This window comes from Papio anubis, chromosome 2 (genome assembly GCF_008728515.1).
Source record: "Papio anubis isolate 15944 chromosome 2, Panubis1.0, whole genome shotgun sequence".
Lineage (NCBI taxonomy): Eukaryota > Metazoa > Chordata > Mammalia > Primates > Cercopithecidae > Papio > Papio anubis.
Window position 1 is genome coordinate 73,560,891 of NC_044977.1, and position 60,948 is coordinate 73,621,838.

General features: G+C 40.2%; 1 long non-coding RNA gene across 1 annotated transcript; it reads left to right on the forward strand.

Moving 5' to 3' along the window:
- Positions 1 to 32,219: 32,219 nt before the first annotated feature.
- LOC110742553 lies at positions 32,220 to 49,572 on the forward strand. The gene is made up of 4 exons (XR_002520349.1): positions 32,220 to 33,862; positions 42,026 to 42,146; positions 44,573 to 44,685; positions 48,555 to 49,572. It is a non-coding gene; the product is annotated as an uncharacterized LOC110742553 (long non-coding RNA).
- Positions 49,573 to 60,948: the final 11,376 nt, after the last annotated feature.

The following is a 60,948-nucleotide window of genomic DNA, read 5'->3' on the forward strand; positions in this document are numbered from 1 at the left end:
AGGGCCTGCAATGCAGCATATTTTCATTTCTCTATAAAGGCATCCTTACTGATATATAGTCCATACCTATTTGGGTATCCCCTTTACTAATTGATTAAGGCATTCTTGATACCTAGAGGACATAAAGACCAGCACAATATGCAGGATAGCGGCAATCCACTAGGCCAGAAAGAAGCTCCACATTACAGACACCAGGAAATGTTTCTAAACCAGAGATCTCTCTCAGTCATCTGCACCAGAAATCCTTAGAGCTGCTAGTTAAAATGTAAATTCCTGGGGCCCAATTAAACATGCAGAATCAACATTCATAGGGGTGAGGTCTACAGGCCTCCAATTTAACAAGGTCATTTTTGTGCATAGAAAAATTTAAAAATCATGGTCCAAGAGGGACTTAAATTGAATAACTGAATTGAATAACTGGATGCTTTTTAGAACCTATCTTGTTGAAGTGACAGAGCTGACACACTAGAATACAAAGAGGAGTAACACAGGTACCCTCTCCTCAAGAACACAGTGTCATGAGCACAGAATGGAGATGAGTAGGAGGAGAAACAGCAGGAAGGAAGGAGGGATTAACTCTTTAAGACATTGCTAGGGAAAGCTTTAAAGAACAGGTGATATCTGAGCTAGGCTTTGAAGGCTGAACAAGAGTTCACCAAGTTGCCGAGCTGGCACAATACATATTTTAGGGAAGTATTTCTCAGACGTTACTGCATATAGGAATTGCCTGGGGAGCCTGTTAAAATGCAAGCTCTATTTCAATCAGTCTGGGGTAAAGCTCCCAGATGGTGCTGATGTTCCATGGACCACATTTTGAGTAGCAAAGCTCTAGAGAAAGAAATGGCATAGTCATAATGAATCAGACAAGTGTGTATTAGTATGTTCTCATGCTGCTAATAAACACATACCCAAGACTGGGTGATTTTTAAAGGAAAGAGGTTTAATGGACTCATAGTTCCACATGGCTGGGGAGGCCTCACAATCATGGCAGGAGGCAAAGGAGGAGCAAAGTCAAGTCTTACATGGTGACAGGCAAGAGAGCATGGGCAGGGGAACTCCCCTTTATAAAACCATCAGATCTCATGAGACTTACTCATTATCATGAGAACAGCACGGGAAAGACCTGTCCCCGTGATTCAATTATCTCCCACCAGGTCCCTCCCATGACACGTGGGAATTATGGGAGCTACCGTTCAAGATGAGATTTGGGTGGGGACACAGCCAAACCATACCAGTTTCCATTCTTCTGATAGTGAGGCAGGAATTACATAGTTTGTTGCCACCTTTTTGACTTCTCTTATGGAGAACCAATTGACCTCTTCCCTTCTACTCAGGAATATCATTAACCATCATTAAATACACCCCTTAGGCATCTCACCCTAGACCCTGCTACATGGAGTTACCTGAGGAAAAAGCAACTCAATCTAAAACCAATATCAGCAATTCTAAGCATTCAGCAAACTGGCCAGTACACTTTAGTGGTTATTGTTTTACATCTGTTTTCCTATATCTTTTACTCTTCCGTCCTTCACCTCAGCCACAGATTTACTTCTTTTTTTTTTTTTTTTTTGTATCCTCAAATTAAGGAACAACAGAACATACTTTCTCCAATACAAATTCTCAGTGCTCCCCAGGTCTCACCTGTATGCCACACCTCGGGGAAGCTGCCAGAGATTGACTCTCTCTTTGACTTTGTTATGTTCTCAGAAATTCCCCCTGTAATTACAGCTCTAAGCTTAACCTTTCTCCTGATCTCTAAACTGTCCTGCCAACAGAGATACAGTGAAACGGTATGGAACATACACAGTGGAACAGAGGATACTGATGGAACAGTGTTTATAAGCACAAAGTTTGGGAGTACACAATCCTAGATAAAATCCTGGCTCTGGAATTAACTGCGTGACCTTCGGCAAATTACTTCATCTCTTTGAGCCTCGGTGTCTTCCCATATAAAATGAGAATAATAAAAGCCCTTATCTCATAGTATTTCTGAAAGAGTTAAAAAACCAAACCTAAGTAAAGGCCCCAGTACCTGGGTTGTCAGAGTTATTTTTTTAAAAAGTTGTAGCTATCATCATAATCAGACTCACTCTCCCTACTGTATAACCTCCACCATCACCTCCATTTCAGTTCCAATCCCTGTACTGACCCACATGCCCAGTTCACATACCTGAACACCCTACATCCATTCACCTTCACAGTGCCTTCTATTACCCATAGGTACTACCCTGTTTTTGTTTTGTTTTGTTTTGTTTTGTTTTTTGTCTGAAGCCATTTTTCTGCTTGTGTATTGCTTCTAAAAGACTCAATCTTGTTTGCAGAGAAGGACAAATATACCCACATAAGCCACATTTGCTATCTCACCATGTTTTATTATAAGCCTTATAGACAATCACAACAGGCGAGGGAAAAGGCAGCCTGGGAGAAAATATTCCTCGATGCACTTGCCAAGCCAAGGTGTGGCCATGACAACCTGTGTACACACATGGATACCACTGAGATTTTTCTGTTTAGGATTTGGCTTGCGTAACTACTGATCATATCTAATCTGTCTCATATAGTTGAAGTAATTAGCTAACTACTGTTCTGTGTCCTGCAGTGCACTTGCATATTGCCACAATGACAGGCATTCCAACCTTTTGCAAGTTTGCCACTTATATCAAGATGGACTGAGGACACTTAAGCTGAATCTCGAAACACTTAAATAGTTAACCAATTTATTGTGAAATCAGTTCGCCCTTCCACACTTAACTCTGTAAGTGTCTCAATTCATCATATCTGGAGATTCAATGTAGCACATGTGTTGGAAAGGAGAATTTTTTCTTTGTGCAGCATGTTGTCTTTTCTCCTGGAATAGGACAATGGGTAAGTAATGGATTATCAGGAGAAGAGAGAAAACTGACTTCCAATTAGTTTTCTTCCTCCTAGTGATTTAGGAGAGGTGAACTTTACTTCCTAAGCTGGTATTTTTCAAACTTTCAAAGATTCATTCCAAAAAATGTTCCTGTGAGCCTCCTATGCATGTGAATAGGATACGCTGGGGATACACTGATCCCAGCGCACCTCCAGGATTTCTCTGTACAAAGGTCCATGGGCAGCATCTGACTGGAACTGAGAGAGCCGTGGCACCTTCCACAAAGCCTCATGTCTACAGCAAGGGTGTGCACCAAAAGGTGCTGTTTCTCCTTTAGTTACTTATTTGAGGCAATTTGGGGTGAAGGTCCTGACCAGCATCATTTCAACTCCATTTTCCTACTATGAGCCTTAGAAGAGGGGCTGAAGCTACTCCTTGGCTCTGCTACTAATAGTTAAACGAAACAAACATGATGCCTCCCATCACGGGGCTTATAGTCTAGTGAGGGGAGAAACAGACAATGAATGAGGAAGCAAACAAAAAATTGAATAAAGATGGTGAGAAGTGTTATTAAGGAGATGAATAAGGTAGTGTGATAGAGAATAATGAGGAAGACCAGGGCAGGTGACATATAAGGAGAATTTTGAAAATGAAGCATCAGGCATACAAAGAACAGAGGAACAGGTCTGTGAGCATGTAGAAGGCACATGAGCCTAGAGGTGAGAGCAGAGTTGAACCTGCAGTGTGGGAAGCCGGGGATAAGTAGCACTAGATGAGGTTGGAGAAGAGGACAGAGCCACATCCCACAAACTCCATGTAAGTAACGGGTTTGTGTGTATAATAGAAAGCCACTCAAAGATTTTGCAGAGCAGGACTCCTCCCTTTTTTATTACGTGAAATCTTACTTGTAAGACCAATATTTTAAATGATTAAAGCAGACTAACTCAGATTGAAGCAAGGATGGTGACGCAGAGCCTGCCAAAGAGGTGTTCTCCTCCCAGGCTCACTCTTGAGGCACCTCCCTGAGCCCTTAGCTCTGCAGGCCACAGTTAGCTCACCATTCTAGGCAAAGGGGAGCCAGAGCTGATATGTAAGGCGGATAATGATTTCAACTAGGGGTGAGTGAAAAGACTGGCATCGGGACCTAGAGTCACCCTGCTCTGCAGAAAACAGATTTGAAATGATGCTGATCAGGGCAGTCACATGATTTCTGTTAGCATTGTTCAGCATCCCAAGCCAGGATTCGAGGAAGTGGACGGCTGGAGTTGGGTAAGACATTTGCAACCAGAGCTCTAAGATGTTGGTTATAGGTCCTAGTTTGCTAGGAAAGAAGAACATAACTCAGGGGAGGATTGGAGGGAGAAAGGAAGTCAAGGAAAAAGAGGCCCCAGGAGATCAAAGAGAAGATTAGCTGGGCAAGTGCAAGGAAAAAGCAGAAGAAGAGAGTGCCAGGGGTATTGGGTAGAGATGTTTTGGGTGACAAGATCCAAAATGCAGCTTGTGACTGGGAGTGGTGGCTCACACCTGTCATTGCAGAGCTTTGGGAGCCGAAGGCAGGAGGATCACTTGAGGCCAGGAGTTTCAGACCAGCTTGGGTAACATAGCAAGACCCCATCTCTATAAAAAAAATTTTTTTTAATAGCTGGATGTGGTGATACATGCCTGTAATCCCAGCTACTCAGGATGCTAAGGCAAGAGGATGACTTGAGCCCAGGAGATCGAGGCTGCAGTGAGCTATGGAGTACCACTCCACTCCAGCCTGGGCAACAGAGCAAGACCTGGTCTCAAAAAATAATAATTTTAAAAATAAATAACTAAACAAGAGAGAGAAAAAAGAAAGGCTGGGCACTGTGGCTCATGCCTATAATTCCAGCACTTTGGGAGGCCAAGGTGGGTGGATCATTTGAAGCTAGGAGTTCGAGACCAGCCTGGCCAACATGGTGAAATGCCATCTCTACCGAAAATACAAAAATTAGATGGGCATGGTGGCATGTGCCTGTAGTCCCAGCTACTTGAGAGTCTGAGGTATGAGAATCACTTGAATCACAGAAGCTGTAGTGAGCCAAGATCACGCCACTGCACTCCAGCCTGGGCAAAAGAGCGAGAATCTCAAAAAAAAGAAAGAAAAAGAAAAAACAAATCGTAGCTTGTGTATTACTAAGACAAGTGCAGTTAAAGGTTGGTGGAATGTAAGAGACCCAGGAAATGTGAAGTCATTGGCTGACTGAGCAGTAGGAGTGCTGATGTCACGCAGGAGACGGTAGGAAGGATGGACAGAACTGTAGGCTGGGTATGGATGAGAATTCATCAATGTATCACGGTGACAACAGTGGGAAGAGGGTGAAAGAGCTGAGTTATGGAGTCTTAAAGAGCAAAGCTTATTTGTTTTAATTTAATCAGTATTTCAGACACCCAAAAGTGTATTTAAAAAGGTATTTATTATCCTTTGTAACTGTCACTCAGCTTAAGAAAGCTTTATACCAACACTGTTGCAGCCCCCTGTGTAAATCCTCATGCATTTGTTCTCCTTTCTACTCTCACCAATATAACCACTGTTCCAATATGATGCTTATTATTTCCAAGCATTGCTTTACTTTTTTACTACATATAAAGTTTCCTTAAATGAAGCTTTGTTTTCCATGATATACTATGTATTTGTTCACAATATGCTTTTTTTTTTTAGTTGGAATTTCATTCTTGTTGCCCAGGCTGGAGTGCAATGGTGTGATCTCGCCTCACCACAACCTCTGCCTCCTGGGTTCAAGCAATTCTCCTGCCTCAGCCTCCCGAGTAGCTGGGATTATAGGCATACGCCACCATGCCCAGCTAATTTTGTATATTTAGTAGACAGAGTTTCTCCATGTTGGTCAGGCTAGTCTTGAACTCCCAGCCTCAGGTGATCCGCCCACCTTGGCTTCCCAAAGTGCTGGGATTACAGGCCTGAGTCACTGCACCTGGCCCACAATATGCTTTTATCATTAAACAGTAAATTGTGAGATTCATCCAAGTTGAATATATATAATATACAATGTAATATACATTATATATAATGAACATAAAATGCAATATATATTATATATTATAAATATGTATAATATATATTCTATAATGTATAAAATATTTACTATAACATGTATATACTACATACTATATAGTATATATAGTATATATAGTATACACATAGTATACTATATACAGTATACCTGTATATATAACAAAATATATACAGTATACCATATACTATATAGTATACTATATACTATATAAATATATACTAGATATAAAAATACATATTATATAATAGATATATTTTATAATATATATTTTATAATATTTTATATATTTTAAAAACATTTTTAAAATATATTTTTTAAAAATATATTTTATAATATATTTTATAATGTAACATATAGTATATACATATTATATAATATGTATTTTTATACATTATATAGTATATATGTATCATATAATGTATAAAATATATACATTATTTTCCTGAATATATGTACACATTATTTTCCCTAATATATAGAGTATATATAATGTATAAAATATGTATACATATTATGGAATATGTATATATTATATATGTATTATATAATATGTATATAAATATGTTATATGTTATAGGTATATATTTCATATATAAATATATGTATATATGTATACATTAATTATAATATTTATATATTACAAATTATGCTTATTGTATATTTATATATTTTATAGTATACATATATTAAGTATGTAATATATATTAAGTATATGTAAGTATAAATGTATATTAAGTATACATAAAGTATGGTATACATGTATCAAGTATATAATATATAATACATATATATCATATATAAAATATGTGATATATAAAATCTATCATATATAAAATATATAAAATATATGTAAGGTATATATGCATACATATACAGAGAGGGAGAGTTCACATTCACTGCTGCATAGTTTTTTATCGTATGAATATGCAATTTATCCTTCTTCCTCTTGGAGAACATGAAGTCATTTCTAATGTGTCTCATTTCAAACACTGCTCCAGTGAACATCTTTGTACGTATCTTCATGTGTGTCTGGGTGAGAGCTGCTCTGGACTTAGCTAGCTGTGAAACTGTTGGTCATAGTGTGAGGGCTTCTTTAACATGACTAGATACTGCCAAATTGCTCTTTCGTGTAGTCATAGACATTTATATTCTCTCCAGGAGTCTAAGTTTCCATTACTCCATATCGTCATCTCCACTTGATATGATCCAACTTCTTAATAGGGTGTGAAATGATATTTACTATGGTTTTGGCATCTACTTCCCTAATTACTAGTGTGGTTGAGAATCTTTTCATATTTTTGTGGGTATTCATGTTTCTTGTTCTGTGGATTGCTTCAATGTATCTATTACCCATTTTCTGTAAATAGGTGTTATTTTTTAATTAGTATATAGAGCCTCATTATATATTCTAGACACTAATTCTGAGTGGCAAATCCATTTTTAACTTTTTTTAAATTTTCTTTTTGCTATCTTTTGTTGAGCCTATTTTCTTAATTTTAACATTGAAAAATGTATCAGGGTTTTCTGTGCTGTATTTAAGAAATCCTCAAAGGAAAAGTTCTAGAATGAGTGTGATCTGGAAGCATCCATGATAAGTTAGGGAAAATCTGTCTTTTACTTTTTGTCCTGAGTTATAGAAAGTAAGAAAGAGTGAATGGCCTCTACATAGAAAAGAGATTGCTATGAAGTTTTCTAGGGAAAAGACTGCATTATATAGTGATATTTCATGTCAAGCAAAGAGAATTCTAGAGACTTCAGTAGAAGGGGGTTGGTAGTGGACAAGCAGGACAAGGAATGAAAGAGAAAGGATGAGTAAGGCAGAGATGGAGAAGAAAAGGAAGTGGTTATAAGGGCTCACTTCCCGGCCAGTGATCATGGATCCCAGTAGCAAAGGGAGGCAAAGTGGAAGAGGGAACTGTTGTAGCTCTCTTCAGCCCCTGGGCTCTTTGCAAACTTAAATGTACATGTGAATCACCTAGGGATCTTATTAAAATTCATATTCTAATTCAATAGGTCTGAGGCCCAAGGCACTGCATTCCTAACATTAAAATTCATATTCTAATTCAATGGGTCTGGGACCCAAGATACTGCATTCTTAACAAGCTCCCAAGTGATGCTGATTCTGATGGTGCAGAGCCTATGAAGATAGTGCACCATCCTTTGCATCCTTCAACAGTGCATTTCACAATAAGCTAAATGGTTTCAGAAAGAGTATTCACAAACAACAGATCTACAAAAATATTGTTTGACCCAGAACATTTCTAGTTTCTTCCAGAGATTTATACTTTTTTCCTTCTTCCAGTTCCCCAGGTCATCAGACTAAACACCCAGGCATGTGAATAACAAGGTCGGAGGCCATTGCTTTGACAGGAGACAGCTGGTGCCTGGGCCAGGCAATGAGAACTAGGCTGGGCTGTCTAGGGGCTTTCTGGTGACTGAGGAAGCTGAACTGACTCAGGCTGATGGCACAGAGTCTCTTTAAAGAAAATGGGAGAAAATGCCTGAAAACTAAGCTTCGGATCCCACAGGGAGGGTAGAAGGGCTAACCTCACTTGGCACAATTTGTATGGAGTTGTTCTAGAAGAGTCAGGCAAATATGACATCCAGGTATCAGGTTGTACAATGACTTCTGCTAATTTGAGCACCTAAACTAGCCGAGTTAGTATTCCCATCCTAACGATATGTTATCATGAGTGGTCCCATCTATTTATCTACCTGCCTATCACGGGGACAATAATCATCTGTCAGTTTATTTTTCCCAGAAATCTATGAACCACTTTTAAGCCCAGGGCTTTAAAGAAATAGAGGAGGCTGGACTTGGTGGTTCATACTTGTAATCCCAACACATTGGGAGGCTGAGGTGGGAGGATCCCTTGAGTCCAGGAGTACAAGACCAGCCTGGGCAACATACTGAGACCCCAACTATAAAAAAGAGGAAGAGGAAGAAGAGGAGGAGGAGGAGGAAGAGAAGGAGGGAGGAGGGAAGAAGAAAGAAGAAGGAAGAAGGAGAAGAGGAGGAGGAGAGAAAGAAAGAAGAGAAGAGAAGAGAAGAGAAGGAAATTCAAGCCCTCATTGAGAGTTTGTCATTTACTAGCTGGATAACCTGGGGAAAGGCCACTTTACCTCTCTGAATCTCAATTTCCTCATTCATAAAATGGAGAAAATGATGTTAATACTTTCTAAAATTACAGTTTGTGATTTTCCTTTCATTTGGTTATTTTTAGCTCATTTAAATCAAAATTTCTATAGGGGAGCTATGAACATCCATATGCTTAGCAAATGCTGAGGTCCTTTAGTCTGACTGAGAAATGAGAGAAGAAAAAAACCATCTCTTGAAGGAACAGTGGAAATATTGTGGCTTCAACAAGACTGCTATAGATCTGGTACCTTGTGGACACAGTCCAAGGCCATTTTGGTTCATCATGAGAAATGCTCAATCCAAGAACTCTTAGACCTTGTTGGAGCTCAACTGATATAATTTTAAGGTGATTTTGCCTTCTGCCATGAAATTCATTATTTATTACTCTGAATGGCCTAAATCTACTGACCTGTTTTTGCTGTGCTGACTGAAGAGGCACCTTTCCATTTGTAAGAAATGTATTGCTTTAGCCATGAATTATTTTCTCTGAGCTACATTGTATGTTGGTTTTCCCCCAATTTTTTTTTCTTTTTAAAAAAATAATGTTGGGGGTTTCTATCCTGTTAGTAGAAAATGGAGATCAAAAGACTTGCACATTGTCTTGAAATTCAGTTACTAGGTTTTTTGTGTTTTCTTTTTAAACACCAAACCTTGGAATCAGGGCGTCTGAGTTCCTCTTTGTTGTTGCCTGTTTTGCAAAAGAGAAATGAAAACAAGCCTTTGGAAGACACTGGACCCCAGAGCATGGAAAAGTTTATTGTCTTGAGGGATCCATGAAGGGTTTCAGAAGTTTGAGATGAGAACAGGAATTCGAGCGGCCTCAAAAATACTCTACTTTCAGGACACTTGGATTCAACTGGGAGGCAAAGGCTGTTTTAAACAATGAGGGCAACATTTCTCTTTTGCTACCAGTGAGATGTCAGAACTGGTCCTTACCGTGGGGGAGGGGGAAAAAAAGACAGAAAAATTCCCTCCACAAGGACCCAGTGTTAAAATGCTGAGCTGCAATTATACTTCAAGGAGATGCCCAGCTGGAAGTATTTGAAAGGATTTTGACACCCAGTGGAAAACTCCGGAAGGGATTCTGGGGTTAGAGGTCGTGTGTGTAGCCTTAACGGCTACCTAGGACAGAGTTGTTTTTCTATCAGCACTTGACAGGTGAGTCGTGGACATCACATCTGCCTCCTGAGGGAGCTGACAAAATGTCAGGGCTCCACGCCCAGCTCAGCTTAGCATCACTCACTGCAGACCCTTGTACAAACAGTTTCCAGTCTCCAGGCCCTTTCTTTCCATTCAGCCTTTTTAAAAGTTAAACAAAGTCACTGACCATCACAAAGAAAATATTTAAAGCATTGCATGGAAAAAAGGGGGTGCAAAATTGGACTGTTTACTTTGCTGTGTTTGGATTACAAACAAATATTCACACCTGTGTTAGGCCTCCGGCTGATGAAGCACCTAGCCAGCTATTTGAAACAAACACATTTTCATACTTTTCATAACTCCCAGTCATTTTAGCATATATTGCCAAGACTACAAATTAAAACACGAAGAAGAAAAAGAGCAGTGTATTGTGTGGGTGATTAACCACGGGAGGAAAACTGCTAAATTGGTGGAACCTCACCACCAATCTGTGATATATTTCATTTCTGCATTCAACAATCTTGCTGGAGGTGGAATATCTTTAAAGTAGCATTTAAAGAATTGATAGTGCTGATAGATTGCTCCAACACATAAAGTAAAAATTAGTGGATACCTTTCACCGCAACATTCATGCCAAGCATTAAAATTGGAACAAAAATCAAAGTCAAGAAAACTAGCATGATCAATTTAGTAAAAAATGTGGTCAGGTCAGCCTCACTAAGGGCAGTTTCTTGTTTTTAACTATGGTCAGCCCAGTAGCATAGTAACTCCATAGTACCCAAATATTGATTGGGTTTCCAACCTCTGAAGTCGGCTGACTACTTAGAGACAGCTCCTATCAACAAACAAATGAGGCCTTTGCTGCTTCACTCTGTGCAGTTAAGTGCATCTTCTTGAGAGATCTTCAGAGGTAATTACCTGGTTATTTTTAGAGCCATGGGGAGCACTGTTCCCTTGTGCATTTCCCTCACAGATCTGTGTAAAGTTATTTGCTGGATTTGACTTTCTGGAATTCAGGGTTGGCTCAGGGACAAAGTGAGCCACTTATAGTTGCCAACTGGTGGCCAGACACTATAGCAGACACAACCAGCGAGGTTCTTTGCATGATGGCTGAGCTCCGTGGGTGGTCCTCGTGTTCACACAACTGACTTGCCCCGTAGAGACCCCAGGCAGCTCCAGAAGCCTCTGAAATTTTTGGCGAATGTTGAAAAAAATATATATGGAGAGCCATTTTCTTAGGTGAAGGCTGGTAGATTTGTATTCAACTTTTAGACTGAAAATGAGCTCCGGCCGTGGGCTCTCCTTCTCCTTGTAGATACTGGGTATGCATGGTTACCAATCACAAAGCCACCTCGTGATTTGTCCTGAAGGGTATTTTCATTTTGAAATGGCTGGAATATTTATGGAGTAAGGACTGTGTGCTGGAGGAGGAATGAGGCCACATTCAGAAATGAATGAAGCAGGGATCCTGGCCTAAGGAAGGTTTTCTTCTGTCAGGGAGGTGAATCACACACGGGTGATTTTCAACACCAGAAAGAGCTGTGGAAGTTCTAAAGAGGGTGATGCCTTTCTTTGAGGATAGCAGAAAGGAAGTTGATTGAGAAGAGAGATTAGAGTTTCTCAACCTTGGCACTCTTGATATTTTGGACTGGATAATTATTATTTGTTTGGGGGTGCTGTCCTTTGGGTTGGAAGACATTGAACAGCATCCCTGGCCTCGACTCATCAGATTCCTGTAGCACACAGACTCTCGTTGTGACGACAATCAAAAGTGTCTGCAGACATTGCCAAATGTCCCCCAAATGGGAATAGTCACCCCTTATTGAGAAGGGCTAGTCTAAGGTATTGTTTCTGAGAGTTAGACCAAGGGTGAATTGCATCAGAATCACCTAGGGGCTTGTTAAAAACACCATTTCCTAGGCTTCCCTCCCACCCCTGATAAATCAATCCATGTCTATGCGTAGGTCCCAGTCCTTGGCTTCCCCTGCCCCCCGCCCCTGATGAATCAATCCATATCTATAAGTAGGTCCCAGAAGTCGGGCTTTTAGCAAGTTTCTCAAGTGAGCATAGCAGTAAAACTGGCTGCAGGCATGTGAGTTTTACCTGTTTGGTAAAGTTGTCTTTCTGATCAAAGAACAGAGTATCACTAATGCTTTAAGGGAGGCTCTTGGGAACTTGAAGTAAGGTACTCCTGTAGATTTGATTCAGGCCTGACTTCCCTTTATTGAATTTTTTTTTATGTCAAGCTATGCTGAAAGGAGGTTCTCCATCCTGACTACATATTAGAATCACTCAAGGAACTTTGAAAATTATGGATGCCTGATCTCCACCTCCCAGAAAATCTGATTTGATTCAACCGGGGTATGGTGTGGGCATCAAGATTTCCTAAATCTTGCTGGGAGACTCTAGTACGTTTCTGGCGTTGAAAACCACTATCCTAGATCAGATTCTCAAACTGGAATGTGTTTAAGAATTACATGCAGTGCTTATTAAAATATAGATATCTGTCCCCCAATCCCTGCTAGGAACTGGGGTTAAGCAGTACTGAGATGGCATCCAGATATCTTCATTTTTAACAAGCTTATAACCACACACTGTCACATATACTCACAGACATCCCCATAGACATACATGTACATACATCAGCTACAGAGCCATTTTGAGGACTACTAGGTTACAGTACTTGGGTATTACCTATAATGAAAATAGGAATGACCTCTCCTTATGAAAGCAGATTGACTCCAGGAGAAGGCAATGAAGAAGCCTAGAGTCCATTATGGGGGAGTCCCAGATCCTTAAAGTAAGATGATTCCCCAAATCAAGAAATGAGGATTAGGTAAGAATGTGTAACTGTGGTCTATAAAGGATAATCTTCCTACCTATGTATTTATTTTTAATATACAGACAACAAATGGAGGCCATTCCTTGTGTCTTAATAGGAAGCAGTCACCCTCAAAAGGAACTAAATCATCACCTTGGGAATTGTGGTGTGGCCAGTCATGAGACATGCATGTGGAGACTGAAGGGGTATGTGACTCTCATTCCTGCTGGAACCTAGATTCACTCATCCATGTATTCAGCATGTGGGAAGAAACCATTCTATACCCAGTCCTCAAGTAGACATGGATGATACAAAGATTATTTTAAAAACACAAGTTCCTGCTCTGAACAGGTCATCTAAGTCATCATAAATCCCTGAGCAGAAGCTTGAAGAAAACAGAGACACCACAGAAAGAAGGCAGGGATGGCCAACAAGTCCAGAATATGTGAGAGTTGGAGTCCAATGAAATTTTTTTTTCGTATTTTGCTCTTTGCAACGATAAGCTAATGAGCTAAAGTAAGCAGGTCATGGCACCCCAAAAAAGCTTTTCAGAGTTTGCTTCTCTTTAGATTGATTTTAAATGTGGTGTTCAGCAGTTACCTCCAGTGATGGAAATTAAAGGTAGCAGCCCCAAGAGAGCCAGGAGCAAACACTGGCCTAGCCCTGCTCACGTGGACACTGGGCATTCCCTGTTCTCCAACGGGACCAGCTCTTTGGATGCTCACCAAAAAGTCAGCTCCCTCTCCCTCTCCAAATTTATTTCACTCAGGCCTATTGCACCTGAAATAATAAACTCTGAGGTTACATGTCCCAAATCACCTGTCCTTTCTATTTCCCTCCTGCCTTGTGGCAGCCCACACTCAGTCTGAGTTCTTTAGAGAGGCGTTTGTAAACCGGGAGCAGTCTGAATCGCAGGCCTGCCATGGAGAAGTTATCTAGCCCCTTTGAGTTTCATTTTCCTCCTCTGTGGAATAGGACTGATAGGGTTGTCAAGAGAGGATTAAATCCCCCCCCCCCTTATCCTCAGTGGGGTAGCTCCTCCTTTTATTAAGATTTCAGCTTAAATGTACTCCCTTCAGAGACCACCCAGTCGCTTTTTGTCATGTTGCCCCATTTTAATTCTCTGCATAGCACTTACTATCTTTGTTCATAAACTCATTGATTGTCTCAGACTGGAAGCCTTCAGAAAGCAGGAACTCTGTGTATCTTGTTCACTGCTCTATCTTTAGCACGGAGAATAATGCCTGGCACATAGTAGGCTCTCAGTAAATTTTTATTGACTCATATGTGCAAAAGACCTAGTACGGTGCCAGGTACTCAATAGGTGCTCAATAAATGATAATCATAATTATAATTTTTTGAGATGACAAAGGATTTTGATTTGGAGAATCTTACTGTATTTATGAAAATGATGATAGGGGCTTCATGTGAGAGATGCCATGACTAATGAGGCTGGTTACTGACTGGGGGCCAGGGCGATGCCAGGGCAAAATGTTTTTGTTGTTATTTCTAATACTTCTAGTATCAAATTTAATACAACCTATGCTGTTTTCCCTAATGCTATTAAAACATGATTGCTTATAATTTTTAAATGAATTCTGTCATCGACACAAATGATGTGTCCAGAGACACAAGCGTGCCCTCTTGATTTCTCTCTCTTCATCTAACTTTTCTCCTGCTTTAGTGATCTGAGGTTACTGAAAATTGGCTTGTGTTACTTACTGCGAGCAACCCAAAACTAACCTTATTGATTTTGCTTTCATCTCACCTTGGGGCAAATAATAGACCCATAAATCTGAGCATAAACCAGTAAGAATTTTTTCTTGAAGATGCTGTTCAAAATCATATCATAAACATACAGTCTTACAAACAGCATGGTAGATTTAGGCAGAAGCAGTTATGTGTGAGGGTTTTTTTTTTTTTTTCTTTTAACTACTTTATAATTGAAGGGGTTAAAGTAGACAGTTTTAGAGGCTTTTGTGGAAAGCTCTGGGAGTGATCCAACATGGAGTGGTAGCCCACAGGATCTGACAGAGAATGCCACTGATAAAAGTCCAACATGTCTTACTATTTCCTTGGGATAAGAAAGTTAAAACTGAGATGGCCGGGTGCGGTGGCTCACACCTGTAATCCCAGCACTTTGGGAGGCCGAGGTGGGCAGATCACGAGGTCAGGAAATCGAGACCATCCTGTCTAACAAGATGAAACTCTGTCTCTACTAAAAATACAAAAAAATTAGCTGGGCGTGGTGGCAGGTGCCTGTGGTCCCAGCTACTCAGGAGGCTGAGGCAGGAGAATGGCGTGAACCCAGGAGGCAGAGCTTGCAGTGAGCCGAGATCGCATCACTGCACTCCAGCCTGGGTGACAGAGTGAGACTCCCTCTCAAAAAAAAAAGGAAAAAGAACCGAGATAATAATGTGTCAAAAGCCAGAAAAATTGTATTCCCTTTCTTCATCACAAATGAGTAAACACATCTGATCATTATCATGACCTCCACGGAACATGTGGTCTGCGTCTCTGTTTCACAGTCATTGCACTGTATGTCTAAAGAGGATGCTTGAGTGAACTGCATGCTCAGGGTGATCCGTTGTTTCTAAAACTGACAATTACAGCCGGAGTCAGAAACTTTTAGTGACTAGAAATGTAGTTTTCTTCACATTTTCTGTCGTTAAGGTCGCCCTGCGCCATGTTCAGGTCTTTTTCAGGAAGGACACTTGGACCAAGCAAAAGAAATAACATCAACAATGATAATAGTCACAACTATTATTTATTGAGTACATACTATGTGCAAGGCCCTGACTAAAGACATTAGAGATGTGATCTCACAGTCAAATCTTCTTCCTCTTTTTTCTCTAATAGGAGTGTCAGAAGTAGAATTAATAAAGATCCTCTGCCTAGATGGGTACTTTGTGTAAAGAACCACCTCACATTCATATTAAGAATACATCATTCAAAACATTCTCCAAGACATGCTAGGGACTGGGAAGATACACAGATTCAAAGAAGATTGTAATAGACAAAAGCTTTATGTTCCGAAACATTCATGTCGCATTATTTGTATGAGCAAAAATCCAAAGTGGCTATCAAATAAGAGAATGATTTGGTACATTATGGCACATTTGTGTCTGCAATACTATGAACTTATTAAAAATCATGTGGATCAATACTGATAGACAGGAAAACATGCTGAGTGAAACACAAATAGACATAACACATGCACGCACCCATCTCTGCTTATGGAAATTTGTACACATATGGGTAAGGTCAGAGAAACCTTGGGAGATGTTTATTTTATTATATTTTGGGGGGCAGAGTCTCGATCTGTCGCCCAGGCTGGAGTGCAGTGGCGTGATCTCGGCACACTGCAAACTCCACCTCCCAGGTTCACACTTTTCTCCTGCCTCAGCCTCCCGAGTAGCTGGGACTACAGGCTCCCACCACCATGCCTGGCTAATTTCTTGTATTTTTTAGTAGAGATAGGGTTTCACCGTGTTAGCCAGGATGGTCTCAAAATCTCCTGATCTTGTTATCTGCCTGTCTCAGCCTCCCAAAGTGCTGGGATTACAGGCGTGAGCCACAGCGCCTGGTTGATGTTTACTAAATCATTAATCCTACTCATCTCACATTAGGGATGGAAGAATGCTGGGTGATTTTTACCTTTCTCTTTGTATTTTCCTACAACTTTTTAAAGTTCTTATAATGAGCCTATGAATGTGTATGACTTTTGAAAAATAGACTTTTTAAAGAGCCGTTTTAAGTTCACAAAAAGATTAAGCAGAGGGTACAGAGAGTTCCCATATACCCTCTACCCAACTGCCCCATGCACAGCCTTCCCCACCACAAATATTCCCATCGGAGTGGTATATCTGTTCCAATCAATGAACATACATTGACACATCATTATCACTTAAAGTCCATAGTCTACATCAGGGTCCACTCTTGGTGTTGTGCATTCTATCAGAATGTATTATTTTTTTGAATATATATATTTTAAAGGTTTTAAAGAATGGATTAATAAAATGGTCTCACTTATTGATGGGAATTGGATGTTTAGGATATCATCTTCACTGACCCCAATCTCCCTAGGACCCCTAAATGAGGATGACTTCCTAGAGGGGAGGTTTAACTCGCTGTAGTAATATTTTACGTCTGTGTCTTCTCCCTGCCTTTGAGTTGCTTGGGAAGCTGAAATAAGCAGCTACTCCCCACCACTTTCTTAACCTATATCCCCATGGATCAAAAGAAGCTGAACTTGGGGTTGTGGTTTTAAGGGCTCAGGAGATAAGAAAGAGCCCATGATGAGACAGAAAGAGATGTCCTGTGGGAAAAAACTTAAAAGTGAGGGACAAGCTTCTCTCTATGTGCCATGCTGTTTGTGTCTGTACTTCAGTAGTTCTTCATCTAGCTTTCTTTGTCCTCGTCAGTGGGGAAATGAGGAGGATGGTTTCAACAAGGAGGCCCTAAATTCAAGATTCCAGAGAGTAAATACAGGCCATATTGTCCTGATAGTCCCAAAATCTCACAAAAAGCCTGGCCTTTAGTCAGCACTCAATAAATGGGTGAATGAATGAGAAAACAGGCAACAGGGATAACAGGACAGGAGGGGCTTTATAGAACCACTATCAACAAGCTTTAGGTAAGATCCAATTAATAAACTTTCCTTGCCTTAAAAAATGTTTGCGTGTGTGTGTGTGCGTGCGTGTGTGTGTGTGTGTGTGTGTGTGTGTGTGTGTGTGTTTAGAAATAAGGTCTTGCTCTTTAGCCCAGCCTAGAGTGCAGGGGCATGATCATGGCTCACTGCAGCCTTGAATTCCTGGGTTCAAGCGATCCTCCTGCCTCAGCCTCCCAAGTAGCTGGGACTACAGATGCTCTCCACCATGCCTGGCTTATTGTTATTATTATTATTATTTTTAGCAACAGGTTCTCCCTGTGTAGCCTAGGCTGGTCTCAAACTCCTGAGCTGAAGCAATCCTCCCACCTAAGTTTCCTGAGTAGCTAGGACTACAGGCACATGCCACCACATCTGGCTAATTTTTCAGTTTTTCATAGAGATAGGATCTCACTATGTTGCCCAGGCTAGTCTCCAATTCCTGAGATGAAGCAATCCTCCTGCCTCAGCCTCCCTAAATATGTTTGTGTTCTTAAAGGTAACTTTGACTATGCCTCACCTTCTCATTCAGATCTAGCTTATTCCTTTATAGTGCTTTTCCAGTGAAAATGAAATTTAATTTATTCTTTCTTCCATATTCTACCATCACCTTCCAAATGCCCACCATCTTCATTTTCATTTGAAATAAATAACAACAAAAATAATTTGTGATTGCACACTAGTTAAGATTATGTAAACCAACTTTCATTAGTAATAGGATACTGTACCTATCAGACTACAAGAAATGTAGAGAAATCCACCATTATCTGTAAGTAATGATTACAGAGACCTCTGTAGTCCTTATTCCCATGCTTTTGTTGGGAAGAATAGCAGAGTAGAAAGAGTATAGGTTTACACCCTCTCTCTCTTAATCGCTGTGTGTCCTTAGGTAAATTACTGGAACTCTCCTAGCATCAGTTTACTCATTTGTAAAAGCATAAAAATAACTCTGTTGGATTGTGAGGATTATAGTAAATGTGTATCTGGAAACTACTGTTTAAATGATTATCTTTCTACCAAGGTTTCATCACCAGAACAGCGAAAAGGATCCCATTTTTCAGTTTTTGCATTGCAGTAACTGAAGAGAGAATGGTCGAATGCTTTGAACCCACTTTCAAAATATTTATTTTACATCAAAAAAAAAAAAATCGGGGCTGGGTTTTAAGAAAGGCCTAGGAGGTCTGAATGCTTGGATCTGTTGAACTCAGTGAGAGACACCTGGCTCCACGTTTTTACACAGGGAGGTAACTCTTCAAACAAAAAGGCATACCACCTGCTGGTTGCTTTATTGAGAAACTGAGAATTATGTAACTCAGAATCACAAACAATCTGCATGTGAAATGAGGAGGCATACAAGGGACAAGTTTAATCAAGTTTATGGGCATTTTGAGATCTGTAGCCACAAAGCAAGCACAGGTGAAGAAATCTTCAGTTATAAGACTGCCGTATGCCAAGTCAAGCCTTAGTGCAAACATGAGTTGATCTGATTATTTATCCAGCTCTGGCATGAGATAGCAAAAGGGCAGTGGTCTGGGAAGCCTAGAGTAAAAATAATTTGACCGTTCGGTATTTCACTTATGGAAAATTATCTCAGATCATTAACTTAGTGGCCGTATTGCAGAAAGAGAGAACAATAACATATTGGGGTTGATGATGTAATGATATGAACTGTGGGCTGCTCTTCGTTGGTAGGGAAAGCAGGTGTATAAACATCAATGTACCAAGCTAAATGTGAGGACTGTTTTATTTTATTTTATTTTATTTTATTTTATTTTATTTTATTTTATTTTATTCATTTTTGAGACAGTCTTGCTCTGTCACCCAGGCTGGAGTACAGTGGCGCAATCTCGGCTCACTTCAACCTCTGCCTCCCAAGTTCAAGCGATTCTCCTGCCTCAGCCTCCCAAGTAGCTGGGATTACAGGCATGCACCACCATGCCTGGTTAATTTTTTGTATTTAGTAGAGATTGGAGTTCACCATGTTGGTCAGGCTGGTCTCGAACTCCTGACCTCAGTGAGAGACTCACTGATCTCAGGTGACCCACCCACCTTGGCCTCCCAAAGTTCCGGTATTGCAGGCATGAGCCGCCGTGCCCAGACTTGTTTTCTTTTAAAGAATCTCATTTGGCATGAGAGCATCTTTCCTTTGGACCAAAATCAGTAAACTTCTACAGAAGTTCAGAGAGTAAATGTTTTTGGCTCTGCAGGTCATACGATCTCTGTCACAATTATTCAAGTCTGCTGTGGCAGCACAAAAGCAGCCATAGACAATTTGTAAACAAAAGAGCTTGACTGCCTTCCGATAAAACTTTATTTACAAAAATATGTTGTGGACCAGTCTTGGTCTGTGAGCCATAGTTTGCTGACCCTTGCTTTAGACCAATGTACTCTGTAACTTTGTCACCCCAGATTCCAGGCTGTTTATACTACCAGCTGACATCATATGAACTTAAGTTTGTCACTGCAGTAGAATGGATTTGTGTTGTGTGTTTTAAACCTGTGATTTAGTCCAGGAACTATTCCTACCATGAAAACATCACAGTAAGATTGTATCTTCCCTTCTAGCCTTACAATTTTTCCCTCAGGTGATTTTCAGGATATTGTTGTAAACTGCCTAGTTCAACTTGTATCTCTAGTTTTAATTCCATCTTTCAACAAGTTCTCCAAGCACCAATAAACCTTCATCCTTCACACAATAGAGAGGTCCCTGTGTCTGTTTTTTTCTGTTTTCCAAACACACTGGATAAGTAAAGACAAACGTGTTGAAGGCTCTGTGTTATTGATGTACACTACAGAGTGCCTTGTCACTCATAGATGTTCCATAAATATTAGATGAATAAAAAAGTGAGCAAGAGAAGGGAGGAAAGAAAGGAAGGGATGGAAGGAAGGAGGGAAATGATTATCGAACGTTGAATCAGTGAGTCAATGTGTTTGTCATATCAATAGAGCTGGTACTTTTGGAAGCAGATCTATAGTCATGGGCTTTCTAAGTACATGTTTTGTTCAAAAGACTCATCAATGAGGAAAGAGTAGTCCTTCATTCATTTATTCAACAAATATTGATTAAGGATTCTCTGTGTGCCGTGCTTTAGGGTTACAGTGGGTGAGCAAAATCCCTGGGCTCGTGGAGCTCACATTCTATTGGCAGGGGCAGATTGCAAATTAACAAGTCAATATACATTAAGATGCCAAGGGATTGGCTTCTAGACTCGCTGTGCAACAGTCAGCATTTGCCATTGTTGCCCTCAGCAACTATTTGTTGAAGAAGTGATTGAAGTCTGTGAGTCTGTCCTGCTCTGCCTCCATTTCCCACCTGCAGAATAGATCTGCACAATGGTCTCCGGGTAAAGTTAAGACCAGGGGAACAATGAGAACCAGGAACTATTTCAGGCACTGTGAGTAGCTCTCTTGCTCCAGCACCAGGCTGGAGGATAGGAGGTGCTTCTTTAAACAATTTGAAGTTTCCCAGGCTGGTAGCTGGCAGGGAATCCACTGTAAAACGTTGGTGGCAGCTTCAGTAACTAGAACCAGTAGGCTGTCCTTGACAACGTGATGCTCATGCCATCTCAGGGCCATATCAATAACGGCACCACAAACATGGCTGGTGCCCATGGCAATGACAGTTTTGGGAACATCTGCTTTTTCTCTCTCCAGCCCCCATGCTACACTCCCAGACCTAGGCTCCTGAGGGGATAAACAGAAAAAGGAATTTGCAGCCAACACAGAGAGAAACAATGAGGATGCTAGCTGCTGCAGCAGCCAGACGAGCCACTGCTTGTCTAGACGAAGTTGTTCTCTTCTGCAAAGTTTCAGTGTCAGGAGGCAGGCAGAGGAGACTTAGGAGCAGACCTCATCCCAACCTCCTCGGTAGCAAAGGGACAGCATGCGTGTCACTCCAGGAAAGCCAAGCTAGTTCCAGCAGCAGAGGATTCTTTCAGGGATGCATCTGAAGCATCAGATATTTGTGAGCTATCTAGTATATGACCAAAAAGTGGCTGTGAAAAGGGAGAAGCCAACACAGCCATGTCATCTCCAGAGAAGAAGACACAATTTAGGGCAGCAAACATGGGTCATGTCATTTTCTGCTAATAATCCTATATTGCCCCTATACAGAGCTCTGTGCATTCCAAAATACCCTCATTTTTTTAAATAGTTATTTGTTGAGCACTTTCTATGTGTCAAGTGATGTGTTAGGCTGTTCATACCTATTATTTAATCCGCTTGACTACCTGTAAAAGGTAGTTATCAGAAAATCCATTTTTCACATAGGAAAACTGAGGCTCAGGGAAGTTAAATAAAGTTGCCAAGGGTCACAGAGATAGAAGGTAATGGAGCTGGGATTTAAACCAAATCATCTGATTTTCTCATATGATCCTATCTTTAATTTATTCATTATTTCATTTATTCCTCACCACAAATTGTAAGATAAACAGATGGGGAATTATTTTCCTGATTTTATAGCCTAGGACTGGGCTGTCCAATACACTAGCCACTAGTCACATGGGTTTATTCAAATTTAAATTGATTAAATTAAAATAAAAATTTAAAATAAGTTCCTTAGCAGTAGTTCATTCAAACACTCAGTAGTCACCTGCGACTAGAGGTTACCATATTGGACAATGCAAATAATAAATGTTTCCATCACTGCAGAAGTTCTAGTGACCAACACTGGCCTAAGTTTCCGTCCAATAGGTTTTGAGGGTTCTCTACTAGGCACCGTGCTAGAAGGTACAATGATGAGAAGGGCATCATCATTTCCTTAAGAAGGTCACAAATCTTGGGGGTCGTGATTAATTATATAACTTACTGGAGGTGCAGACAGGGACCACCCCCCTATTCACATCCGTCTCCACCATGACATTGACATCCTGGTCTCTCACGTACAGATGGGAAAGTAGAATGAAGTCTCTCAAATATGGGTCTTTCTAGATATGCTCTTGCACCAACATTCAGGCTTGTGGTTGTTCCCTGAGAAAATGTGTGTGGGAGACAGAAACAAAAAGAAAGAGGAAAGAGTTTGTCTAGGGAGAATCACATTAAGGTGGTCAAATAGAGATTGCAATGTGCCTGCTGTTGATAAAGAGCATTCTTATGTATCCAGTGAGCTCACAAAGACATAAACCCAGCTCTTTTTGTGGGTGCAGTCACTGATTTGGGCAAATATTCTTGAAAGATAAATCAGAAGCATGCAACCTTCCCCCAAAACAAACACTTATGAAGCTAAATACAGCTCTATGGTAAGTAGAGAGGGTAAATTTAACAACATAAATCCTTAGTTCAAATTCCAGCTACATCTTTTCCTAGCTGTGCAACTTTAGGCAAGTTACTAAACGTCTCTGTTTCAATGTCACCATGCATAAAGTGGAAATGATAGCAGTCCTTGTGTCTTATGTTTCTTGTGAGAATCAAATATAGGATTTATGTGAATTGTGCAGCACCCACACATGCCAGGAATATAAATGGTAGCTTTGGATAGCTAAAAACCATTTTGCCCATATATATGAACAGATCTGATTTTTGTAGACCAGTAAGTGTTAAATTGATTTGATGCTTTATTTGTTTGTTTGTTTGTTTTTTGAGAGGAGTCTCGCTCTGTTGCCCAGGCTGGAGTGCAGTGATGCGATCTCGGCTCACTGCAAGCTCCACCTCCCGGGTTCAAGCAATTCTCCTGCCTCTGCCTCCCGAGTATTATGTTTCTATTTGACAGAGATCACTGTGGCACCGAGTTTGACGCAAATACAGTGAGTTGCATTCACTTGATTATTGTATTCACTTAGTTTGTTTATATAGTCGGATAATAAAATTTTGACGAGAGGGTGAGAAGTAACATAGCAAACTATGGTAAATTGACTTAGTTTAGAGGGGCTCAGCCATGAAAGAAAATTTACTTAGCAAAGATATATTGAGCACTCTTGTTTTGTTTTGGTCTTTTGGGTTTGTTTGTTTGTTTGTTTTTGTTTTTGGAGACAAGGTCTTGCTATGGTGCATAGGTTGGACTCAAATGATTCTCCTATCTCATCCTCCAGAGTAGCTGGAACTACAGACGTGTACCACTGTACCCAGATTGAGCACCCTTTTACGTGACAGGCAAAGATGAATAAGATGTAGCCCCAACCTAGAAGAGTTTGAAACCTAGTAAGAGAGAAGTGGCAAGGACTAGATAAGCAACACACATGCCACAGGAGAGGCATAAAAGTCCTGTGAGAGCTCAAAGGAAAGTTAAGTCTCATTTAGTCGCTGAGATACAAAAAGTTTGCATAAAAGAGGTAAATTTCAAATTGAGTTATGACAGAGAACTAAACATTTGGCCAAAGGAAAGAAAGAGGCAGAATATAAGCAAAGGTTTGGTCAATTGCAGTTTGCATAAGGTGCAGGTGCAGGGAAGAATGGGGAATTAGGCTGAGCTGAGAGACTGGGAAAAGAATGGCGAGGTTTGATCACAAGCTTGAGGGAGTTGGACTTTATTTGATAAGGCAGTTTTAGATAGTACTTTAGGAAGATTACCTTTTGTCAGTGCAAAGCAAGGAGAAACTAAGGGCAAAAAGATTCATTAAAGAAGGTTTTGCAGTTTTATAGCTAAGATGCAATGAGATACAATGACGAGTACAGTTGGAGTGGTAGAAAACGGGAGAGACAGAGGGGAAAACATCTGAAAATATCGACACACCTTGACATCAGTTCTATAACAGGCATTGGTGGCCCTGTAGTTTTGAGTCTGGGTCAGCAGGAGAACTGTGGTGCCATTAACAGGATGGGGAAGTCAGGAAGAAGAGTCCATCTGAGGGGAAAACCTGAGTTCAGATTAAATCACGGGCCTGATTCAGTTGTTGATATAACTCTCCATGTAGCCACCCAAGCCTGATGTCCTCACATGTATCCCACTTTCTGCCATTCCTTAAGTTACTATAGTATTTTTTATTGCTACATAACAAATTACCCCAGCATAAACCAGTGGCCACTTATTGTCTTGCACAGGTTCCGAGGGTGAGGAATCCATCATGATTTAGCAGAGTGGTTCTGGCTCAGGGTCTTCCACGAGATTGCAGTCAAACTGTCAGCTGGGGATAGAGTCATCTCAAGGCTCAACTGGAACTGAAGAATCCACTTCGCAGCCCACTCATGTTGCTGGCAGGCCTCAGCTCCCCACTGGCTGTTGGCTGGAGGCTGCCACATGGGCCTCTCCCTAAGGCAGCTCACAGTGTGGCACCTGGTTTCCCCCAGAGCAAGTGATTCAAGAGAAAGAGCTCAAGATGGAAGGCATAGTATTTTGTAACCTAATCTTGGAAGGGACCTATCACCATTTCTTCCACATGCTATTGGTCACTCTGACAAGCCCTGGTACAGTATAAGAGAAAATTACACAAGAACATGTGTATTAGTCAGGGTTCTCTAGTGGGACAGAACTAATAAGATAGATGTATATGTGAAGGGGAGTTTATTGAGGAATATTGACTCACACAATCACAAGGTGATGTCCCACAATAGGCCATCTGCAAACTGAGGAGCAAGGAAGCCAGTCAGAGCTCCAAAACCTTAAAAGTAGGGAAGCCGACAGTGCAGCCTTCAGTCTGTGGCTGAAGGCCCGAGAGTCCCTGGCAAACCACTGGTGTAAGTCCAAGAGTCCAAAAGCCAAAGAACTTAGAGTCTGATGTTTGAAGATGGTAAGCATCCAGCATGCGACAAAGATAAAGGCTGGAAGACTCAGCAAGTCTGGTCCTTCCAACTTCGTCAGCCTGCTTTATTCTAGCCGGGCTGACGGCTGATTAGATGGTGCCCACCCAGATTGAGGGAGGGTCTGCCTCTCCTAGTCCACTGACTCAAATGTTAATCTCCTTTGGCAACAGCCTCACAGACACACCCAGGAACAGTACTTTGCTTCCTTCAATCCTATCAAGTTGGCACCCAATATTAACCATCACAGAATGAATATAAGGAAGCAGGCATTATTGGGGGCCATCTGGAAAGTTGCTATCACAGCTACTAAGTCCTGCCAATCAGCCTCCATATTTCTCAGATCTTGTCCTTTTCTCCGTCTCCCCTCCATTTCCCTAGTACAGTGTACTTAGCTCCTACTCAGTCTGTTGCAATTTCAGTCTAACTGATCATGCCATTTTAGCTTTTCTGCCTACAAGCTCATCCTTCTTATCACTGCAAGAGTGAGCTCTTGAAACTGGAGATCTGCCTATCTCCAAACATACCTCCTGTGCCCCAGCTTGAAGCCCATTGCCCAGATGATAATTAAAGAAGTTAATTAATGACAGACCAGGAGATAAGTCAAGCTCCTTAACATGGCTATGGCTCCCTCTGTGTCCCAGACCCTCCTTATACTCCAGCCTGGTCCCCTGGCTTTACACTACTGTGCTATTTCACCTGACCATGCCTTTACTACACTCTTCCTTCTGCCTGCCATACCCATCCTCATCTCTCTCCACCTTCACCTAGCAGGATGGCATTGTGATCCAGAGCACGGACTTGGGATTTCACCACTCAGTCACTGTAGGAATTGACCAGTTACTTAAACTCTATATGCCAGGCATCAGTCCAATTATTTACATGAATTTACTAACACATATATCCCTCCTATGACCTAAAGGTAGATGATTATCATTATCATCATTATACAGATGAGAAAACTAAGACACAGAATTAAGAACGTTAAAGGTGTTTGCAATTATAATTATTCCTTGTTCAGGGCTAAGTTCAGATACTAAACCTCATCCTTCTAAACTTCCAAAACAAGTACCCTCCTGTGTAACTCTAATTTGGCTTTACCATATTGTTTGGAAGTGACCTAGGTTTGTGTCTGCCTTTTAAACAATAGGCTGTTTGAGATCAGGGCCCATATCTCAGCGTTTGTGTCTCTTCAATGCCCAGTAGAGCCTCAGTCAGTGCATGCTGGCTAAGCTTCGCTGAGATTTTGCAGGGCCTGTTGAAGATTCAAGTGAAGCTATAGGCAATTGCCAAATAAAGAAAGAAAAGAAAGGAGAGAAGCTGAACACAAAAAGAGAAGAGGTTTCGGAAATGACTGCTTTATATTAAGATGAAATGTTTCAACATTTTCCTTAATAAGACTAAAACAGTGACTCTAAACCACTCACCTGAAAAACTAACCTGAAATAGCTATGAAGAGTCCCACCTAGTAGATGGAGTCAAATTGACATTCACTCTTAGTGTGAGTCCTTCCCTGCTATTTTCTCCAGGCAAGCACAGTCATGCAGATCTATGGGTTCAGGCACAGTGACCAGAACAATCACGTCTACCAGGCTCATTCCCCAGAGTCTTATTTCTGTTCCTCTTTGGGAGCCATGATTGTCTCATTGTTGTAGGCAGACAGGCTGATCTGTGGGACCAGGAAAATGGTCACATTTAAACACAAAATTAACTCACAGAGAAATTCTATGAAAGTAATAAGATTTTCTTTTGCTTTTTTTTGTTGTTGTTTGTTTGAGACGGAATCTTGCTCTGTCGCCCAGGCTGGAGTACAGTGGCACAATCTCGGCTCACTGCAACCTCTGCCTCCCGGGTACAAGCGATTCTCCTGCCTCAGCCTCCCAAGTAGATGGGATTACAGGCGCGTGCCACCACACCCGGCTAATTTTGTATTTTTAGTAGAGACATGGTTTTGCCATACTGGCCAAGCTGGTCTTGAACTCCTGACCTCATGATCCATCCATCTCGGCCTCCCAAAGTGCTGCGATTACATGAATGAGCCACCGCTCCTGGCCTTCTTTTGTTTTGTTTGTTTGTTTGTTTTTGTTTTGTTTTTTGGCAGAGTTGTCTTTATGAGAAAAATATCAAAATAGCATTTCAAATATCATGAGCCCTGCAAAAACATCTAAGAGTTCTTCACAAATGGTGGCTTGTGGCCCAAAAGGTCTATTCAAGCCATTCTCAGAAATAATATGGAAATTAAGGTAATTTAGCTTTGGTGATCTAATCTCTTACCAGGCTTGCATCTCAGACACACCTTGTATTTTGTTATATGTTAAGCCTGTGTAAAAAAAATTCAATCCCCCAAATTAGTTCTTCCAGGTGTTTCTAAAAAATAGTTTCCATATGACAGCAGCTCTTGTCAATATCCTGCTGAAAAATGAAACATTAAAAAAAGAAACTTAATACAGCTCTGACTTTGTCTAGGGACTCCTTCAGTTTCCTGTCTCCAGTGATATCATTTTAAACATTTGCTTTCTTCAAATGGCTTACGTGTGCTCTATAACTCTGTTTGTGATGTGTCTTGGCATGTTGCTGTGGAAATACTAAATCATTCCACATGCGTATGTGTTTGCCTCTCCATGTATATTCTGGAATTTACTTGAGACCTGTTATTGTGTCTCCTTCTCCTCTTCTTAATTCTTTCTTCCCTAGCACTGCCTCAAGACAGTGTTCAACAAACAAGTACTCAATCACTCTTGACTGATTGATTGGTTTTCTAATTTAAAAAAAAAAAATTACTTGGATGTTTTGACTAGTATGAACCATGCATAGAATGAAGTGCTTTACATGTGTTCCTTCTGGAGTCTTCACAACAGCCCTACGAGTATTATCCCTACTTTCCAGTTATGGGAATTGAGGCTTAGGGAGAAAAGTTGCCTTTCCCAAGATCACAGCTGATGTCTGTGTGGCAGAGCTGAGAGTCAGAGCTAGGCTGTCTGACCCCAGGCTCATGTGCACTGCCTGTAGTAGCACTTGTTTGCCATCTTTTTAACTAGCGACTTCTCTGAAGTCACTGCTTTGCAGATTTAGAAAGGAAAGGGTGTCCTTTGGGCTAGTGAACTTAATGTCTCTGACAAAGGATGCTAGACATGATGCTCATTGTAAAGGCTATTGAATTCGTCCCTGATCTTCATTTCTAGAAGGTTATGTTTCCATCCTTATAGGCTTTGATTGTGTCCTCACCTGAATCTCATCTTGAATTGTAGTTCCCATAATCCCCTTGTGTCATGGGAGGGACCCTGCTGGAGGTAATTGAATCATGGGGGCAGTTACCCCCATGCTGCTGTTCTCGTGTTAGTGAGTAAGTTCTCATGAGATTGATGGTTTTATAAGGGGCTTTTCCCACTTTGGCTTGGCACTTCTCTTGCCCGCCGCCGTGTAGGATATGCCTTTGCTCCTCCTTCGCCTTCTGCCATGATTGTGTGGCCTCCCCAGCCATGTGGAACTGCGAGTCCATTAAACCTCTTTTTTTTGTTTATGAACTACCCAGTCTCCGGTATTTCTTCACAGCAGTATGAAAATGGACTAATGCACATCCACCTTAAAACAGCTCAGATGCCTCCTCGTTGCATCCAGGCTGGTTGGTGTATGCAGCAATGCATTAACTATTCCCGCATCCTCTACCTACTTGCTGCTCAAAGTGCAGTCCTTGGACTAGGAATGTTAACATCACCTGAGATATTAGTAATTTAGACTCCCAGGTCCTGCCTCAGACTTACTGAATCAGAATCTACATTTTAACAATATCCCTAGGTGGTTTGTGTGCATGTTAAAGTTTGAGAAGAACCTCCCTACTCGTCAGTTGTCACACACAGTGAAACTTCTCTCTTCCACCACTACTGGCAAATAAGTAAGATGGGTCAGCAGATCCTGATTCAAGTGACTCCAAGCAATGTGTTTACATCAATCCAGGGGGTAGTGTTGGTTCTCTCCCATGAACACATAACCACTGCCACCAGATGTTCCACTCTCCTGTCTCAACAGCAATTTTTCAAGTTAGTTGAAAATTCTCTACATGTGGAGTCATGTGTTCGAATTAAAATATAAAACCTTGTCTACGGGCAGGTTTTTAGTTCATTATGCTTCCCAGAGCATCTCCCTAATGTCCCCCTTTATGATATTCAAACTTCAGCTGCTCAGTTCGTATAACATTTTAATCTAGCCTAATGCCAAAACATAATAACTTTGTTAAAGGAGAGGTGAGTTTAGGATTACAGTTGCTTTTAAGATCTGTACTAAGAAATGTTTATACCACCAGTCTCCAGTGTATGCCAAATCGTGTTGTTGCTGTGGGCAATACAGTAGAATGGCCTCATTATTTCTCTGTCTAGCCTCTTTAGAGCTATAAAGCCCAACCATGTTTTGTACTTGTAGTGGTTTGAATGCAGTGCTATTTTGAAAAGTAGAACTAATGATTATTCTGCAAGGGCTTAACATGTTTGCATCACAATTTAGACCCTGCTTCTTTTCAATAAATATATTTAAATTTATTGTATTTTCCCATGCTTGTATTCAAGTACTTAACGAGTAGTGCGGCAGGTACAAAACAAGTCAGACATGAATAATTTTCTTAAGGAGAATATATTCTGGCTGGGAGAACAAGGTTGTACACAAGAAAAAATTGAAAGGAGTATAAATTAATCTGTAGAATTGACCAAATGGTGTTGTGTTCATGGACATGAGAGAGTATGAGCTTGGTCTGCGAAGGCCTCATAGCATAGGAAAGACTTGAAGAATGGATAGGCAAAAAGTGAAGAAGAGGTTATTCCAGAAGAAAAATAATCTTTGCAAAGGGATATGTGCCAGTGAGCCTGGAACCTTCTTTACTACTCCAGCCTTGCCTAGAGCTAACGTTAATTGACTAACACGTCCATAGCTCTGTGTTTCTTCAGCTAAAACTAACTAGATTCAAAGATGCATTTAAGCCAGGTGTGGTGGCTCATGCCCGTAATCCCAGCACTTTGGGAGGCTGAGGTGGGAGGATCACTTGAGGCCTGGCTGATATGGTGAAACTCCCTCTCTACTAAAAATACAAAACTTAGCTGGGCATGATGGTGTGCACCTGTAATCCCAGCTACTTGGGAGGCTAAGGCAGGAGGATTGCTTAAGCCTAGGAGGTGGAGGTTGTAATAGATGAGATGATGACACCTTACTCCAGCCTGGGCAACAGAGCTAGACTCTGTCTTAAAAAAAACAAAGAAAGATGCATTTAGTCAACACATTTTTCCAGAGTGTAAATAATGTTTACAATTATAAAATATTATAATTATATATAATTATATATAATATACATTATATATCAATATTATATCAATATATATCAATATTAATCTATATTAACAATATATTGGTTAATAATATAATGATTCTTCTATATAATTAATTTTACATTAATATAGTAGTAAGGTAATTATGTTACTACATTGATTAACAATATATAATTATAAGATATAAATATATATATATATGATCTAATTGTATATATAATAAATTACACAGTAATTTGTAATTCACATTTTTAGGCCTCTCCGTATGTCATGGCTGAGTGCTTTACATGTGATATAACAACTTAATGGGGGGATTTTGGTCTCCATTTTGCTAATAAGAAAACAAATTTAGTTTAGGAATTTAACCACACAGTAAGTGGCATTGCCTGTATGTGAATTCAAAGTTTGAATGCAAAACCCATATTCTTAACATTATACCATACTGCCATACCATATATAGTATACATACTGTATAGCATTTTGAATATTGTTTACTCAGGCACAATACAGCATTAAAATGTTAAGACAGGGAAAATACCCGCTTGAAGCAATTTCTGATCTTTACGAGAAGAGAAAGCCTGATGTATAGAGCTGAAACTATTGAGCAACATTGTGTGGCAACACCGCTTTCTCAAGTCCTGAGAGTACATTAAGAAAGCATGGAGGCAAGGTTAGTTTGGGTAAGCTTTCTCAGAATTAATAATTTGGAGAAGATTAGCAGATCTATTATTGTAGGCCAAAGTTCCAATTTAATTATTTACATGCTTGTGTGGTTATATATTGTTCAAATATGACTTCCCAACATGGCCAAAATTGCAAGACACCAATTGAGAAAGATTTGAGTCATTTTAGAAATAGCCACCACTGAGTTTTTGACCTGATTTCCTGGGTGTGTGTTTAAATGCCTTTCACTCACTTATTTTTGGAGTTCATGGGAGGCAGTTTATGAAGACTGATTACAAGAATGAAGAGTCACATGCTCAAACCTGGGTTTGAGAGCTTGTCCTGCCACAGATGGTCATGAGAGTTAGCTGTTCCCTCAAACTCTAGGCCAGTGTGCTCAGTGCAACCCTGGCCAACAGCATGGGCATCACCTCAGACCCTGTCAGAGATGCAGAATCTCAGGTCCCACCCTAGAGAGGCTGAATCTGAATCCCTGGGGTAGAGCCAGCAATCTGCATTTTCACAAGCTCACCAGGAGCTCTGTGCTAGGCCTCACCTTCCTCATCGCTAAAAAGGAGGTCATGTACTATAGTACCTTCTTCACGGGAGCATTGTAAAGATTAAGTCAGATAATGCACATAAAATGCTTAGTGCAGTGTCTAAAACAAGAGTGATTAATAAATATTACCTTCCAGAGCTTCTTTTCTTTTCTTTTTCTTTTTCTTTTTTTTTTTTTTTTTTGAGACAAACTCTCTCTTTGTTACCCAGGCTGGAGTCCAGGTGGCACAATCTCAGCTCACCGCAGCCTCCAGCTCCTGGGCCCAAGTGATCCTCCCACCTTGGCCTCCCCGTACCTGGGACTACAGACGTACATCACGATGCCTGGCTTATTTATGTTTATTTTTTGTGGAGATGCGGTCTCACTATTTTGCCCAGGGCGGTCTCAAACTCCTGGGCTCAAATGATCCACCTGCCTCAGTCTCCCAAAGTGCTGGGATTACGGCATGAGTTACCACATCCAGCCATCTTCCACGGCTTTATCTTATTTTTTTAAATTTTTGATTAAGAAGGGATAAGAAACCACAACCCTAAGCAGCTAAGTCTGTCTGCCTTAGGTTCCAGCAGAAATCAATTCTTACAGCGAGTGATTAAGACTCATCTGACGTCTGCCTTGTGTTACTAAGAAAACCTGAATTGTATAAACAGGTTTCTGTTGTGGTCTTTCTTGGGCTCCTGTTTGAAAACCAAGGAGGTCTGTGGCTGAGTTTTTACGGTCAGTCCAGAGGCTCCATGGAGCAGCTCTAATGGATGTGTGTGTCAGATTGCAAAAACATGCAGACTGGAGCATTTAAAGTCCTATTTAGAAAACCGTCTCCAGGTTTCACATTTGAGAACATAAACACTTGCGAAGTGCAATGCTTCTTCCAGGGAGACATGGCACTGGCTCAGCTCTCTGTGAGGTGCCCATTATATATCAGTGGCTGAGCAGAGTCCTTGGAAGGCCCAATTTGATCCAGTGTGCTCACTTTCAAACCATCTGAATCCATTCTAGCATCTCTGTAGCTTTTGCTTAGTGTTTACGTATAAGAATTTGAGCATCTATCCCGCTTAGAACCTTCATGCTTTTCACTTGCTCTTTCCCCCTTGGACAGAAGTCAGCAAACTTTTCTGCAAAGATCCAGACAGTACGCTTTGGAGGCCACAGGATCTCTGTCAAAACTATTCAACTCTGCAGTTGTAGATGAAAAGCAGCCATCGATGATATATAAATGAATGGGTGCGGCCATGTCCCAATAAAACTTTACTTACAAAAAACAGGTGGCAGGCCAGATTTGGCCCACTGAGCCCTGAGTTAGAATCTCAAAACATCTAATAAAAGGGACCCAGATGACTAGGCAGCAGAATAATTTGGTGTCCATGGGTAAAGTTCCAGCTTAGAAGTAGTTACTGGCCTGAACTTAGATATGCCTTGGGTCATGAAAAGTAAACAACGCTAATTGTCCCTTAAGACCAGCTGGACCAAGATCTATTCTGAAGCTGTTTTGCTTCCACCTGGTGGGAAAACTTCTTCTCTTGGCTTAAAAACTTTTAATGAAGATATTGCCTCACAGTTTGAGAACAACCAAAGTGAGTTCCAAATCTGGAATAAGGAAGTCTTCCTCTAAATGATTACGTAGAAAGGGAGCTGATGCTCAGCTATCAATGAGTAGGATGCAGACTCAGACCTAAAGCACAAGAGTAGAGAGGGAGGCCTGTGTCTTCCTTTCCTGAAACAGCTCAGGATACACGAATCCTGGTGCTTAGAAATGACAAAACTGGCCCCTCTGCAAAGAAGTAACCCAGAGGTTGTGAATGTCATAGATTATTCTGTATCCATGTCCTAGGAATTCTGAAGAATGATAAGCATCTCTATATAAGACAGAAGCAGAAGAAACCAGTTGGCAAACATTCTAACCTGGGCTATTCTTTCATTTGCAGGGTTTTTGCAGTGCCAGGTGTGGATTGAGATTCAGCCTTTGTAAGACTTACTCACTGAAAACAGGAATTTGCTTGGTTCCAAGGTAACCATTTGTTAACAGATGTCATTGGCTATCCAATAGTCATTCCAATTCTCTTTGTTTTTCCTTGGAGGAGAGCCCCTACTTCAAGATTTTCTTCACTATACACAACAAAATGGGGGTGTCTGTGTGTAATTAAGAAAATATTGCTTGGTTTGATTCAATTATGATGATGTCATTATACATATCAATAATTGGTTTATAGATAAATATGTAACCTAGAGCTGCCCAAAGAAAAATAAAGTCTTCTTGAGATTTCTGGAAAAGGTAAACTTTCCCTTAAAAAGAGGCATAGGATGAAATGTGTGAATCTGTGGACATTGTTGACGTAGAGGTTGCAACTCTGGTGGCCACCTTGCAACCCTGAGAAAGCCAAGCTATAGATGATGAGGCAGAATTAACCCTGAACTGCCTTACCTTGAGGCTTCTTGTTATTGAGAGAGTAAAAATGTTCCTTATTGTGTCAACGAACAGGTTAGTTTCTGTTTCTTGCAACCAAATAAATCCCCAGTCTTACACATTCCTATTTGGTCTCTACCAGGCCAGTTCAGCTGTGAAGTTCTGCTTCTACCAGTTCTCAAGTTTTCTGCTTTCACTATTCCCACCTTGTTTAACCACCTGGTAGAGGCCCGGGAATTGTACTTTGTTTGTTAGGTTTTGCCCATCAACAGTAGCCCCTGAGGTTGGGATCTTACTGGATAGGACCTCACCAGGGAGCCCTGCTCTGTGAAGACTTGCTACTCACAGACTGAAATGATTTCAATTTGTTACTTTTGTTATTAGAAGGATCGGTGATAATAATGCTGTTTCTTTTTCATTCATCCAGTACAATTGTCCTTCTCTCACAAAGCTTGTAGGCTAGTGGATACAGTCAAGTAAACTACCACATACAATGTAATGATGAGCCATAGTGGGAACTGGGGCTGTGGCAGTTGAGAGATTGGCTCCATTTTGGGCCTACACAATAGTCTTGCATATCCCATTTCTTCCAAACTTGCAATGCCTCCTTCTCTGGAAATCCCAGACTCCCACTTTCTTGCCTCCACTGCAGCTAGGACATGAACATATAAGCCCCTTCTGGCCAGAGACATGTATGAGAAAATCTTAGAAAAACTTCTGGGAAGGATTTTTCTTGAAGAGTAATAGCAACACAGAGAGTTATTTTACTTTTTTCCTAATCTTGGTTGTTTTGTCAGAGGGCATGATTTGGAGCTATAGCAACCATTTTGTGACCATGAAGCAAAAGCCAAGAGAACTGAAGAAAAGTTGAATCCAAGACTTGATATTGTTATATCACAGAACTAATCCTAGCTCTGTGTCTCTCCAGATTTCTTGTCATGTTTTAATACCATTTTATTTAGTATCTGTTACTTACAACTAATAGAATGCTAAGTGATACAAAGGATTTCTAACCTGAACTAAGGGAGTCAAAGAAGGCTTCCTGGAGGAGGTGACTCATGAACTGAAGCATAAAAGACAGTACACATTATGCAATAGAAGCAGAAATTATAAAGGAGGGTGCCAAGACTTGGAGGAGAGAATGTGGCAAATTTAAGAACTCAAAATATGACCATCGCTGGAGCACAGAATACTGCATATGTACCAGCAAGAGACAAGGCCAAAGAAGCCCATGGGAGAAATGGGGTGGCGGGGGCAAATCATACATGTCTTTGTAAGTCCTGTTAAGAAAATTTACCCATTTTCTTAAGAACATTAGGAATATTGTTAAAGGCTTTTTCATTCTCAAAGTCAGAAGTAATCACTGCTTTTATACAACCAGATCGTATTGCTGATAGTTTACTGTTTTTACAGCCTATTAGGGATTACAGTTTGTCATTCAACTATCTGTTTCCTCCAGTAGACTGAAAGATATTGGGGGTCAGACTATGTCTTATCTTATTTATTTTATTTTATTTTTATTTTATTTTGAGACACAGTCTCACTCTGTCGCCCAGGCTTGAGTGCAATGGCATGATCTTGGCTCACTGCAACCTCCGCCTCCCAGGTTCAAGCGATTCTCCTGCCTCAGCCTCATAAGTAGCTGGGATTACAGGCATGGCCACAATGCCTGGCTAATCCTGGCCTCAGGTGATCTACCCACTTCTGCATCCCTAAGTGCTTGGATTACAGGCATAAGCCACTGCTCCCAGACATCTTATCCCATTTAGATCAACCATCTCCAACATATCCTAATCAAGGTTTGTTGAATTGAATTATCCATCCCATTACAGTATACACAACCTGAACCATTTGAATGTGTTTTACCTTCATTGATCATTTTTAATACCACATGAAGCCTGGAGAGGTAAAGAGAGGGGTCCAAGCTTCATGCAGCTTGTTAGTACAGAACCATAAGGATTAGAAATAGGTTTTAACTCTCTTGGTCCAAAAATGCTTTCTGCTACATCATACAGTTTCATCCCACAGCAGGTATTTCCATCACTAAAATGTATGTAATTTTGTTCATTAGCAGTGAGGTGCCAATGAGATAAAAAAAGAAAAAAAATTCATGTAGACATTTCCAGAAGCTTCTGTCTGCAGTGGTGGAAACATCCAGTCACATTTTCTTTTCTTGGGGAGAATCTGAGTGGCCCTTTGGAGTTAGCACATGTAAGCAAGTAAAGCCTCTTTGTCGTGGCTGGAGAAAGACTAGCATCCCCCCATGTCTCCTGTTCTGCAAAGCTCCTAGAATACTTATGAGGTAGGAGATAAATTTCTGTAGGAACTGTATTAGGGCAACTACCTACGTGCCATGGCAGATAAATCTGAACACCTCAGTGGCTCAAGTCAATTGTTCTATTTCTCACTCACATAAAAATTAATGTTCAGGGGGACAGCATCAGAGATCCAAGCTCTATCTTGGATCCACCATGTCCTGTGGCTTTTGCCAGATCCTCTGAGTCTCACAGACTCGGAGAAAAGAACTTTCACCATGGACATCACTTCTGCCCACATTACCTTGAGTAGGACTGTCACGGAGACATTTCTCTGCATGTGAGGATGGGAAAGGTAGTCCACCTTGGGTGCAGAAAGTTAGCAAAATGGTTTTGGTAGACAAGTAGTCATCTCTGACTTAAGGACCAGTGGGAATCTTGAGAAAAAAGTTGTGATACCCCTTACCTTCTGAGGTTCTGCTTTATATCATATTTCTGATAGACTAGGATGGATCAGATGAGGCCAGGAAGCACAGGAGAAATTTCCATAACTTGCTTGTTGATTCACCTCAAAGCCAGGATTATGTTTTCCATGGAGGGGAAGGTTAGTTCTGAACATGATATGTGGCTGCGAGTTAGCAATCCCTGCTTATTGTCTTGGAGTAAGAATGGGTGAGTGCCCATATATTAAAAGAGTTGTGTATTAAAGAATTATATATATTATTGGGAGCCTATACCCCAATATGAAGTGACCCATCCTTCATTCAATCCTTCAACAAAGCCTGAGTACCTACCATGTGCCCAGAACATTCTATGTGCTGGGGATACTGTTGTTCCCTCCTCCCACAGAACTTAGCTTCTAGAGAAGGAGAGACAGGATAAAGAATAAATAAATATAGTTTCAACTAGTCATAAGTACCATGAAGGAAACAGGGTTAGGAGATAGAAAGTGACTAGGGAAGAAGAGTCTAGCACTCTTCTAGTTTGTGTAGAACAGAGTATGATGAATTTAACCAAGGGAGAAAAAGACTTTATTTCCCTATTTCTTTTTTTTTTTTTTTTTTTTTTTTGAGACGGAGTCTTGCTCTGTTGCCAGGCTGGAGTGCAATGGTGCAGTCTCAGCTCACTGCAACCTCTGCCTCCTTGGTTCAAGTGATTCTCCTGCCTCAACCTCCTGAGTAGCTGGGACTACAGAGGCGTACCACCACACCCAGCTAATTTTTGTACTTTTAGTAGAGACGGGGTTTCACCATGTTGGCCAGGATGGTCTTGATCTCTTGACCTCATGATCCACCCACCTTGGCGTACCAAAATGTTGGGATTACAGGCGTGAGCCATCACACCCAGCCTGTTTCTCCCATTTCTAAGACCAAGCAAGATTGCTATTGGGCCAGCAATGGATGTGCTTGGATAACTGGAAAATTTTTCTCTGTGGTCCAAGACTACCCCACTTTTCTGGACCTTTGCTTTCAAGAGCCATACTATGTGGCAACGATACAATAGTAGCACAACATGAGCATCACAGATAGATCAATGATATTTTCCACGATCTTCTTTGTAGAGGACAGTACTCACTTATGCCAGTGAACACCCCTGGGATTCTCAGACTTTCCACAGGAGGTAGAACTCCTTAGAAATAAGAAGAGAAATGATGAGAGATGGGGAGTTAAAATCATACAGTTTGATGAGTAAGAGAAATGTTGCTTTAGATGAAGGAAGATGTAGCAATTCTACCTTCATTCCACAATGATTTACTAAACACTTTCCGTGGATCAGATACTGTGTTAAGACCTGGAGACAAGGTGAACAAATGTAGCACAGCCCCTGACTTGACAGATTGTACTTTAAAGGAAAACAGAGTGTGTGACAGAAAGTCAAAGCTATCTGTGCGCATTTTTTTTGTGCTCTGTGTACGAAGCACTTTGCCCATTTCCATAAAGTGGGGTGTAGGGGTGAAGCCTTGTGTGCATCTTTGTCTTTTCATGAATACGTGAGGACATTTTTCTCCCCTGCTCACTCCTCCCAGGAGGGGCATTGGCTTTCTGTTCCTACTAATGATTCTGCAGGTGCCCCCCTCTTCTTGGGGTATTCAGCCTCATTCTGCTTTGTGACCAGCCAGCTGTGTGGGTCCCACAGTGTGATATAGTAATCTTATCCTAGGTTCCAGCTGCAACATGTGTTCTCTGATCCTGACCCTCCCAGGTCACCCTGGGGTTGCCAGAAACCACTGGTCCCCATTGTATGTCATTCCCCCAAAGTTAACTTTGTCATTCCACAAATGCTGTCAGAGGCCATGTCTGAAAACTATGCTGAAACAGCTCATCCAGATGGAATATTCAGTCAATTCTTTGTCAGTAAGCCAAGAAATAAGACGTTTATTTGATTGAATTCATGTAAGCGTTGATCTGTTTGATTTTTAGCAGCATTTGGTCTGGTTAGCTCATGTATATAGGCACAGTTCTCATCTCCTAGGGTTACAGAGCCCATGGAGTCAAAAGCCACCACAACAAAAATGTATCCATTTCCTCTCCCGTGATCTTCATCCTATCTCCATAATCATCCTGGAAAGCACTTGATGGAAAGAATCATGCCATATTTTCCATTGCACAGAGTAGGTGTTGAATATTTGTGTCAGGCAGGGTCTTGCCAAGAAAGAGATGACCTACTCAAACTGAATAACTTGAGAGTTTCACTATCCCTAGGCCTGAAAAGACATGAGAAGGAAGTGGAACTGAGACAGGAACAGCGATAGAAACGGGGAGAGAGAGAGAGAGAGCACGAGCTATTTTACCCACCATGTCCCAAATCCATAGAGAGAGATGGGAATGAAATCCCCAACCTCGCTGTCTTCCATCCCTCCAGTCATCTTCCTGGGCTCCCCAGTGGCTGAAATCCCCTGGAAGCCAGAGGGCACGGGAGCCTGTTGAGGTGATCCATGTATGTCAGCCTCTCAGGACACAGAAAAAAATCTAGAAGGATGGAAAGTAGAGCAAGCGAGAAAGACAGACAGAAGATATCCAGCCCAGTACTGTTTTTTGTTTGTTTCAGGTTCTCTTTTTTTTTTTTTTTTGAGACAGGGTCTCACTGTGTCACTTAGGCTGGAGTGCAGTGGTGTAATCTTGGCTTACTACAACCTCCACCTCCCAGGCTCAAGTGATGCTCCCACCTCAGCCTCCTGAGTAGCCAGGACTACAGACGTGCACCATCATGCCTGGCTAACTTTTGTCTTTTTGTAGAGATGGGGTACTTCCATGTTGCCCAGGAGTGAGTGTGTGTGTGTGTGTGTGTGTGTGTTTACACAGGATCTTACTCTATTACCCAGGCTGGTCTCGAACTCCTGGACTCAAGCAATCCTCCTGCCTCAGCCTCCCAAAGTGCTGGGATTATAGGTATGAGCTACTACACCTGGCCCCCACCCTGTTTTAACCAATTTCCAGAAAAGGTTAATTATATACCCTCTCTGTGTCTGTGTCTTACTTTCCAAGTTAAAGAATCATGTGGAATCACAGAGGCTTGAGCTTAGGAGAACTCTGAAAGCACCACCCCCTCTGGGATGCATAAAGCTTCTCTGAAGTATCTTCAGCAAGTGGCCCTCCAGCCTCCTTTCAAATGCCTCTGTTGATAGGGACATCACTACATATCAAGGCATTTGAGGGCACTTCTAATTAGAAGCCTCCACAAACCAGCTCCCTTGAATTTCCTAGTTTTATTTCTGGAGGTCACCAAAACAATTCCAAATCTCCAGCTCCCTTTCACAAGCATGCCTGAACCTGAAAACTTTCTATTTTGTGCATGGATAACCACTTTCTTAAAAGGAAGGAGAGGAGAGGCTACAAAGCAAATAAAATCCAATTTCCCAAGCAAAGATAGAAAAGAACTCAAGGTGTGGGGAGGAAACCATTCTCTCCTCGCATCCCACCACAAAAGCGTCAAAAACACTCAGAACATGGCCAGGAGCGGTGGCTCACGCCTGTAGTCCCAGTACTTTGAGAGGCCAAGGTGGGCGGATCACGAGGTCAGGAGGTCGAGACCGTCCTGACTAACATGTTGAAACCCCGTCTCCTCTAAAAAAAACAAAATTAGCTGGGTGTGGTGGCGGGCGCCTGTAGTCCCAGCTACTCGGGAGGCTGGGGCAGGAGAATGGCGTGAACCTGGGAGGCGCAGCTTGCAGTGAGTCGAGATTGCACCACTGCACTCCAGCCTGGGTGACAGGCTCAAAAAAAAAAAGCAGAAAAAACCTCATAACATCCTAAAAATGCAAATGCAATGAGGAAATCCCTGAGAACTAGAGCTGGGACCCTGAAGAAAGATTTAATTATGTGTCAAAGCCACATGCTTTAGATTCAGAAGCCAGCCCAGCTCCCCTCAGCAAGACAGAGGAAACCAAGAGCCATGAAGAGCAGTGGCTAGTGTAATTAATGAAAACCTAGCAGCTAAAAATACTCTGCCCACGCAGAGGACCACACTTCATCTTTTTTAAATCGCAGCCTGCAGAAAGCACTCCGCGTGAAAAGAACCAGGTCGTTTGCATGAATTTGTATAAAACATAGACACTAGTGTATTTGTGAGGCTGGTAACACATGAGAAATGGAGGAGAGATTTGTTTTCTGTAGCAGTGGACAGAGCATGCCAGCTGGCAGTGTGCCTGAAACAAATAACCAAGAGACAACTAGATCTGTGTGAAACTTGGTGAGAAAATTTAGAGTCGGTGGAGCAAGGAAGGGCCAGGGTCGGGGTACAGTGAAGGACACCATGGACAAGCAGAGAGGACAGGGAGAAGGTCTGCAAGCTCTCTTAGCGGTAAATTCACCATACAGAGAGAGGCACGTACAGATTAGTTTGCCAGTTCCCATCTCCCACCTGTTCTCAGCTGTCACCACATCAGCATTCCAGTTCCAGCCCTGGATCCTGAGCCTCTTCCCTCCTCACCGCTTTTGAGAGTGGAAATTAAATTTGGTTGATTCCATTTCCTATATTTCTGTTTGGCAGTGGCAGACCTAGAAATACCAGGGTAGGAATATCAAGAAGTAGGTTTCAGTTGTTTCCCTGCTGTTTACTGTATAAACTCAAATGACACAGCAACCTTCCAGAGAGATTTTCTTTAGTCTAGTGTTTTTTATCATATAAATATTTCTGAATTTGCATTTAATAAAATTCACTTTTTGTTTCTGCTGTACAGTTACTTCTGGGTTTTCATTAACTACCGTGATGAAGATGCAGAGCAATTGTCGCCCCAGAACTTTCCTTTGTGCTAAATATTTGTAGGCAGACCCTCCCTCAGCCCAGCCCTGACCCTTGGAAACCACTGATAGAGATTTTCTTCTTCCAAAATGTCATATGAATGAAATCATACAGAGTATAACCTTTTGAATCTGTATTACCCACATTTCACAAATAATACATAATAAGCTCAGAGAAGTTTGGTAACTTGCACAGGGCCATACAGCCAGAAAAGCAGAGCAAAAATTAAAGTGCAAGCCCACTGATTCCAAATCTTATCCTTTCACCCTAGCGCTAAGCAGAAACCCTGCCTGGCCTGAGTTTCCTCATCTCCCTCATCAACATGTGAAAAAGGGACCAGTGAAATCATGAGTGCAGGACAACTTCAGGAAGTGCAAAGCCCTTGGTGCAAGGTGCGTATTGCTTATTGTTTCTTCCAGTCTTTGTCGCCAGCCAACCATTTTGCAGTAGGACATTGTAACTTCCAAATTGCCCTTCTGAACATGGTGGTGCACCTTTGAACCTGGCCATAATCAGTCTGTTTAAAGAAATACACACACACACACACACACACACACACACATACACACACACTCACTCACTCACCTTCTGCTAATGCAAGAAGTATCTCAGGAGGTTAAGGACCTGTCTTGACTGCAAAGATGAAGCCCTGTTTTCCACAAAGTGGCAAAGCCACAGTCTTATTTAATGGGATTTGAGGTTGTGCAGGAGTGTTTTGGTCATTTGGAAGGGATTTTTCTATTCTCAGGACATAAAAGTAACTGCTATGAAATACAATTTTGACTTGACTATTTTGTCACAAGAAGTAAACATCATCTGCTGGCCTGATGGCTTGAAAGCCTCTCTCTAAACAGCTTCTGCCAAAGCCTTTGAAATGTTTGCTTTCAGGCTGGATTCAACCAGCAGGAAATTTAGAGACGCACATGTCATAGCCCCAAGAAGCAGATCCCTCTCTTGGTGAAGATAAACCTGCAAAGCTGTAGCTTTCTGGAAGCCAGACAAATATGGATTTGGTCCCTTCCTCCACCCCTGCTCCCCATAAATGTTATGAAAAGCAAATGTCTGGCCAGGTGCGGTAGCTCACGCCTGTAATCTCAGCACTTTGGGAGGCCGAGGTGGGCGGATCACGAGGTCAGGAGTTTGAGACCAGCCTGGCCAACGTGGTGAAACCCCATCTCTACTAAAAATACAAAAATTAGCCAGGCATAGTAGTGCATGCCTGTAGTCCCAGCTACTCAGGAGGCTGAAGCAGGAGAATCACTTAGGCCCGGGAGGCGGAGGTTGCAGTGAGCCAAGACTGCGCCACTGCACTCCAGCCTGGGCGACAGAGTGAGACTCTGCCTCAAAAAAAAAAAAAAAAAAAAAAAGAAAGGAAAAGTTACGTAAGGTGTTCAAAGTAATTCAGCCAGGCCAGGAGAGCCTGGACTTAAGTAGAAGGCTATTATCTGCAATGCTCTTCCTCTGAGAACATTCTCTAAACCTTCAGAACCTGCCTGGCTGGAGTCTCACAGGCCTACATCAGAATGCTGGGTCTTCTGCTCATTGTGCATCCCAGGCAAGTTACCTGACCTTTCTGTGCCTCGCTTTGCTCATCTATAAGGTGGTAATAATATCTGCTGTGTGGGGAGTTGGGAAGACTAACGTGAAATGTGGTAGGTTTGCAGAGTGAGTAGCAGAGTGTGTCATAAATAGTGAATATCTACTGTATGTTGGTTGCCTAAACCAACACTCCTCACTGTACTCTCAAGGCAGATGTTGAGTTGATTGGATTGTCGGTGTGAGCTTTGGATAGAGACTATCAATGGCCAATGTTTTAAGGCTGCACTTACTTAGATCAGAAAATCTCTGAAGGTTGAGGGTGAATCCTGGCATCATGCCTTTGATGAATGTTGATTGACTTCAATGAGCACATCTGGCTTCACATGTTTTTCTTTTGCTGTGAAGCTTTCCTCATCCCACAAGATCACATAAAGAGGCCGCATCTTGAAGCCATCACTGCCATTCGGCTAGCAGACATTATACTTAGCTCTTCAGTGAAGGCATAATGAGAAAAAAATTACTGAACATCAAGAGAAGTGTGGCCTAAAGTCTTGGCAGGGCACCCACATGGCTCCTTTCCATGGTACAGTTGAGGAGAATTTCACAAAAGTGTAGAGTTGTTTATAAAAATGTGAGTTGGGTTAAGGGAAGTCAGCAACGGTGGGTCAGAACATTGTGCTTAGCTACAGAAGGGCTGTATTACCCCAAGCTTGAAGGGGAAAGGGGACGAAACCAGGAAGTTCCTGGATCTGGAGAGGGTAGCTCTAGCTGTACTTGAGGGCTGCCTCACAGGAGGTGTGGCCTTCAGTATAAAGACACCATGAAACTGCAGAGAAAGGAGAAGGGAAATGAGCACTGTGGCCTCGCTCTCACATTTATTGACAATGTGACAATGCCTCTGATTGACTGCATTTAACAGAAAGTCAGAGGGCAAGGGAGGCCGCTGATGAAGTCTATGCCCAAAGCTTGGTAAGGAATTATGGAGAGTGGACCTGGAAGGGTAAATGGAAAACATCGAACACTATTTGGTTTGGGACTCAGAACCTTTCCTCTGTAACTGACGATCCAGCTCCTCATCTTGGGTGGTGTTTTGGAAGAGAGCATAATCAACCTGTTGCCCTTCAAGTTCCACCCTCCTAAAAGCTAATGTGCTCACTAACCCACGAAGTCCTCTTCCTTTCCAAAATCTGATGGAGGTGGGCATGGTATTTTATGGTGAACAAGAGGAAAAATGTATTTCACACAAACTGAAGTCTTGGTCAAAATGTCTTACTCCCAGGATCTGATTTTTTGAAGCTCTGCCTGATGTATTTCAAGTCCTTAAAGTAAAGAAGATGTTAAATCCGAATAAAGAAGCAACCCCCCCAGAAGCAGCACTAAGGACCAATACAGGTGCATCTTTGTTTGTAAGCATGATAAGACCCTGAGAAACCAAAACAGCCCATAGATTCAATGCTTTTAGTGAGCAAGGTTAGAAAAGGAAAAGTAGGGGAGGACTTGGTCCTTTGCCATATTGTAACCCCAACAGAAGTAGGTTCTGTTTTTTCACATATTTCAACTGACTGAATACAAACAACATGCTTGGCTGTAATGTCAAGAACATTCAGTTTAGTAGAAATTGGGATTTTTGGTAATCTCTAGTTTTAAAATGGGAAACCTCTCTTCAAAAGGAGCATGCTCACTGATTTGCTTACTGCTTCTCTTCTAAAAATTTTTGCTGGTTATATATCTAATGCACTTTGTGGAAAATTTGAAATCACACACACACACACACACACACTATAAATAATGAAATATCAGGTATCTTTTATTCCATCTGACAAAGATATCTGCTGATAACTTTTTAGTAAATCTGTGTATGTTTGGTTTGTATGACTATTTTCCTTTAATCTTGATACATTTGGGGTTGTACTATAATTGTTCTGCTACCTCTCAGTCTCTCATAATCTAGAAGAATAGTTCTTAATCTGGAACATATATTAAAATGAATTATAGTTTTTATTTTTTGAAATAATTTAAAACTAAAATACAACAAGCCTTCCCCTGGAAATGATAGTTCAATAAATATGAGGTGGATCTTGAGCATTTTTAGATATTTTAAAGCTCTTCTTGTGAATTTAATATGCATCCTCAGTTGTGAATCAGTATATTCTGTTTTTTTCTTTTTTCTTTTTTTTTTTTTTTTTTTTTTTTTTTGAGACGGAGTCTCGCTCTGCCGCCCAGGCTGGAGTGCAGTGGCGCGATCTCGGCTCACTGCAAGCTCCGCCTCCCGGGTTCACGCCATTCTCCTGCCTCAGCCTCCCGAGTAGCTGGGACTACAGGTGCCCGCCACCTCGCTGTTTTATTTTAGTAGAGACGGGTTTCAATCGCGGTCAGCCAGGATGGTCTCGATCTCCTGACCTCGCGGATCCGCCTGCCCGGCCTCCCAAAGTGCTGCTGGGATTACACTTTGACTGTTTTTGAGACGAGTCTTGCCCTGTCGCCCAGGACTGGAGGTGGCGCTGATTCGCTCACTGTAAGTTCATCTCCGTTCATGCCATTCTCCTGCCTCAGCCTCCCGAGTAGTCAGACTACAGGCTCTCCACGCCTCGCTAATTTTTTTGTATTTTAAGTAGAAAGGGTTTCACCTTCATGTTAGCCAGGATGGTCTGGATCTCCTGACCTCGTGATCTGCCTGCCTTGGCCTCCCAAAGTGCTGGGATTACAGGCATGAGCCACCACGCCTGGCCATGAATCAGTATACTCTAATGGGAAAAAACAGCAGTGGATTCCCTTTAACATGTATGCAAACATTTTCATTTTTAACATAGGATCTTTTTTATTATGTGTTTTCCTGTATCACAAAATAACTCTTTTTATATTGTGGCAAAATACACATAACATAAAAATTTACCATTTTAACCCTTTTAAGCATACAGCTTAGAGGCTTTAAGAATGTTCAAAAATGTTGTGTAACTATCACCACTATTTCTAGAACTTTTTCATCATTTCAAACAGAAACTCTATGTACATTAAACAATAACGCCACATTTTTCCCATATCCCAAGCCCCTGGAGAAAAATATCATTTCAAATTGCCTACAAAATATTCCTTATACAAATATACGATTATTTACTGAATTGTCATTATAACTTTGGACAATTAAGTTGTCTCCAGATTTTTTTTCTAATACTACAGCATACATCTGTGAGTGTGTGTGTGTCTGTGTGTGTGTGATTGTCTGTGTTTCTATTTGGTTCTTCTTTATATCTTCTATTTTTATGCTGAAATCTTCTTTTTTCATTTGTTTCAAATGTTGTGCAATTGTTTGTTGGATCATTTATATAGTAGCTGCAGTAAAATTTTTATTACAGAATTCTAAGCATTCATATATAAAATATTATATATTTATATGTACATGTATGTGTGTATATATGTATGCATATATACATACCCATGTATATATGTATGCATATATACATACACATATGTATATATGTATGCATATATACACACATACATATATAATTATGTATTTTATATATGAATATGTTTAGAATTAAGGATATATGTATTAACTTAAGGATATAGTTTATCCTTAAGATAAACTCCTAGAGGTGAATTATTGGATCAAATGCTTAGTATTTTAAAGTTTTAAAGCTCTTGACAAAATAGCTTGATTAAATCTTTATCATTATTAAAAAAAACTATTTTACCTCACTTTTCATAAAACTGTCACATTTGGCAGATAAATAATATCTAATAGGTCTGACTTCCCTTAATAGGTTCTTAATGAAGAATATACTTCTTTTGCATGTTTGTTAGTCATTTCTTATTTTGTAAATTATCAAGATGTTTGACTGTTTATCTGCTTGAGTCTTACTATTCATTTTATTTATTTACATAAGTTTAGCACAGATGTAGACTGCTTACTCTTTACCAGTGATATTTGTTGCAAATAATATTCCTAGTTTGTTGTCGGATTATTGTGGCTTTTTTAATTTTCAAAATACAAAGTATGAATAGTTATGTGATAAAAAAATTTGACCTTTTGTGATTATTATCTTTTGTTTTGACCGTAAGAAGTTCTTCCCCAAATAGAGAGGTGAATAAAAAATCACTTGGTTTTTAGATTTTTTCTTTAATTGTTCCCACTTAATTTTTAGATATAACTAGAATTAATTTTGAGGTTTTGTATCCAGTGAAAGTGAAGTTTTTTTCTGCACAAATAGTTAACCCATTACAAGATATCTATTTGTTGAAAATCTTTCCTTTTCCGGCTAATTTATTATTGCATCTTCAACATATACATCAGAATTTAATGTGCTAGTTCTAGCTTCAGGACTAGCTATTCTATTTCAGGACTAGCTATTCTATTAATATTACAGGTCTAGCCATTCTATTTCAACTATTGCTCTTTTATTGTTATACCGGAGCTGCACTGTATAATCATTTCTAAAAAAACTTTTAGCTTTTCATTATGGAGAATTTCAAGTATATACAAAATCAATAGCCATTCTAACATCACATGTACTCATGACTGAAGGTTCAATGTAATTAAATGTTTTATATTTTTTAAAAAACAGCATGATTTTTCGAAATACCAAAAATGGCAAAGAATCAAAGGCAGGAAACTGATAATCCTACCATTGCTTTAAATTCATTTATGACTTGGTGTCTATCAGTATAATAAGTAGAAAATAGAAAGCGCCATGTAACAAGATAGAGGAAAAACAGTTATTTCAGGGGACCTAGCTAAGGAGAGCCAGTATAACTGAACCAGGAATATATGAGGATCTGAGATTTCTGAAAGCCAGAAAAGAAAGAAAACTTAAGTCATATAAGAAAGATGAGAGTCCATAAGAAGTGATGAATCTTTTCTTTACATAAAATTCAAAGGGGAATGTTTTATTTAAACAATGCTGAACAAAATGGACAATGTCTTCCAAAGCAGTACTTTTTCTTTTCTCAACTTTGGATAAAAACCCAGAGTCTGTCTTTAATCACTGTCTTGATTACATTTTAACCAAGAGCTAAAGTAATATCATCCAGGTGTACAACTTCTTAAGGATGCTTAGAGAATCTAAGACCTTAAGTCACAATGTTTAATTAATGGCACTGTGTTATGACTAAAAGGCTGATAATCATACAGTTGTTCCTGTATTAGAAAAAAAATGGGAGGTTGAGACACACTGCTTTTGACCAGTAATTCTCAGAATATGGTCTAAGCCTTTTTATGATAGGTGATAGGTGTTAAGTGAATTTTAAATGCATGTTTTGAGGTCCCCATCCAGGTAAGATGGAGGAGGCACAATCTACTCTGAATCGCCCATTGAACACACTATAAAATCTACATAGGATGCATGGAGCAGTTGTTTCAGGACCCTGAAAAGTATGTAGTAGCAGATGGATTGAGGAAGAAGACTAGACTTTGAAGTGACACCAAAATGGTAGTGACTTTACCACCTTTTCCCCTCCTGTGTCCCCTGGCCTGAATACAACACACACGGAAACTCAAACAGGAGCACTGGGGTATAAACAGTACTCCAGAAGAAGCCTTGTACTACTGGTTTGGGAAGAGAGGAAAGGGAGCTTCTGACACTCAGAACACAGTATGGAAATCCCACTTTCTTTTTTTTTATTTCCTTCTCTCTCTTTTTATTTCCTTTTCTCTTATCCTGTCCCCTGAGCAATCCAAGGAAGGCAGTGACAGAGGCTGCAGCTGGAGCTAGCAGGAGCCAAAACTCTAAGGGAAGGACATCTTCTTCTCCAATCAATAGGGTAGTGATCCCAAGAGAGTGGGACAACCCCTCCACTGCATTTTATTCTTTCTCTATCCTCCTGCCACGTGGGCCTGGACATTGGAGCAGTTGCAGATATGCATGACAGAAAGTAACTAAAGCCCCAGCTATCAGGCCAGAAGGCCAAAAAGAGAAACACTAGGAAACTGAAAGTACCAGGAATAGTTCAGAGGGGGAGCTCAGGAAAGCAACCCCATAACTATTTATGAACACTTGGGCTCACTGCAAGCTCTGTGTGCGTGAGTCTGATCCTAATCAGCAAACCAAAGACTTTGAGAATTGAATGAACAGATAGACTATGGCCAAGGTCTCTGACTAACCACTGAGTGGCACATATATGGGACCCATCAGAATTGCACTGCCAAAGGCTTTAAAAAGGAAATGAGGAGCTTCCAGATAGCTGAACATGTGGAGGTTCCCAGAGGGTGGATGGAAGCTCTGCACCCCTCCCCCAATACCCTTCCCTATGCATCTCTTCATCTTTATCCTTTGCATTATCCCCTATAATAAACTGGTAAATGTTAAAAAAGAAAAGCAGTAGAAGAAGGAGAAGGAGGAGGAGGAGGAAGAGGAGGAGGGGGAGGAGGAGGGAAAGAAAGGGAAGAAGAGGAAGAAGAAGGAGGAAGGGAGAAAGAAAGAGAAGAAAAAGAAGAGGGGGGGAAGAGGAGAAGAAGAGGAGGAAGAAGAAGAAAGAAGAGGAGGAGGAAGGGAAAAGAAGAAGAAAAAGAAGAAGAAGTGGGGGAAGAGGAAGAAGAAGAAAGAAGGAGGAGGAGGAGAGAGGAGGAGGAGGAAGAAGGAGGGGGAGGAGGAGGGGAGGAAAAGAAAAGAAATGGAGACTACATTGGCAACAGTTCCCACAGGTAGAGGTTGGAATTTGTGGCCTTAACCTAACCAGTTTAATTGCCCTCTACAGCAAAAATTTTAACAACTTTCATCAAATTTAAATAAGACACAGAGTTTTATAATATACTATTCAAAATGCTCAGAATATAATCCAAATTACTGGGCACACAAAGAATGAGAAAAACCTCAAACTACCTCGAAAAGCAGTCAACTGATATCAACATTACAATGACATAGATACTGAAGTTATCTGACAAAGGCTTTTCAGCAGCTGTATACAAATGCTTCACCAAGCATCACAAACACATTTGGAATAAATGAAAAAATAGAATGTCTTGGTAAATAAATAGAAAGTATAAAACAGAACCAAATAGTAATTTTAGAACTGAAAAATACAATAACCAAAATTAATAACTCATTGTATGGGATCAATAGCAGATTGGAGATGACAGAAGAAAGAGTTGGTGAACCTAAAAATAGATCAGTAGAAATTTATATGCATAGTCCAAGATGGTTGAATAGGAACAGCTCCAGTCTACAGCTCCCAGCATGAGCAATGCAGAAGATGGGTGATTTCTGCATTTCCAACTGAGGTACCGGGTTCATCTCACTGGGGCTGGTCAGACAGTGGGTGCAGGACAGTGGGTGCAGCCCAAGGAGTGTGAGCCAAAGCAGGGCGAGGCATTGCCTCACTTGGGAAGCGCAAGGGGTTGGGGAATTCCCTTTCCTAGCCAAGGGAAGCCATGATAGACGGCACCTGGAAAATCGGGTCACTCCCACCCTAATACTGGGCTCTTCCAGTGGTCTTAGCAAACGGCACACTAGGAGATTATATCCCGCACCTGTATAATCCCTACATGCCCATGGAGCCTTGCTCATTGCTAGCACAGCAGTCTGAGATCGAACTGCAAGGCAGCAGTGAGGTTGGAAGAGGGGCGCCTACCATTGCTGAGGCTTGAGTAGGTAAACAAAGCAGCCAGGAAGTTCGAACTGGGTGGAGCCCACCGCAGCTCAAGGAGGCCTGCCTGCCTCTGTAGACTCCACCTCTGTGGACAGGGCATAGCTGAACAAAAGGCAGCAGAAACCTCTGCAGGCTTAAACGTCCCTGTCTGACAGCTTTGAAGAGAGTAGTGGTTCTCCCAGCATGGAGTTTCAGATCTGTGAACAGACAGACTGCCTCCTCAAGTGGGTCCCTGATCCCTGAGTAGCCTAACTGGGAGGCACCTCCCAGTAGGGGTGGACTGATACCTCGTACAGCTGGGTGCCCCTCTGAGACGAAGCTTCCAGATGAATGATCAGACGGCAACATTTACCGTTCTGCAATATTTGCTGTTCTGCAGCCTCCACTGGTGATACACAGGCAAACAGGGTCTGGAGTGGACCTCCAGCAAACTCCAACAGAACTGCAGGTGAGGGTCCTGACTGTTAGCAGGAAAACTAACAAACAGAAAGGACATCCACACCAAAACCCCATCTGTACGTCACCATCATCAAAGACCAAAGATAGATAAAACCACAAAGATGGGGAAAAACCAGAGCAGAAAAGCTGAAAATTCTAAAAATCAGAGCACCTCTTCTCCAAAGGAATGCAGCTCCTAGCCAGCAACGGAACAAAGCTGGGTGGAGAATGACTTTCATGAGTTGAGAGAAGGCTTCAGACGATCAGTAATAACTTCTCTGAGCTAAAGGAGGATATTCAAACCCATTGCAAAGAAGCTAAAAACCTTGAAAAAAGATTAGATGAATGGCTAACTATAATAAACAGCATAGAGAAGACCTTAAATAGCCGATTCAATCAACTGGAAGAAAGGGTTTCAGTGATTGAAGATCAAATGAGTGAAATGAAGTGAGAAGAGAAGTTTAGAGAAAAAAGAGTAAAAAGAAATGAACAGACTCTAAGAAATATGGGACTATGTGAAAAGACCAAATTTATGTCTGATTGGTGTACCTGAAAGTGATGGGGAGAATGGAACCAAGTTGGAAAGCACTCTTGAGGATATTATCCAGGAAAACTTTCCCAACCTAGCAAGGCAGGCCAACATTCAAATTCAGGAAATACAGATAATGCCACAAAGATACTCCTCGAGAAGAGCAACTCCAAGACACATAATTGTCAGATTCACCAAAGTGAAGGAAAAAATGTTAAGGGCAGCCAGAGAGAAAGGTCAGGTTACCCACAAAGGGAAGCCTATCAGACTAACAGCAGATTTCTCAGCAGAAACTCTACAAGCCAGAAGAGAGTGGAGGCCAATATTCAACATTCTTAGAGAAAAGAATTTTCAACCCAGAATTTCATATCCAGCCAAACTAAGCTTCATAAGTGAAGGATAAATAAAATCCTTTACAGACAAGCAAATGCTGAGAGATTTGTCACCACCATGCCTGCCTTACAAGAGCCCCTGAAGGAAGCACTAAACATGGAAAAGAACAACCAGTACCAGCCACTGCAAAAACATGCCAAATCGTAAAGACCATATATACTAGGAAGAAACTGCATCAACTAAAGAGCAAAATAACCATCTAACGTCGTCATGACATGATCAAGTTCACACATAACAATATTAACCTTAAATGTAAATGGGCTAAATGCTCCAATTAAAAGACACAGACTGATAAATTGGATAAAGAGTCAAGACCCATCAGTGTGCTGTTTTCAGGAGACCCATCTCACATGCAGAGACATACATAGGCTCAAAATAAAAGAATGGAGGAAGATCTACCAAGCAAATGGAAAACAAAAAAAAAGCAGGGGTTGCAATCCGAGTCTCTGATAAAAAAGACTTTAAACCAACAAAGATCAGAAGAGACAAAGAAGGCCTTTACATAATGGTAATGGCATCAATTCAACAAGAAGAGCTGACTATCCTAAATATATATGTACCCAATACAGGAGCCCCCAGATTCATAAAGCAAGTCCTTAGAGACCTACAAAGAGACTTAGACTCCCACACAATAATAATGGGAGACTTTAACACCCCATTGTCAACATTAGACAGATCAATTTATGCAGCCATAAAAAAGGATGAGTTCATGTTCTTTGTAGGGACATGGATGAAGCTGGAAACCATCATTCTGAGCAAACTGTCGCAAGGACAGAAAACCAAACACCACATGCTCTCACTCATGAGTGGGAATTGAACAATGAGAACACCTGGACACAGGATGGAGAACATCACACACTGGGGCCTGTCGTGGGGTGGGGGGAGGTTGGAGGGATAGCATTAGAGGATATACCTAATATAAATGACGAGTTAATGGGTGTAGCACACCAACATGGCACATGTATACATAGGTAACAAACCTGCATGTTGTTCACATGTACCCTAGAACTTAAAGTATAATAATAATAATAAATGTCTTTACAGTGAACCCCAAATCCTTTCACAATCATAAATATTTTAGATAAGTAGTTTCCTAATATTGAAATTAATAAAAATATTTAAAAGAAAAAAGAAATTAATATGCATAGAAAAGAGAAATATATATATATATTTTTTAATGAACCAAGCCTCAGGGACGTGCAGAACAGTAAGAAGAGGTCTAACATTCATGTCATCAGAGTTCCAGAAAAAGAGTCGGAGTATAATGCTGAATAAATAGTTGAAGAAACAATGGCTATAAATTTCTCAAATTCAGTAAAAGACACTTCTCTACAGATTCAAGAAGCTTGGCAAACTCATACTGGATAAATCAAAAGAGACTCATCACCAAACATAACAAAATTACTAAACTAAAAACAATAAAAACTTCTTGAAAACAACAAGAGAAACACAATGCATTTTTAGAGGGAAATAATGATTTAAGTAACTGCAGATTTCTCATCAGAATATCATGGCAGCTAGAGGAAGCAGCACAACATGCTTTAAGTGCTGAAGTAAAGAACCGTTAATGTACAATTCTATATCCAGTGAAAAACTCCATCGGAAATGAAGGTGAAATAAAGATATTCTTAGTGAAGGAAAACTAAAAGCATCTACTGCCAGCAGGCCTGCTCTAAAAGAATATACAATCAGAGATAAAGAGGGATACTGAATATTAATGAAATATTCAAATCATCAAGAAGACATAATCATCTTAAATGTTTATGCACCTAGTAACATAGTTTCAAAATTCTTGAAACTGACACTGACAGAACAGAAAGGAGAAATAGGTATTGGCATATGCAGAATTATAGTTAAAGTCTTCAACAAACTTCTTTCAGTAATAGATCTAGGAAACAAAAATTCGTAAGGATACAGTAAAACTCAACAACACCTTCAACCAACTGCATTGAATTGATTTTTTTTTATTTTTTATTTTTTATTTTTATTTTTTTTTGAGACAGAGTCTCGCTTAGTCGCCCAGGCTGGAGTGCAGTGGCGTGATCTCGGCTCACTGCAAGCTCCGCCTCCCGGGTTCACGCCACTCTCCTGCCTCAGCCTCCCGAGTAGCTGGGACTACAGGCGCCCGCTGCCTCGCCCGGCTAATTTTTTGCATTTTTAGTAGAGACGGGGTTTCACCGTGTTAGCCAGGATGGTCTCGATCTCCTGACCTCGTGATCCGCCCGCCTCGGCCTCCCAAAGTGCTGGGATTACAGGCGTGAGCCACTGCGCCCGGCCTGAATTGATTTTTATAGAACATTCCACGAAGCCACATTGAGATACACATTCTTTTCAACAACACAGTGAACATTCACCAAGATGGACTATACTCTGACTTATAAGCCAAAACTGAACAAATTTAATAAAAGGAACTGAAATATAAAGTTTGTTCTTGAACAATGATCAAATTAAACTAGAAATCAATAAATGAAAACAGAAAAAGTCTTCAAACATTTGGAAATTAAACAACCCACTTCTAAGCAAACCATAGGTCAAAAAGGAAGTCTCAACAGAAGTCAAAAAATATTCTGAAATAAAAGAAAATGAAGGTAAAACATAGAAAACTTATGGGATGCAGTTAAAGTAGTCCTTAGAGGAAAATTTGTAGCAGTTTGTAGCATTAAATACTTACATTAAGAAAGAAAAAAGGTCTCAAATCAGTTAACTCAGTTTCTACCTTAATAAACCCAAAAAAAGGCAAAACAGATTTACAGTAAAGGAAAGAAATGATAAAGATAATAGCAGAAATCAATGAAATTGAAAACAGAAAAGCAGTAGAGAAAATCAGTAAAACCAAAAGTTGGTTCTTTCAAAAAAGTGATAAAGTTAATAAGTCTCTAGCAAGACTGACAAAGGGAAAAAAAGAGAACAAATTAGCAATATCAGGAATGAGAAGGGGGAATATCATTACAGATTCCACAAACATTGAAAGGATAACAAGGAATGCTACAAAAGAAAAACACACACACGCACAACTCCACACATACATATACGTTGAACAGCTTAGAAGAAATAGACCAATTCCTTGAAAACTGCAAACTGATATAAAGATGAAGTACATAATATGAATAGTGCTAAAACTATTGAAGAAATTGAATTTGTGTTTTTAAAAATCTTCCAAAAATGAAATCTCCAGGCCCAGGTAATTTGACCAAACATTTGAAAAAGATGTCACCAATTCTACACAATCCCTTTCAGAACATGGAAGGGGAGAGAACACTTCTTCATTCATTTAATTAGACTAGCATTAGCCTGATACCAACACCAAACACGCAATTCTAAAAAAAAAAAAAAAACAGAAAACTACAGACCAAGGTCAAGAACATGAATGCAAAAATTTTCAACAAAATATTAGCAAATAGAATACAACAGAAAAAAAATAGACTGAAAAAATATAAACAGAGCCTCAGGAATCTATGGGACTATAACATTCATGTCATCAAAGTCCTAGAAAGTAGGGGGAAAAAGACAGGGCTAAAAAGTCTCTGAAGAATTAATGGCTGAAAACTTCACAAATTGACAAAACACATAAATTTCCAGAGTCAAGAATCTGGGAAAATTGCAAACAGCATAAACCTCAAAAAATCCATAAGGCACATTATGATCAAACTTCTGAAAACTAAACATAAAAAAAAAAAAAAAAAAATCAAGAAGCCAGCAAGAGAGAAATGGCACCCTACCAATAAAAGGAAAATAATTCGAATGACAGTGTATCTCTCATCAGAAACCACAGAGGCAAGAAGGAAGTGGAACAACATTTTTGAAGCACTGAATAAAAAGAACTGTCATCTGAGAATCCAATATCTATTCAGCAATAAAGGGATCATCAAGATAATTCTCTTAGCAAAACAAAGAGAATTTGTCACTAAAAGAATGGCTAACGTTTTCTAAACAGAAATTTATGGAAGGGAGGAAGGAAGAAAACTATAGGCAAATATATGGGAAAAATACAACAGACCTTCACTCTTTTTTTAGTTTTCTAAATTATACTTGATGGAAGCAAAAAAAATTATAACATTGCCTACTGTAATTCTAAATGTGTAAAGAGGAACTATTTAAAGACAACTATATAAGTGAGAAAGTTTAGTCAAGCACAAAGACAGACAAGTTTGCAACACTTTACTAGAACTGGATAACGACACCAGCATAGACTGAGAAGTTATGTATGTATAATGTAATATCTAGAGAAACTGCTAAAATAGCTATCAAATCAACGTGAAGTTCTAAAAAAAGTTAGAGTAACCCATAAAAGGCAGGAGAAAAGATGCGAAAAACAGAGGGAACATACAGAACAAAACATAAAATAAGACTTAAGCTCTAAAATATAAATAATCACATTAAATATAAATGGTCTATATTACAACAAAAAGATTCACAGCAAGGATTTTTATTTAAAATGGTCCAACTATATGCTATCTATACAATGATATAAGGCAAGTTTAAAGTACAAGGATGAAAAAGATATGAAAACATTAATCAAAAGAAAGCAGAGACTTCAGGTGAAAGAAAATTAGACACAGAAAAATGTTATGTAATAATAAAATGGTAAATCCACCAAGAAGACACAGCAATCCTCAGTGTGTATGCACCAAACAAAAGAGCCGCAAAATGCAGGAGCAAAAACTTACAGAACTGAAGGAGAAATCAACAAATCTAAAATTTTGTTTTGAGATTTCAACATTCCGCCCTGAATAACAAATAGGACAACTGGACAGAAAGTCAGCAAAGATATAAAAGAAACTCAACAATGCCATCAATCAGTATGATGTTACTGACTTTTATACAACAATGCACCCAATAACAACAGAGCAAATATTTTGTCAAGTTCCAGCAGAACATATACCAAGATGTAATATACCTGGGCCATAAAACAAACACCAACACACTTAAAATAATTAAAATAATACAAAGTATGTTCTTTAACCACAATGAAATCAAACTGGAAATCAGTAAAAGAAGGTAATAGGGAAATCTCTGAAACTTGGAAACTAAGGAACGTACTTTTAAATAATCTAATGTCAAAGTAGGAGTCCCAAGAGAAATTTTAAAATGCAGAGAATGGAATGAAAATGAAAAATACAACATATCAAAATTTGTTCGACACGATTAAGCAATGCCAAGAGAAATTTATAACACTACATGTATATAAAGAAGAAACTTCTCAAATGATGTAAGTTCCTACCTAAAGAACCTAGAAAAAAGCAAAATAAACCCAAAGCAAGCAGAAGGAAGAAAATAATAAAGGTAAGAGCAGGAGTCAATAAAATTGAAAACAGAAAAACAATTCTGTGAAGAAAAAAATCAACAAAAAAAGAGCTTTTTTTAAAAGATGAATAAAATTGACAAACCTTGAGCAAGACTTGAGAAGATACAAATTACCAATATCAGGAATGAAACAGGGGATATCACTACAGATTTTGCAGACATCAGAAGAATAACAAGTAAATACTACAAACAACTCTACACACACAAATTTGACAACTTAGATAAAATGGACCCAGTCCTCAAGAAACACAGAATATCACAACTCACTCAATATGAAATAGATCAGTTGAATAGACCCAAAATTTAAAGGAATTGAATTTGTAATGGAAAAGTTTCAGAAAACATACGTGACTCCCAAGTTGAGGTTTATTCCCAAGATACAAGGTTGGTTCAATATTCAAAAATCAATCATTGTAATCTGAAATATTAATAGGCTAAAGAAGAAAAATTACATGATCATATCAATTGAGGCAAAAAAGAGATTTGACAAAAGTGCCCACAGAACATATACCAAGATGTGGTATACCCTGGGCCATTAAACAAACACCAACAATTAAAAGAATTGAAATCATACAAAGTATGTTCCATGACCACAACGAAATCAAATTAGAAATCAATAAAGGAAAGGTCATGGGGAAATCTCCAAAACTTGGAAACTAAAGAACATACTTTGATTTGACAAATTTTGACATGTATCATGAGAAAAATTCTCAGAAAAATAGGAGTAGAAGGAACCTCTTTAATTTGCCAAAGAGCATCTACAAAAAAACCATACAGCTGGCATTATACTTAATGGAGAAAGACTGAGTATTTTCTCCCTAAGACTGAGAACAAGACAAGGATGCTCATTCTCATCATTCTTTCAACATTGTACTGTTAACTTCTAGCCAGTATAGTAATGGGAGGAAAGGAACAAAGATTAGAAAGGAAGAAATACAACTGTCTCTATTTGCAGATGACATGATTGTCTACATAGAAAATCTCAAGGAGGCCAGGCACAGTGGCTTATGCCTATAATCCTAGCACTTTGGGAGGCCAAGGTAGGTGGATCATCTAAGGTCAGGAGTTTGAGACCAGCCTGGCCAACATGGTGAAACCCCATCTCTACTAAAAATACAAAAATTAACTGGACATGATGGCACACACTACTTAGGAGACTGATGCAGGAGAATTGCTTGAACCCAGGAGGCAGAATTTGCAGTGAATTGAGATCACACAACTGCACTCCAGCCTGGGCAATAGAGCAAGAATCCATCTCAAAAAATAATAATAATAATAATAGAAAAAAGAAAGAAAATCTCAAAGAATCTACCAAAACACTTCTACCACTAAGAAGTGAGTTTAGCAAGGTCACAGAAGACAAGATAAACATACAAAAAAAATTACATTTCTATATACTAGCAGTGAACACATGAATACTGAAATTAAAAATATAATACCAATTATAACCACAAAAAAATAAAAAAACTGTATAAAATATGTATAGGACTTATATGCTGACAAATACAAATGCTGACGAAAGAAAGCAAAGATCTAAATAAATGAAGAGACATACTATATTCATGGAAGAAAGGCTCGACATAGTAAATATGTCAGTTCTTCCCAAATATTATACAGGTTTATTGCAATTCCTATCAAAATCCCAGCCCAGGTCAGGCACAGTGGCTCATCCCTGTAATCCCAACACACTGGGAGGCCAACGCTAGGAGGTTGCTTGAGCCCAAGAGTTCAAAGCCAGCCTGGGCAACATGGTGAGACCCTGTCTCTAAAAAAAATATTTTTTTTTAATGAGCCAGGCATAATGGCACTTGCCTGTAGTCCTAGCTACTCAGAAGGCTGAGTTAGGAGGATCATTTTAGCCTGGGAAGCCAAAGCTGCAGTAAGCCATGACCAATGATTATACCACTGAACTCCAGCCTTGGCAACAGAGTGAGACCCTGTCTCAAAAACCTGAAAACCTCAGCACATGTTTTGTAGGTATAGACAAGATTATTCTAAAATTTGTATGTAGAAACAAAGAAACTAGAATAGCTAAACTAATTTTGAAAAAGAATAGGTAAGAATAATCAATCTGCCCAATTTCAAAACTTATAAAATAGCTACAGTAATCAAAACTGAGCACTATTGGCTAAGGAATAAACATGTAAATCAATGAGACAGAATACTGAACCCAGAAATAAATCCATGCAAATACACCCAACTGATTTTGACAAAGGCATAAAAACAATTCCGTGGAGAAAAGATGGACCCAGGCTCACTCCTATAATCCCAGCACTTTGGAGGCTAAGGTGGGAGGATCACTTGAGCCTAGGAGTTGGAGACCAGCCTGATCAACACAAGGAGACTTCATCTCTACAAAAAATGAAAATAAAAATAAATTAGCTGGGCATGATGGCACACACCTGTGACTCCAGCTACTTGGGATGCTGAGGTGGAAGGATCACTTGAGCCTAGGAGGTCAAGGCTGAATTGAGTCGTGTTCACACCACTGCACTTCAGCCTAGGCAGCAGAGTGGGATCCTGTCTCAAAAAAAAAAAAAAAAAAAAAAAAAAAAAAGGCCTTTTCAACAAATGGTGCTGGGGGAGGTGGACTTCCATAGGCAAAAAACTGACCTTCAACCTAAACTCTGTACCTTCTACAAAAACTAACTTGAAATGGATCACAGACTTAAATGTTAATCTATAAAATAATACTTCACAAAGAGGAGAAAATCTTTGGGATCTATGGCTAGACAAAGAATTCTTAGACTTGACACCAAAATTATGATCCATGAATTTTTAAAAAAGGATAAATTGGACTTCACCAAAATTAAAAAACTTTTACTCTGCAAAATACCTGTAAAAGATAAGCAACAAACTGAGGGAAAATATTTGCAAAGCACCATCTAACAGAGGTCTAGTATCTAGACTATAAAAGAATTATCAAAACCCAAATAGAAAAAGCAAACAAGCCAATTAGAAAATGGGCAAAAGACAGAAATAGACATTTCCCTGAAGAAGATATACTGATGGCAAGTAAACACATGCAAGGATATCACCATCATCAGACACTAGGGAAACGCAAATTAAAACTACAATAAGCTATCACTGGCCACCTATCAGAATAACTAAAATAAAAAATAGTGACAACACCAAATACTGACAAGCATGTAAAGAAACTAAATCACTCAAACATTACTGGTGGGAATGTAAAATGGTACTGTCACTCTGGAAAACAATCTAGCACTTTTCCAAAAGGTTGCATACTATATCATTGCACTTATTTAATATTCTTGGATTGAGAATATTATAAAAATGAAAATCAAATTTCTGGTTGCCCGTAGATAAGGAAAGGATAGGGACAAGAGAGAAGTGGGTGTGGCTATAAAAAGACAGCGTAAGGGATTCTTGAGTTGGTGGAAATGTTC